The following is a 72089-nucleotide window of genomic DNA, read 5'->3' on the forward strand; positions in this document are numbered from 1 at the left end:
AAGGGAAGCAGCCCTGCTTCTGAAGATGAACAACAAACCAAAAAACACTCCTAAATGGGAAAGGGACCAATACTCAATTATCAAAGGAACTAAAGATGTAAAATTAACTTGAGAGCCATATCACTATAATCTTACCAATAGGCATAATGACTGCTGGGATGCTTTCAACCACTATAACTTATTCTGCTCAGTTATAATAGGCTACCAGCCAAAGTAGTACTGTACTTGTATGCAACTTAAATTGAGAGAGGAAGGCATAAGAAAAAGAATAATGCTATGATTAGGAAACAATTGTTTTAATGTCTTGAAGTTCTAAAAAAAAATGAAACTACAATGCATGGAATGTTGAGGAACAGCTGAATACATATTAAAAGCAATTTTTAAAACTTCAGAAATGCAGTTCAAGCAGACTGATCTGGGCAGCTGATCCTATCACTGTGAGTTTGTCAGATAAACACAGAAACACCCCAAAAGTAAAAAAAAAGCCTTGAAATGATTAATTCAAGAACCACACAAAACTAACAAGGTTCCAAATGATTAATTCAAAGGTAGTTATAAACCCAATGTGCCCTCATATATTCAAGAATTCAGATACGGAACTGAAAGCTTATTTACTAAATTCTAACTTGCATGGACTTCATTTTCACAAAAGACGTTCTTCCTCTTCATGTTGCTATTTTTGCTGCCTCATGTAGAAGTGGAGGAATCTACAGAGGCTCAACCCCAGCACCCACAAATACAAGAAACAAAGCCAGTGGGAAATGCCCATAGTCTACTTTGGAAATAAAATTATTTAGGACCCTGCCCAGACAGGGCACCTCTGCCCAAGCTGGAAAATGGCATTTTAACTGTGCTTCGTCTCTTCTGTAAAGTGGTCATTTCTTATCAGACTACACCACGCATATTAGTTATCCCACAGAATTCTAAGAGAAAGCTCCATTTGCATGCATACGTTTGTCTTTAAACTGACACATAAGTATACATTTATCATACATACAGAAATCCTTCAAGCTTTCTTTTAATTTTTTTTTTACAAAGTATACTTGTTAAGTCAGTATACCATCTAACATCACAAACTAGTGACTTTACAAAAGTAATAATTTGCAAAAGAATTCAGTACACCTTAATGTTGCAAACAATTTCATTTCATAGCAGTCCTGTCAGGATGTACATTCCACCAGAAATTATACAAGATCAAAGAAGTGAAGTGAAAATGCTGGGTTTTTTTGACTCCTGACAATTGCCTGAATTGTACAAACTGACACATTTCAATAGGTGCAAACACAAGATACTGGAAAATAAGACAATAGTGTTCCACTGATCACCACTGTAGCTCAAAACTTTTAGTCAGTTTTATAATGCTTCAACATGTCATAGAGTTAAGCTAGTATACAAAGGTCAGGGGAGGAACAGGAAGGACAAGATTCTATTGTCCGATTCTATTGAACCAGGGTAAAATTGTGATATGGCATAAGAGTTTGTCTGCACTACAGGGTCATCAGGCGCTTACTTTGGTTGTAGTAGGAGTAGGAGTAATACATAAGTTGATTCATGTTTTAACAAGTTATATATGTATATAGCTTACAATTCTGTTCCCATCATACCAAATTTCCACAGCAGCACAGACAGGCATGGGGCAAGGACATGGATCCTGCACAGTGGAAGCAGATCTGCACACCACCTGAAATAACAATGTCTTGCAGGAAACCACTGGCACAAGGGAAAGCAAATCCATCATGTTCTAACCTCACATTCAATCTGCACAATAAATCCAGGCTCAGTTACAGTTTAAAGATAATTTAACCTTCAATATGAGAGGGAATTTGCCCAAGTTTTAATGACAATAAATACAGGGCATTTTCTAAACATCTATAATAAATGATTATTTTAAATAAAGAAAAAATAATATGGTAACAGCTTTGCCAACATTTCACCTTCAACCATGTGATATCTGGACAAACATTTATATTACTTCATGTAATATAAAAGATGGGGTTTAGCCAAGGCAGGATCTAGCTAAGTATTTTCAACTGCAGAATAGCACTTTTACATGTGCTAAACCAAAACAATGTCTGCTTCCAAGAACATTGTGAAATGTTGATGTATCTTCAGTTTATAAACCATAGTTAACGTTTGTGCTTTACTCAGCAATTTATTAGTAAAAGTAGTTTTCCCACTTATTAATATTCATTTCTATCAGGGATTCCATTCCTTGACCTATCACTCCTTTCCAGAGAAAGTCGCTGAAGATCCTTCCTAATGTCTGGATGATCTTCTAGATCTTCATACAATGACCGAACAATGTCTAATTTCCTGTAGTCCACTGGTTTCACTAAAGTGCGGACAACCTGAAGACATCTTTCTTTCAGAGTAAACACTGTGGAGATGGAAAAGTGAGCTTTTTAGCATCATTCCAAGGACATGAACGAAGCTAGCCTGAATAATAAAATTATTTTTATCTTGCTATGTAACTATAATTCAAGCTTCTTTATGATCTACTAGACTAACAGGAAGCATTATTAGGCAGAGAATGAGAAATAATACATTATATATGTACATTGATGGTGCTATATAAATAAAATAATAACAATAATACAAGTAAACTAAAATTAGCAACAACTCATATAAACTACTTAAGAAACAACACTTGCTAACTTCTGAAATCCTCCATTACAGGCTTTTTTTATTTGAAGGTAAAATTAAGGCTTCAATCTTGTGCACACTTATCTGAAAATAAGTCCCATTGAACGTTATGAGACTTATTTCCCAGTAGGTGTGCATAGGAGACCACCGTTAATATTTTCGACTTGAATGGAATGGGGAACATCTAAAATGTTTAACTAATGAGTCCTTTGGTAATTGGGAGGACTATTTTACAGTATGTTACATTGCCACAGGTCCAAATAATCAGGAAAATTTAGACCATTGCTGTTTAGTCAAATGAGAATCCCACTATGGCCTGGTTCAGACAACACGCTAAACCATGCTGCTTAACCACAAAATGGTTAATGGAATACATTGACCTTAATGCATTCCATTAACCATTTTGTGGTTAATCAGCATAGTTTAGCGTGTTGTCTGAACCAGGCCTGTAAGTGCATGTCAGTTTTCACAGTACAAGGAGATGAACCTACCGTATTTCTTCGACTGTAAGACGCACCCTAATTTCAGTACCACCAACTGAAAAAAAACAACCCTAAGACACACCCACGATTCTAAGACGCACCCCATTTTTTAGAGATGTTTATATGGGGAAAAAAGTGTGTCTTAGAATCGAAGAAATATAGTCATCTTATTTATCTTGAGATATGCATTGGTAACTTTACCTGGTAATGTAATATTTGCAAGTATGGGCTGTCCATTCATATTGCGAGTAGCCACAAACAGTTCTGCCTTGTTGACAAGAAGACTATCATCTGTCCCAGCATCTCTGAACAACCAAAGATGTTCTAGAAAAAAAGGATAAAAAATAAAATTTCTACTGCTCACTATTCCAAATGGTACAGAAATATTGAAGTCACACATTTTTTTGAGAAACAAAGTAGCTGGAAGAGAATACAGTAGTTAACTGGGTCATAGCAAGAACAACAACAGTCATGCAGCTTCATGGACACAATAACCATAGGAACAGGTGGCAATTTTCCAGGAAAATAGCAAGAACAGATGTTATTCCCTCATGTCAGAACTGTAAGGATCTGTGGAAATGCAGTCAGCTTTTATATATTACTATTTATTTATTTTAAAGTTTATTAGTTGTCCTATAGATAATAGCTCTCAGGGCAAAATTCAATGAAGACACAACATCCAAAAATCATATAAAAACAATAAAATGATCAATTAAAAGCAGCACTCAATTAAAATCAACAGAGGCTAAAACAGGCATCTTAAGCAGGATTAAAAATACCAAATAAAACAACTAAAAAAAAACCCAACATAGCAGCAGGAATGGAAAAGATGAAAAAGCCTAAGAGAATAAGAAAAAAAATTGCCTGGCAATGAAAAGGTACCAAAGTAGGCGCTTAGGTGGGCCTCTAAGGATAGTGCTCCTTAACTGGGGAAATACAACTGAAAAGGCCTGTTTCCAAGTAGGCACCTCATCATGTGAGGGCACCTGGTGCAGGATCTCTGATAATAATCTCAAGGCTCATTTAGAAATATACTGGAAAGTCTTCTCCTTCAGATACAGTGGCCTGAAGCTGTGAAGGGCTTTCAACTGGGCCCAGAAATGATCTGGGGCCCAATAAAGATAATACAATATTGGCAAAATATGATCATAATGCCCAGTTCTAGTCAGTACCATAGCCACCATATTGTGCATTAACTGATGTTTCCAGATAGTCTTCAAGGGCAGTTCCAAGTAAAACACATTGCTGGAATTGAAGTAGGAGTTTACAAGGGTATGGGTCACTGAAGCCAGGTTATGTCTATCCAGGTAGGGTTGAAGCTGGCATACCAGCCTAAGCTGGGAAAAGGTGCTCCATGCCACAGAAGACATTTGTGCTTCAAATGGCAAACATGAATCTATAAGTATTCCCAAGCTATGCAACCTCTTCCACAATAGGTTGAACACCACTCATGCAGATAAACTACTTTCTAACAATAAAATACTCCCATCTTGCATGGACTGAGCTTCAGTTTAATGGCTCTCATTCAGTCCATTAAAGCAACCAGATACTAATTAAACACTTCCAATACCTTGGTCTAGTGAAAAAGGGAGGTAGAGTTGCATGCCATCAGTATACTGATGGAATTCAACTCTAAATCTCTGGATCACTTCAGCCAGTGGTTTTATGTAGATGTTTGAATTGCATAGGGGAAAAGATGGGAGTGCTGTAGGACCCACAAGCACAAATGCCATGGGGTCAAGCAGAAATCCCGCAACACCACATTCTGGAAATGGCCACACAGATACGAGCAGAACCACTATGGTATACCCATGGTCAACTCACGCAGCCTCTTCAAAAGGATACCATTGTTGGTGGTATTTGAAATCAATGGGGTTACAATCTTCCATCTCTCTCCCTATAAAGGTCATCCCACAGGGTAACCAAAGCAGCTCCAGTGCCCAAACAAAGCCTAAACCCCAACTAAATGCATGTAGAAAATCCATTTCATCCATGAATGTATGGATCTTATCAGTTACTTCCTGCTCAAGCACTTGCCCAGGTAGGGTAATGATCTCACCTTTACCTCCTTTAAGGAGGCAGAGACCACTCCATCTAAGGAGGAACTGAAAACCTCCCATACCCAGCCAGACTTCCTACTAGATGTAATAAGCTGCAAGGATAGAGCAAACAGGACCTCGGTCCCTAAAACCTGGGCAAGTTCAAATCAGAAGGTGCCCTGGACATCTCCACAAGCTGAACTGTGGAATCTAAGCTGTAATGGATATGAGCACATTCTAAAAATATCATGCAAGCATGTCAAAGTGTACTACTGAGGGTTCTATCAGTTTTTCCACCAGATTAGAACAAAAATGGACTGAACCACTCCAAAGTACTCCACTGGACAGCATTGAGAGGATGCAATTGAAGAAGAGAAAAATGCTTCTTTGTCTCCATCACCGCCACAGAGTAAGCTTGATGAGCTCTTACATGTGTTTGACCAGATTTGAGATGCATTTTCCTCCACCTCTGTCCCAGTCATCTCCCATTTTCTTTCATTGTCCTCAGCTTGGATTATACCAGGGAGCTGAACAGGCTCTGCATAGCAGGAGAGTATGCTCAGGAGCATGGTGTTGTGGGGCCAAGGAAAAAGTCTCTCAACATCCTGCACTTCTGTCTCATCTCCCATGATTTTTAATAGCTACATAAAAGTAATGAATGAGGTCATCCAGGGATTTGGAGTGAGGTGACAACAGTACAGTGATCACACCCAACTCTGTTTCTCCTTTACATCCAATTCAGCTGATACAGTGGAAGTGCTAAGGGCCTAAAATTTGAAGCTTAGTCTGTACAAGATGGAGATACTATTAATGTGTGGGCAGCCTGTCCACAGAAAAAGGTACTCAGCCTGTTTTGGACCTGTACTCCTCATAACAAGCCAGTTCTGCAGTATCAGGGTGGCCACAGATTCACTGAAATCTCAAGTCACCTCCATGGTAAAAAAAAAAAAGCCATCTTACAGCTCAGCCTAATGTACCAGTTGGACCCTTTCTGGTGAGGGGCAGCCTGGCTACATCTGTCCAAGTTCTGGTAACTTCCAGATTATACCCAGGGCTGTGTTTGAAGACTGCTCAGAAACTGCAGTTAGACCAAAATGCAGTCACTAGGCTGCCAGCTAGGACCAATCAATGGGAACATATTCTCTGGTGCTTAAATAACTTCACTGGCTCGTGGGCCTGTTTCCTAACACAAACTGCTGATGTTTACCTTTGAAACTATACACAGACACCCAAGAGTTGCCTACTCCAACATTAACCAGTCACCTTCACAGAACCTCCTTCTTCTGGGTGTCCCTGCTGTCTGAGGTGAAGTGAGTACTAAGGGGGCCTTCTTGGTGCTGGCACCAGCACCCCAGGAACGCTTGCTTGGTGAGCAGCTTTATTTCCAGCAGTAGGCAAGAGCTTTTCAAAAGATTTAATCTGCACATTCTGTGTCCTTTGTTATGCTGTTTCAGTGTTTGCACAGTTTTTATTTATTTTATTGTCCCTAACATTGTTAGCCATCCTTGAAATATTTATATAAAAAGGTCAGGATATAAATTCCTAAGATAAATATTTTTTCCATGGCCATCTCCTGGCACTACATACAGATTCTGAGACTCAACCACAGCTCAACTTATGCCTCAGATCCAGCTCTTTTGCTAGCCCAGCAGCCACCCCAATCATTCAAATGCCAGCAGCTGGAACCTCCTTCCCACAAACACGTCCCTTCGCACAACCCAACCTTTACCCAAACGTGCCACCCGCCAACATTAAGTTTACACCTCCTTCTACTCCATGCCCAGTTTTTCACCGTCTTTCGTGGCAGACAACATTCACAACTGCACAAACACGGAGAAATTCAACAGGCACAGATTCTTTCCAACAGGTCCTTGGCAGAAAACTTCACCTGTTGAATTTTTGCACCCTCAAAGCAACAGGACCCCCGAGGGCAAAGAAGTTGGCGACCCTAACAATACCCCTCCTCGAGTTGTGCCCATTGCTGTACAGTGCCTATCAAGCCAGTCGGGCAATAGTGATACCCCTGCCCAATCCTCCCCCCCCCCTCCGCTTTTCCGTGGCTTTTCGTACCTACCGAGGTAGCTGTGCATCCTGCGCCCCGTGCCCGGTTTCAGGCTCGGATAGGGGTGCGGTTTCCCGTCGAAGTCCACCCAGACGGGGCTAACCAAACGGCCGGTGCGGTTGCAAAATATGACTTCACACGGCTCCCGGGTCTTCGCCGAGCGCAGGCGCCGGGAAGCCGCCTCCTCTTCCTCCTCTTCTCCAGGTTTCTGCGGCATCCTGGGGGGTTCAGCAGTAAGCAAGCGGTGCTTCCAGAACCCAAACTGAAGCGAGCCCTACGCACGCAGGCCTAAGCGCGCACAAACAACCATTGCTTTGTGGGGAAATCGCCTGGAAGAAATACAAGGCTCCGCGCATGCGCAGCCTCGGCGGCCATTGTTCTGTAGAGGTCCTGTGTAGCCGTCGGCGGGCCACCCGGAGGCGCCTGCGCAGTTCGGCTCCTCGCTAGGGATGGGGGTAAGCGCCTTGTGGGTATTTAGATTTAGAATGAGCCAAGGTGCAAGATGGTTTCATAATAACTGTTTGGAAGTGGTACGTTAAGCTTATTTTTTGAAAAAGGTGTTCAAGCCGTAGACAATAGTGAGCAGCGATGACTGGAGTTTTGAGTGTTCTGGAGGAATAAATGTGCCCTTGTTGTTGTTTATTCGTTCAGTCGCTTCCGACTCTTTGTGACTTCATGGACCTAAGCACCTTTTATTCCCCGCTTTTTCGAGGGGGTCCAACAATTCGGCCTTCCCCAACCTGATGCCCTGGACTCCAACTCCCATAAACTCCAGACAGCATGCTGGGAAGTGTAGTCCAGGGCATCTAGTGATTGCAAGTTCTTTGGATGATGATAATGATAACCTTTCCTTTGATGGAAGGAGACTGTTAGGACAGCACTCTTACAGTGCAGTCCTAGACAGGTAAGTTCCAGGCACATTGCATGTAGGATTTCAGCCCCGCTGTAATCATTGGAAGTTTTGTGCAGTTTCTAACAGACAGTGTTAAATGAGTGGAACCTATAAAACACAGCTTGTCGCAAGTAATAGAACTCTCTTCGTCTGAACAATCTCTGTGCCTGCCATACAAGACCTCTTATGTTCAGGATCAACTTTTAACATTAAGGCTGATTTTTGATGCCTGGCTGAACAATGGTTAGTGGGCTCCAGTGAACAGTGTGTGAACACCAGATCCTGTAGCTTTACCAAAACTAAGCAGGTCAACTTTTTATTCTCCCAGCATTTTAACAGTCTATAAATAAATTTTAACTTGGTGTTTTAAATTTGTAATTTTGCATTGCTGCTGTTTTTATCTGGTTGAGCTTTTATATTGTATTTTATATTATGGTTTTATACTGTTGTTTTATACTTTGAATGTTTTTAATTTTTGTGAACCGCCCAGAGAGCTCCGGCTATTGGGTGGTATAAAAGTGTAGTAAATAAATAAATAAATAAACAGTTAGCTCTGTATCAGGCAGGATATACCTATAAAAGCAAAGCAGGGATGCTTCTAGATGAGGCATTTATCATGCCCTGCCTCATTCACCGAATTTTATTGGGGGTCCAGACAACACCTTCCACTCATAGACCTGTGTTTTCCCATCACTTTTTTCTTTTTTCTTGCCACGGAAAATCTGTTGAGAAAAAGTAAGAATATCTGCACAATGCCTTCAAATCAATAGTGCTAGGAGTCCTCCATCTGGAAACAACACAAGTCAAGCACCTACTGCATATAGAAGATATACTAAAAATTTTTTTTAAAAAAAAACCCCAGTCATAACATTTAGCATTTCTCTTGCTTAAAGGATGTTTGAAGTGCTTCGCATACACTGCTGCAATCTTATGTACTGTGAGGAAGGCCTGTTGAATGCAATGGGATTCACTTCTGAGTAAATATGGATAGGATTGCACTGCCAGTCATCTTTACTTTAACCCCTGTGAAGTAAGTCAGTATTAAAATCCCCAGATTCCAGAGGGGTGGCTGAGGCTGACTTGCTATGATCACTAACAAAGTCCTATTCGTGTCTTCTCAGAAGTTAAGCCCCATTGAATTCAATGGGATTTGCTCCCAGGTAAGTGTGTATAGGATTGCCTGATGTAGTTCATGGCTGAAGTAAGATGTGAATTTGGTACTTCCTGGATTACAGTTTAGCATTTTTGCCTCTACATTTTCCTGTCTGACTTAGGCAAACAAGGTTTATTATTATTATTAGTAGTAGTACTAGTAGTAGTAGTAATATTTATTTATATAGTGCCATCAATGTTCCTGGTGCTGTACAGAACAATTTAATGTTTAATTTAATGTATTACTGTTTTTAAATTATTTTGTTTTAAAGCATTAGCAACCAACCTGTGACAATGGCAGGAAGGACTTGTGGCACATCTGGATAGGAGCAGGAGGGTATGCACACCCAGTAATGACATAAAACCAGGGCTGCACCTGTGCTGCCTATTCCCTGGACTGTAAGACGGAAGCCAGGGACACCCCATGGCACAGGATTGTGGGTTTGTGTTCCCTTATGCTTGACCCTGAAGACTTCCAGCAAAATAAAGAACATTCCAGGCTCCACTACAGCTAAAAGAAACTCTGATGCGGTTTCCTGATGATACGTTGGCTTCCAGCTTTCACCACTACGACACCACCCCTGCTTCCATGGATAGTGTCCTGGAGGAGGAGTGTCACGTGAGAGCCATGAAATCACACAAGATTACAACTCCTTTTCTGTGAACTGGAAAATCATGTTTTGTCATTTTACAGCTCATGGAAGAAAGGGGCACTTTTCCGGAAGTTAATTGGGTAGATGTTTTGTACAGATAGACTGGTATCATGAGCAATTTTTTCTTAGGAAAATTGGACATGCTCTTAAAACGTCCTCATGTTCAGGATATCTCTCCATGTATACTTCGGTGGGGAAAACTACTCTTATATTTTCTCTTAAACCTATTTTAGTCATACACCCTGAGCCTAACCCCATCATTGACAATATAGGCCTAAAATAGTTTGGTGGCATCCATGGCGAATGTCCAACTGCTTTTGATGCTGGGGAGTGTTTCAAAAATAGTTTGCAATATGGAATGGGTGTGAATGTTTGTGTGTGTGCATGTGTGTGAGAGAGAACTAAAGAAAAAAAAGTCGAATTTTATTGAACTAGCACAAATGAGCTGAGATTAGCGAGGGATGCTAAAAGCAATAAAAAGGCTTTCTTCAGATATGTGAGTAGTAAAAGACAGAGGAAAGAAATGGTGGTTCAACTGCTTAATGAGGATGGCAAATTGATAACAGATGACAAAGAAAAGGCTGAAGTGCTCAATTCCTACTTTGCCTCAGTCTTCTCCCAAAAGCGGGTCTATGACCCCCCTGGAAAAAGTGAAGCAGAAGTTGAGGGGGCAGGATTACAGTTTGAGATTGATAAACAAATGGTCAAAGAACACCTAATTTCCTTGAATGAGTTCAAATCTCCAGGGCCTGATGAACTGCATCCTAGAGTAATGAAGGAGCTAGCGGAAGAACTCTCAGAACCCTTGTCTATTATCTTTGCAAAATCATGGAAGACGGGTGAGGTGCCGGACGACTGGAGGAGGGCTAACGTTGTCCCTATCTTCAAAAAGGGCAAAAAGGAGGAACCTGGGAACTACAGACCAGTCAGTCTGACATCCATCCCTGGGAAAATTCTGGAACAGATTATAAAGAAGTCAATCTGTAAACACCTTGAAATCAATGCGGTGATCACTAGAAGCCAACATGGATTTGTCAAGAACAAGTCCTGTCAGACAAATTTGATCTCATTTTTTGATAAGGTAACCTCCCTTGTGGACCATGGGAACGCTGTGGACGTCATATATCTTGACTTCAGCAAAGCTTTTGACAAAGTACCACATGACATTCTGATTAACAAACTACCTAAAAGTGGGCTAGATGGAACAACTATTAGGTGGATTCATAGTTGGCTACAGAATCAGACTCAAAGAGTAGTTATCAATGGAACCTTCTCAAACTGGGGAGAGGCAACGAGTGGGGTACCGCAGGGCTCAGTCCTGGGCCCAATGCTCTTCAACATTTTTATTAATGATGTAGACGAGGAGGTGCAGGGAATGCTGATCAAATTTGCAGATGACACCAAATTGGGTGGGATAGCTAATACCCTGGAAGACAGAAACAAACTTCAAAGTGATCTTGATAGGCTGGAGTGCTGGGCTGAAAACAACAGGATGAAATTTAATAGGGATAAATGCCAAGTTCTACATTTAGGAAATAGAAACCAAAGGCACAGTTACAAGATGGGGGATACTTGGCTCAGCAATACTACAAACGAGAAGGATCTTGGAATTGTTGTAGATTGCAAGCTGAATATGAACCAACAGTGCAATATGGCTGCAAGAAAGGCAAATGCTATTTTGGGCTGCATTAATAGAAGTATAGCTTCCAAATCACGTGAGGTACTGGTTCCTCTCTATTCGGCCCTGGTTAGGCCTCATCTAGAGTATTGCGTCCAGTTCTGGGCTCCACAATTCAAGAAGGATGCAGACAAGCTGGAGCGTGTTCAGAGGAGGGCAACCAGGATGATCAGGGGTCTGGAAACAAAGCCCTATGAAGAGAGACGGAAAGAACTGGGCATGTTTAGCCTGGAGAAGAGAAGATTGAGGGGAGACATGATAGCACTCTTCAAATACTTAAAAGGTTGTCACACAGAGGAGGGCCAGGATCTCTTCTCGATCCTCCCAGAGTGCAGGACACGGAATAATGGACTCAAGTTAAAGGAAGCCAGATTCCAGCTGGACATCAGGAAAAACTTCCTGACTGTTAGAGCAGTGCGACAATGGAATCAGTTACCTAGGGAGGTTGTGGGCTCTCCCACACTAGAGGCCTTCAAGAGGCAGCTGGACAAGCATCTGTTGGGGGTGCTTTAGGGTGGATTCCTGCATTGAGCAGGGGGTTGGACTCGATGGCCTTGTAGGCCCCTTCCAACTCTGCTATTCTATGATTCTATGAAGTCAGTATGAGGCTAAGCAGCTATCTGGAAGCTGGCCCAGGTTTTGAACACTCATGGAAGCCCTTGCTAGGAAGAAAAATTGAGAACTACTGCTCTTGAAATATTGACATTGACTAATAGTGTCAGTATCTGTAGCAGAAAATTGTGTTCATTGTTAATTTTAAGGTAGGAGACAAACCGGACCATATTAGGAATCTGGTTTTACCTTTATAATGAATAGGACATAAAGTAATTACTTGACTTGTTACAACTAATCTCACCCAGTTTTTAATGTAATTTTTTAAAAATCCCCCAGATTCCAGATAATTAGTTGGCCTTGGTCTATATGTGTAACTTCTATTATCATAAGTTTATATACAATTTTTCTATTTCTGTGTTTTAATTCATTTAAACTGCCTGGAATGGGCTTTTCATATATTAATGAAAGCCAGCGTGTGCTATTAATCAACCTCTTTAATGTAACTGAATAAACCTCCCCACAAGGGATTAAATGCATTTATACTGCTTGAATACATAGACAGTAAAAAGGAAAGATGACTGACAGTTGGTGAACTTATCTCTCACAGTTAAGCATTCCAGTTATTCTTTAAACACATTCCCTGTTCTGAAAGAATACTAAGAACGCTAAGAAATAAATTTCTCCAGAAGGACTGAAAATAAGATATTAGAATCTAGTATCTAATAGAACCCAAACTAGGTTTTTTGTACACCTTCCCCTTTAACAGGGATCGTCCCGGGAAGATCCCTGTGCATGCAAAGCAGGAAGGGATGATCCCTCCATTTTCCTGGGAAAATCCTTAGGTATAGAAAGGGCCCTACTTTCTGCTCACCCCTGCCAGAAGAAATGTTTGCTGTAGCATGTTGCCAAAAAGAGTTGGGCTGGGCAGGGTGAAAATGCCTGATGCCTGAATACAATCTGCCCACAAATATATTGGCCAAATCAGATCCAGGGACAGAAAGGATTAATCCAAGAAGCAATTATCTATGGTAAGCACGTCCCAACAAGATATGGAAATCCTTTATCATTCTTAGGTCCTTGCCTTAGTACCCTTTTGCCAAGCTGAATTATATACAACAAAGGTACTTTCAAGAATTTATACATCACCATTTGAGGGAAGTTTCACTTAGGCTGCAATCCATCTATACACACCTCCCTGAGAGTAGAGCTTAATGAGTAGTCAGTACATAGGATTGTCAGTTACTCTCCTATACCATATCAACATTTGGAAGGCAGGGCAAATTCAATCCTGATAGGCCAAGGCCTATGATCTCTGGTTTAGTAGTGAACTAATTTTCTAAGGCTGATTTGCCAAATATCATGAATTTCAAGCTGAGGTGTCACATGTAAATAAGAATGGCAAAGTTGAGGGGATAAGCCCCCATTGAACCCTGGAAGAACTCTATATAATTGTTTGGCTTCATTCAAAACATTGGAGATTATTACATCTGCGCAACAATAAACTTGTAATTCCTGTTCTACAACTCAGAATTTCCCACTGGCTCCAAAAATAGAGACACTGAACACAGCCATTATGCTTTTAAATCCACAAAATACACATACAGGTGTTGCCCTTGAATGAAAATGAGGAAGTGATTAAAATATTGTGATGCTAGCTTCTGGGAACAAATGTGGAATAACTCTTGTAATCTCTTTTGTATTTATTTAGTTAGAACAGCATTTCCAAACTTGGTGCCCGCCAGATGTGTTGGGACTACAACTCTCATTATTCTCAGCCAACATGGCCATTTCCATTTGTCCACACTGGCTGGCTTGGAATGATCAGAGTTTATTTCTGTATTTTATTTAACATTATGTTGGGGCTGTTTTAAGGATAGAACCCTTACATCTAGTTCAACAAGGCTAGAAGACACCAGGTTGAGGAAGGCTGTTTAGTCATTCAGATTCTCAAATGGTAGCTTAGCAATTTCTTTCCTATGTTTACCAGTTAACTTTTTTCTGTGCCTTTTTTGTTCTTTTTTTTTTTTTAAAAAAAAGAAGGGGAGCAGTCATTTCTGAGACAGCAGCATGACAGAATGGATTTACATTGTGAACGCAGTGTATTTTCAAGGCTAGCTAGGATAAGAGAGAGAGGTCGTCGGTGGTATTTATATTTAAGTCAATCATGATTTCAACTTTTGCCAAAAGAGCTGCTCTGTACAGAAGACCTGGATAAGCCAAAAAGCAAACAATGAGAAGCAGGAACTGGCTGTGAGCATGACTTCTAGAGCCCTGTTATACCGGAAGCTTGTTAGCTATGAATTCCCCCCATGGGTTTATTAAATAATAAATAAACACTAGTAATAAATAATAATATATAATATTGCTTCCGGGAATAAATGTGGAACAGTTCTTGTCATTTCTTTGGGGTTTCTTTGGTTAGAACTGTCTTTCCAACCTGGTGCCCTCCAGATGTGTTGGACTACAACATTCATTATTCCTAGCCAACATGGCCATTTCCATTGTGCCTATGGCAAGATACAGTATGTTCAGGGGCAGTGAGGGTGGCAAAGAAACATCTCACTGCCTCTATTGAATCTTCTATTTGCTGTCCAGCGGAGCTTTTTAGCCTAATCTGGGGTCTTTTGCTGGCCCCAAGGACACTGTAGTTCCATCTGAGGCCCTCTGTAATGTATTTGCTAGGCACTTCCAGGATAAAATCTCTTGCATCCGCTGGGACTTAGACTCCGGTGATATAACAGGTAAATCAGGTAAGGTATCCAGAGCACAGCTTGGTCCAGTTTCCATGGATGAGTTTCAATGCAACCACTTCCATACTGGATCCTTGCCCCTCTTGGCTTAAAAAACCAGCAGGCTGGGCCAGGGAGGTGATTATTGCCTTCATGCGAGAGGGTGTGGTCTAGTGTTATCTGAAAGGAGTGGCGGTGAGACCACTTCTGAAGAAATCCTCTCTGGACCTGGAAGATTTTAGGCCTGTGGCAAAGGTTCCTTTCCTGGGCAAAGCCTTTAAGCGGATGGTGGCCAACCGGGTCAAAGCATTCTTGGATGAGACTGAATATTTGGATCCATTTCAGTCAGGGTTTTTGGCATGGAAATACGCTTGGTCCCCCTGTATGATGACCTATATCAGGAGAGAGTCAGGGAGTGTGACGCTGCTGATTCTCTTGCATCTTTTAGTGGCTTTTGATACCATCGACCATGATATCCTTCTGGAATGACTTGCGGGGGAGGTACTGCATTGCAGTGGCTCTGATCTTAGTTGGATAACTGTCTCCAGAAGGTGGTGCTTGGGGAATATTAGTCAGCCCTGTGGATTCTCCAGTATCTGCTTCCTCAGGGGTTAGTTTTGTCCCCCATGATATTCATGAAACTTTTGAGTGGAGTCATCCAGAGTTTTGGAGTGCATTGTCATCAGTATGATGATGACACACAGCTCTACTTCCTTTCACCTTCATCAGGGGAGGCTGAGCACTCGCCATGGAAACCCACTGGGTGACTTTGGGCCAGTCACAGACTCTCAGCCCAACCGACCTCACAGGGTTGTTGTTGTAAGGATAACATGGAGAGGAGGAGGAGGAGGAAGAGGAGGGTTATGTACACCGCCTTGGGTTCCTTGGAGGAAAAAAGGCGGGATATAAATGCAATAATAAATAATAAATAAATAATGAACTGAAGTTCAATTCAGACAAGACTGAGATGCTGTTGGTAAAAGGTTCTTCTGACCGGATGGAAGGTGCTCAATTTGTTCTGGATGGGGTTGCACTCCCCTTGAAGGAGTAGGTTTGTAGCTTGGGGTTTCTCCTGGAGCCATCTCTGTCACTTGTGGTTCAGGGGGCGTCAGTGGCATGGAGTGCCTTCTATCCGCTTCAGCTGGTGGCCCTGCTACACTCCTATCTGGACAGGGACAACCTGGTTTCAGTAATTCAAGTTAGATTACTACATGGGGCTGCCCTTAAAGGCTGTTCAGAAGCTGCTGCTTGCACAAAATGCAACAGCCATATTAATAACTGGGACCAGAAGATCTGAGCATATAACACCAATTCTGGTCTGCAGGTATTGGCTGTCTGTATGTTTCCGAGCTCGATTCAAGATGCTGGTTTTAACCTATAAAACCTTATATGGCTCAGGAATGCAAGACCAGACGGAGAGCCTCCGCTGACCTGAACCAACTCAGATGCTATGATCAACATCTGAGCCCTTCATCCGAATGCCATCTCCAAGGGAGGCTCAGAAAGTGACAACAAAGGAGTGGGCCTTTTCAGTGGTGGACCTCCAATTATGGAATGATCACCCACTGAGTACCCACCTAGCGTCAACACTGTCATCTTTTGGGCATCAGGCCAAGACTATCCACTACTTCCAGGCAATTAATAACATATGATGGGGCATTTATGCCAGCTATTTGAACTGGTCTAGTATTTTATTGAAATTGTTTTTAGTTTAATTTTTTAAATTCTGCATATTTCAATTTTTATGCCATATTTTATCTTGTGAATTGTTGTGCCCAGAAAGCTTTGGCAATTGGGAGGTATATAAATGAAATGAAAAATAAATAAATAGTATTGCTAATGGAACAGTTCTTGTAATATCTTTTGTGTTTATTTGGTTAGAAGAGTGTTTCCCAACCTGGTGCCCTCCAGATGTTCCCAGACAACATGGCCATTTCCATTTGACCATGCTGGCTGACTCTGAATAATCCGAATTTATTTCTGTATTTTATTTTATTTTTTAAAAATGGGCTGCTCTTAAGGGTAGAACCCTTAAACCCAGTTCAACACAGCTGGAAGACACCAGGTTGGGAAAGGTTGTTTAGTCATTCAGATTCTCAAATGGTATTTTAGCAATTTCCTTTCTATGTCTACCAGTTAACTTTTTTCTGTGTCCTTTTTGTTTTTGTTCTATATTTTATTTATTATTTTAGAAGGGGAGCAGTCGTTCTGAGACACATTAGCATGACAGCATGGATTTACATTGTGAATACAATGTATTTTCAAAGCCAGCTGGGAGAAGTCAGAGAGAGGTCATCAGTGGTATTTATATTAAGTGAATAGATATTTTATCTTTTGCAAAGAGAGCTGCTCTGTAGTGAAATTTGCATAAGCCAAAAAACAAACAAAGGAGAAGAGGGAACTGGCTCTGAGTGTGACTCCTAGAGCCCTGTTATTCAGGAAGCTTGTCAGCTGAGTAATGTATTCCACCCACAAACATATTTGGAAAAGCTAGGACTTTAATATATACCTGTTCAAACCCCCTTTTGTATCATCTGTTGAAAAGCATCCCAAAATTATGCTGTTTTGGAAAGATAGGGCCTGTATCTGGAAAGGGGCTTGCTTTTTTGGGTCTTGGAGAAGAGCAGAAAAGCAGATTACATAAGATATGGAGCCCTTGCACATTCCAAGTGGAGCTGCAGAGTTCTTGCATACAACTTTCTGACCAGCCATTGTGCTCTCAATGCCTTAATTCCTCAATGTTAACACTTGCAAATTTCAGATCTTGCTCCAGGACAACAACTGCAGAATCCGCCGGCCCCAGCCATGAAATAGTATATGCTAATTTCTAATCTTGTTTCAGCCAAATGGAAGGGGAAATAAGGAATTCAACGCACTTTTAAGCTGTTTGACCCTGAAGACCCAATACTGTGTAAGCAGGCAAGCATGCCGACATGACTCCTTTTGTCTCCTTTGTTTAAGACAATCACCAAAATCCCCCTGGCTATCTTGCTCACCCTGACCTGTGTTAGCCCCAGATATGCACCCATCAACTCCCATCCTTTCTTCAAAACAGGAAGGAAGGGGGCTCCCATTGTCTTAAGAACATAAGAATTACCATGCTGGATCAGACGAAGGGTCTATCTAGTCCAGCACTCCGTTCACACAGTGGCCAACCAGCCATCAGCCAGGGATGAACAAGCAGGACATGGTGCAACAGCACCCTCCCACCCGTGTTCCCCAGCAACTGGTGCACACAGGCTTACTGCCTCGAATACTGGAGATAGCACACAACCATCAGGGCTAGTAGCCATTGATAGCCTTTGCCTCCAGGAATGTATCCAACCCCTTTTAAACATCCAAATTGGTGGCCATCACTACATCTTGTGGTAGTGAGTTCTATAATTTAACTATGCGCTGTGTGAAGAAGTACTTTCTTTTATTTGTCCTGGATCTCCCACCAATCAGCTTCATGGGATGACTCTGGGTTCAAGTATTTTGAGAGAGGGAGAAAAATGTCTCCCAATCCACATTCTCCATACCATGCATAGTTTTGTACACCTCTATCATGTCTCCCCTTAGCCTCCTTTTTTCCAAGCTAAACAATCCCAGTTGTTGTAACCTTCCCTCATAGGGGAGATGCTCCAGCCCCTTGATCATTTTAGTTACCCTTTTCTGCACTTTTTCCAGCTCTATAATATCCTTTCTTCCCTTAATGTCTGACCCCTAAAAACCCATTTCCTAACATCCATGAGCAATCTTAGAGGAAAGACTTATTTTTTTTATTTTGATTACTAAATCCCGAGAAAGGAATGATAAAAACAGCAACCCAAATTCATGGAATAGAGAGAGAGGGAGCAAAGGAAAGAGGGGTCCTTTTATTTATCTGCTCAGAAGAGCACCCCCTTTCCCTCCTCTCTGTCTCCCCTCCTTTTCTAGATAAGGAACTCAACGGAGCTTCCCAGCAGTTCATAAATCAGCATATACTGAGGAATAAATCTTTGCATTATCTTCTGTTTTCCTTTCCATAATCCAATTATTCTCTTTCCTCCCTTTCCCCTAATATTCCATCTCATTCCAAACTCTAAAAGCCCTTGGCTTTGGGAGCTCCCTGTAGCTCTTCTTTGTCCTCTGGTTCATTCCCTTCTGCTTTTAAACACGCTACAGTCTCTCCGATTCTCAAGAAACCTACTCTTGATATGCTATCTCTGTCTAACTATCGACCTGTCTCTTTGTTGCCTTTTGTTTCAAAGATCCTGGAACGTGTGGTCTACTCTCGTTGTCTTGATTTTCTTTCTAGTAACTCTGCTCTGGATACTTTTCAATCTGGATTCCGTCCTTTGCATTCCACTGAAACAGCCCTTACTAAGATTACCAATGATCTTCTTATTGCCAAGTCTAAAGGCCTTTATTCCGTTCTTATTCTCCTGGATCTAACTGCAGCCTTTGACACGGTTGATCACGATCTTCTTTTAGATTCCCTTCATGACCTCGGATTTTGTGGCTCTGTCTATAACTGGTTTGCCTCCTATCTAGTGGGTCGCTTTTTCAGCGTGTTGGCTAATGGCAGCTCGTCTTCTTCTTTTCCCCTTTCAGTAGGGGTTCCGCAAGGCTCGGTGCTTGGCCCGTTGTTGTTTTCTTTATACATGTTGCCCTTGGGTAATCTTATTCAATCTCATGGCCTACAATATCATCTGTATGCCGATGATACACAATTATATCTTTCATCTCCGGATCTTTCTCCAGATGTTCACGATCGTATCTCGCCATGTCTTTCAGATATCTCAGCTTGGTTGCTTCATCGTCGTTTGAAACTTAATAGGGCAAAGACTGAATTGTTCGTTTTTCCTCCTAAACCTTCTCCTCATCTCTCATTCTCTCTTACTGTCAATAATGTTACACTTACTCCAGTCAAGGAAGCTCGTAGTCTTGGCTTTATATTTGATTCCTCGCTCTCCTTTATTCCTCATATTGAGGCAGTAGCTAAATCCTGTCGTTTTTTCCTGTATAATATTGCCAGAATTCGATCTTTTTTGTCTGTCTCTTCTGCCAAGACTCTTGTTCATGCATTGGTTATTTCTCGGTTGGACTACTGAAACCTTCTTCTCACTGGCCTTCCTTCTTCTCACATCAGTCCGTTGGTTTCTGTTCACCACTCTGCTGCTAAGATCATCTTCTTGGCTTGCCGCTCTGACCATGTTACTCCACTTCTGAAATCTCTTCATTGGCTTCCAATTCACTTCAGAATCCAATATAAACTTCTCCTGTTGACCTACAAAGCTTTTCACTGTCTAGCTCCTTCCTATCTTTCCTCTCTCATCTCACACTATTGCCCCGCTCGTGCTCTTCGCTCCTCTGATGTCATGTTTCTCACCTGCCCAAGGGTCTCCACTTCCCTTGCTCGGCTTCGTCCATTTTCTTCGGCTGCCCCTTACGCCTGGAACGCTCTTCCAGAACATTTGAGAACTACAAGTTCAATCGCAGCTTTTAAAACTCAGCTAAAAACTTTTCTTTTTCCTAAAGCTTTTAAAACTTGAATTGTTCTGACTTTTATACTGCCTGTTTGATGCATTCTCTTAGCCTCCTTATTGCTTTATTATGATTTTATTAGAATGTACGCCTATGCGGCAGGGTCTTGCTATTTATTGTTTTACTCTGTACAGCACCATGTACATTAATGGTGCTATATAAATAAATAAATAAATAAATAAATAATATGCCTCTCCATCCACTATCTTCCCATTTGCTCTTACCCCCTCCTCCAAAACCTCTCATAATCTCCCAAAAGTCTGTTTCTCCCCCAATCAAATTATCCTAAAATGAAACTTTCTTTTCTCCCCGCTTTCCTCCATGATCAGATACACCCCCCCACACCCCTTGCTAGGAGTTAAAACTGCTCAAGGTACTGTACTATCAAACTTACTTTAAACGTACACACACAGACACACACACAGGTCCCTTACTAGAAATTAAAACTGTTCTTTTCTGAACACACATGCACGATTTTCTATGCATCCCAGTGCACCTAGTTTCACTATTGACTTTAAATGCTTGGTTATCTTTAACGTTCTTAGTGTCCATATATGATTCTAATTCCTAATTAAGGATCATCTTCCGAAAATTAATGTAACATCACACTTCCATGGGATTGCACTCACAGGTTTACTTTGAAAAGCCATTATGTAAGCATCAAAAGCTACTTTGGACTGGCCCTCATGTGAGCATCTTTTTAGCTCTGACCACCCATTTATTCAGTAGTAAAGCAGGCTATGGCTGTGGGACATGGGAAGGTGGAGTAGTAGCAGCATATAAGAATTTTATCCCATTTAACCAGATACTCCAACAAGCAGACTGTTGCTCATTTATTTTAGTGCATGCTGATGCACTTTGAGTGGCTGGGGCAGTGTAGGGGTTCTGTTGATGTATTGCCCACCCCGCTGGCCAATAGTCTCCCTTTCTGAGCTAGCCAGGGCCATTTCAGGGTTGGTGGTGAATCGTCCCAGCCTTTTTGTTGTGTGAAATTTCAACATTCACGCTTAGGTTGCTCAGACAGGAGTGGCTCAGGATTTTATGACCACCACGGACTTGTTTCATTTAGTATCTGCTGCATGCATGCAGTAGGGCACTGTCTTGATCTGGTGTTTTGTTAAGTTGGGGCAGATGGTAGTGCAGTTATGTGTGACTCCATTGTCATGGACAGATCACTTTCTGGTTATTTTTGGACTGGCTGCAGGTCAGGGCTAGCCTTAGGTTAAATTGCGCCTCATGTGAGGTCCCCCACCCCTGTGGTCAACTTTGCAGGGCCACCCAGTGGGTTTATGTAGCCTGGTGCACGTGTGACGTTGGGGGCCCTGCAACTGTCCCCTATAAGGACCCATACATATGTGTACAGAACTATTACAGAGGCACAGACTTTGCTTAAAACAAGATGGCAAATTGTAAATCACATGCAGAGCCTAGAGGAGAACACAAACTACATCTAATGTGTATTTTATTTTCCCAACATATAAACCAGGGACAAGCAAAATTAAAAGGGGAACTTTTAATCCACTGGTGGAGAATTCGTGAGGGCTGGGGTGGGTGTCAGTACACTTTTATGTTAAAAAATGTCCTGGTATAGCCAGGTCAGCTCCCTGCTTCAACAGGGAGTTGACTGAGGGCAATGAAACAATAGGGATGAGTAGAGTGCTGATGGAGAAAACATCAGGGTGAATAGGACCAAACATGAGCTGGAGTCCAGGTGGAGGCCTGCTGTGTAGCACTGAGGGCAGTGAAGAGAGCTAGTTCTCTGCCACCATCACATCCATATGGAATAGTCCAACAATGCTTTTTCATGCTTCACAGGACCTCCTTTGCCAGGATCCTAGAAGGGGGAAGGGAAACCTGTTGATAGTTCACTGTGAGCAATTTGCTTCATTATTTAAAGATAAAAGTTGTTCAGGAGGCAGAGCAGGTCAAGTTCTATTTTTAACGATGGTTTTATTGTTGGTATTGTTCGTGTTTTTGTTTTGATTTATTGTACACTGCCTCTGTGGTATTTATAAAAAGGCACTATAAAGTACTTAAAATGATACAGAAACACAAAATTAATTTCTCCTCCACCTTTTTATACCCAGTTCACAAATCTGTGTTAAAACAGGGGGAGGGGGGGGAGACGCCTATTAATGTAGAAATAGATACCCTTCTGAGAGAATCTATATTTGCAAAAATCTTCTTTTTGTCTTTTTTCCCAATGAAGTATAAGAACATGTCTATTGCAACTGCACAATTAGAGACCGGTAGCTGGCAACTGGAATTTGGCCAGGTTAAGTCTTATGGGAGTTCCCCATGCTTTCTCTTCAGCCACTTTAGCAAAAAGCAGTGCAGACAGCATAGGCAGTAGGGTCCCACACTCCTTGGCTTTTCCTTTGTTCCAGACTCCAAAACTAGCTTGTAGGTTGAGCAATCTGTGGCCCCCCAAATGTTGTTGTTATTTTAGCCTGCAACTTCCATGAGCCCTAGCCAGCATAGTAAGGGAATATGGAAGTTGATGATCAAAACATCTGGAGGGCCACAAGTTCTCCACCCCTTTCAAAGAGCTAAGCAGTTGAAATATCACAAATAAAAAGATTAAAGTATATTTGATATCAAAGTCTATCCGTCAAAGATTAAAGAGGTATCCCCTTATCCAAAAGTCTAAGAAATATGGATGTCAAGCCAGCAGTTATGCTTTTGTTTTTAAATCTGCATGCTGTCGTGCAAAACGCAGGTTTCAAAATGAAATAAAAGGGGGAAATACTTTAATGAGATTTACTGTAGCCAAATTTTCAGTAGTAACCACATCCGTGGTTTATTCCCATTAACTGGCATTTCGCCTGCTTTTTTCATTTTGAGTAATGTTCTGCAAGAAACCACAAGTAGCAGATTTTGACTCAACAATCTCTGACTTCAGGTAGTGAAGGAAAGAGGACCAATATATAACTTCTCTCTCTCAACTCTTCCGATAAACGTTAATGAAACGGAATTAAATTCTATTAGGACCTGGAACACAAATTATATTCAGTTAGAACAGGAGTGCACAATTTCAGTGGGAAAATAAGTATTCCAGAGCAAAATCACATTTCAGTTAGATCCACTTACAATAGTTTTGGTATAAATGAGATGTCGCATGTTATATTGATATGAATTTTATATTTTTGAAATTTAATAACTTATTTGCAAAACATACTTAAAACATGAGTTGCTACATTGCCATGAGTTGAGGGACATTTAAGCCAGGGATGCACATATAGAAAAGAACCATATATACAGCTCGCATTGTAGTTGTGTTTTGCTGTAGCCGTTCTCACTTTCAAGAGACAGGTTGTTCTTCTGTTTTAAAAGCTACTGGTCTCTGCCACTGAGTACAGCTGTTGCAAAAGCAGCAAGCCAGCAAAATTCTGGCTTTATATTTGGTTCTCTCAAAAATGCTTTCTTAGGATTCCAGCTTCATTGTTTTAGAATTTCAAGAGGCATACTACCAAACAAAACCTTCAGTTAATAACAGCTAAAGTATTAACCAAACTAGATAAGTTAAAAATATAAGAGTGAAATATGAGCAGCAGGCATCTTGCCCCCTTCTCCATCGCCCCCCCCCCGGCCCCATTGCCTCCCATCCTGTCCCACCTCCTACCCCATCTCACTGGGCTGTAGCGGGAGGGGGGGAATCACCCAAAAGGAGTCTTGTACCATTTGTGCAAGGTTCCCAATTTTGATCAACCCTGCTGTAGCCCTGTAATAATGTTTAGTAGGTCCCTCCAACCACCTGGAGAGGCTTTTCAGGAGATACAGTGGGCTGTAGAAGGGATGAGGGGGAAAATCTGTAGCACGAGCTTGCCTTCTGCTCACAATGGCCTTAGCTAGACCTAAGGTTTATCCCGGGATCGTCCCGGGGTCATCCCTGCCTGCTCCTGGGATCCTCTGTGTGTCATTTACATTAACAGAGATGACTCCAGGACGATCCCGGGATAAACCTTAGGTCTAGCTAAGGCCAATGTTGGATTGCATCCAAATTCTTTTAATCAGAACCATTTCTTATGAAAGTATGTGAAAGTTGTCATAAATGGTATATATAGTTATAATGGGATTTTTAAAAAATGGAATAATGGCAGTGATTAAATACTTAGTTCAGACACTACAACAGATGTGAGATCCACTGAAAAAAAATTCTAAAATACGAAGTAGACATATGCAATATGTTTGCATGAATTTCCTTTGCTTCGTGTGGCAGATATGTTTGCATTTTGGCCAAATGCTGAAAGCTCTAAGAGAGGGAAGAATTCCTTAGTGTTCAAGTACCCGCAGAGAGCCCCAAAGGCTGCAGGATTTTAGACAAGTAAAATATTTTGTGCAGTATGAAATAAAGGGTTCCCTGCATTTGTGTGTCTAACATTCACATTTTTAAAATCTCTTTAACTCAAAATCAATCCAAAGGTAACATTAGTCAATCAATTCATCATGACAATAGAGATAAAACTATCCTTACTGTTCAAAGGTTGAACCTTTTCTTTTTAGTTGGAAAGTACAGTTTTCAGTTTTTCCCTTCCCTGGGAAGTTCTAACTATAGTATCATTATATTTAAAATAATGAATGTGGTTGGATACTTGGCTTCTGTTAATTTTCTTTGGACTTTTGTGTTAATGAAATGTTAACTAATATACTTAAAGTGTCCTTAAATGACTAGTCTTATTTTTTGTGGCCACAAATAAGCACCAGAACAGAAGAACAATAATCCTGGTAAAAACTTTATTACATACACAGGTAAAAATAAAAGATAAAATTCAATACCGCAGCAGCAACAACAAAGTACTGTGAAACACCAAAGCAATCCCAATAGGCAAGAAATGGAAACCCGGGATGGCAAAAGTGCTTTAAAGACGAAGCTCTACCATTTTGTAGTAATTGGAACAGTGCTGGTGCTTTATTTCTCATAAAAAAAGCTCATTCAGTTGCCTTTCAAAGCTGGTTGTTACATAGCTGCAACCCAAATCCGAATAAAAAATTCCAAACATTTCCTTAACCATATGAGTTTCAATCCCTAAATGCTTTCTAATTTAAAGGGCTGTGCATCTGACACATATATTTCAGAATAGTTTGGGTTTAAGCCATTCTTTTCAAGCTGATGGGAACAGGCTCCCAAATTTGATAAGCCTGTTTCTGATAACATTTCCTGGGCACAGCTGTGATCTTGCATAAATCTTGTTTATTAGATTATACTCAAGAGTCATCTCAGGTTACTGTTATCCAACTATTGCGCATTTGTTCTTAGAAGTTGACACAGCTTTTTGCTTGTCATTAACAGAGTAGACACAATTGCACTATAAATATTCTCATCTACATCTATCCTATACGTTCAAACCAACAGTAGTACATGTGAAGAATACTATAGCATTTTTCAAGTCTTATTCTGAATTAGAACCATGACTATAGAAATAAAGGCTGATAGTACACCTTCTCAGCCCTGTGTACAGGAGGAATCCACATGGCATATCAAAGTAAACAAGGACATGGGACTTAAATTGAGGTAGCAGATGAGATAACAGGTAGCACTATTGAGATAGGCTCTGAAGTAGAGCCTATTTATCAAATAACAGAAGCAATCCTTCCTACTATCCTTGTTGCCCATTTTTGGCAATGCTAAAACAAAACAAATTGGAGCAACTTCTCCAATGGCGAAATGTCTTCATTAAAGCAATCCTTACCTACCTAAACGATATTCTAAACTGAATAACATCTGAGGAAACACTCCGTCCCCAGAATTCTTAACACAACAGCATTTTAAATGAGCTCTTCTGCAATCTGATGTGAAAAAAAAGATCAACCTGCAAGTCTTTTCACAAAACAGGATAAACTTGTCCTGTGAATATGAAAATACATTTGCACCCAAACTGTAACAGTAATTCGGATTTACAGGCACATAGAAGTTACTAGTTTCATGAATAAATTGGTTATACTTTTCTATTTAAGCCCTGAAAGATCCCTCAAAAGCTTCTAGTTGGGTATGACACAACCGATCCTTTGATCAGTAAGCTTGCTAATATTTTCAGCCCCACTCAAGATCATAAGGATGAACTGGCTCAAAATCTCAGGCAGACATTTTACAAAGAGCCCTCTGAAATGTAGATGAGTGCAGATGTGGTTAAGTACATTGGCCAAGATGTTTCCACTATGTTCTTGTTTCTTCTATTCTTTCTCCAGACCGTTTCAGGAGATACACAGCAGCATGGAGTCCCCCAACATTCACCCAAATTGTTTGAGACTTTCGCCACAGGTGTCCGATTTTTGACAAGGCCTGAAATGCAAAATAGTTTCAAGTTTCTCCAAGCAGACCTGGCAGTTATTAGCACGACAGATAAACTTTCCATTTTCAACTGCCATGGCAAATATGTCTAAGCTTCAACCTTACTGCTAACCCTAGCAGGAACTTCCATTATTTTTAAATCAGCCAAAAATAAAGATAACAGGAAAAGCTTCTGTTATTTTAGGGGAAAGCCCTTCCATCTCCAGCTTTGAAACATGATTTAAGGATCCTGAAAAACTATGTAAGTTTACACAATTGAGCAATAATAATCAAGAACTCCATAATGGAGTTTGTCTCTGGGGCATTGCTCCCCACCCCCAACATGACCCTGTACATTTCTTTCAATTCTGACAGCATTTAGTCTGGATAAAAGCGTATCCTTGTCAATAAAAGTTTGAGCCAAATTAACTTTTCTGCCTTTATGTGTCAGCTGCAGAGAGCAAAAAGCCTTGAGGATAGCTTGTCACTACCTACCTTGGCAAAACATTTCCTATCTTGAGTCAGCAGCACAGCTCTGCCAGTCCTTGGTCTGCAAATCCGACCCATCTCCATAAGGCAGGATGGATAGAGATCCCAATTCTTTTTCTTAGACCCTATCCTACAGGGAAATTGGAAAGGAGTTGAATCTAAGTAACTGTACCTTTAAGAGTGCCTAATATTTATTGCCCATGCTAGTGAGTTTATTTTTCAGAAATGGTGCTTCACAGTTAAGACAGTAGAAAGGTTGAATCACACTTGTATCCCTCATGCACACAAGTCTTAACATGCACATCTTATGCTAAGATATGGGAATTACAATAATAATAAATTTATTTGTTACCCGCCTCTCCCTCTGGATCGAGGCGGGGTACAACACAAATAAAAACACCATAAAATACGTAAAACTAAAACCAGTGCATCATTAAAAGCAGCACACCATTAAAAAAGGCATCTTAAAAAAGGCAGTAAGTGACATATCATATAGCCCTTTTGCTTCCAAGATGGCATACCCTGCATATCCACATGCTTAATCTACATGCTGTTACAAGTTTTGGGGGGTGGAGTGGGGAATCAAAACTTTTGATGTTGCCTTATTTATTAATTTCTGGAATAAACATATTCTACTTAGGATATGTAGGGAGTTGCATAGATCTAGTTGCAGAAGATCTCTAGCTTTGAATCTAGTAGAATGCTAATAATCTCAAATGTTAACAAAATTTCAGACAAGATTTCTGGTCCTCATGGTTACAGAGCAAACCCTGAAAAAAATGTGCTGACAAGTTCAAGAAAAGGGAAAAGGCTTGTGTGGAGATTCCAATAGTCAGAAGGAGAGGGGTCTCCACACAGCGTGCCTCCATAGGCTCAAATCCTGTAACCTCATAGAAGCAGTCAATGCACTACTGCATTCCACCCTTCAATGAAATTCAACCTCCTCCATAGTCCCCACTTTACAAAGAGTGCAACCAGAGATGTGTAAATCTTGTGATTTTTTTTTACATTGTGCAGATTCAGTAAACTTCCTTATTTGTATAATTAAACAGAATCACCAAATTGCACGATCACATGCAGCAACACTTTTGGTACACAATTTCAAACAATGGGACTGCCACCTTTCTATCTTTTCTATCCAAAATGTCTGTGTTTGCATAGAACAGAAAGCTGGGATTTCTAGCAAATCCTGGCTATGAATGAGCTGTGTGCTAGTGCTAGTAGCCTGTTTGCTTGCACTAGCAAGTAAATCAGAAATGGTTGTGCACATCATCCAAGCCCAGGATCCTGGCTTGTTGCTCCCAAACAATCTAGGCTTAAGCCACACTGACGCAGTTTGCACCAGGATGAGCCAAGAGCATGAGCTGTGTTCTTGTTGTTTCTGCTTTTAATTAAGAACCCAGGAACAAGCCATTCCTGGGTTATTTCATGATGTGCAAACCCAGAAACTCTGGGTTGATTATGGGTTTAGCAACCTGAAGTTAACCAACAACAAGCCATTGAAAGAGGAAATGCCAAGTGCATAGGAGACAGCGCATTTGTCGCTGCACTCTTCCTTGGCAATTCCTGGGTTAATCAAGGAATTGTTTAACCCAGGAATTGTCACGGATGAATGCCGCAACAAATGTGCTGCCTCCTGTGCCTTCCTGGGTTAAACAATTCCTTGTCTAACCCAGGAATTGCTGCTATGATGTACAAACCAGGTCACTGGCTTGTTCCTGGCTTATTTGGGAGCAACAAGCCAAGTTCCTGGGTTTGGATGGCCCATGCAAGTCATTTCTGGTTTATCTGCTTGTACTAGTAGGAAAAGCTAAGCAGAAGTGAATATGCTGGATGCACCAGGATATACCTCATTCACAGCAAGCCAGGACTTGCCAGCAATCCTGGCTTACCATTCTATGCAAATGTGGCCAATGAGCTATCAGTGTCATGCTACAAAGGTAAAGACCTAGATAAATGTTGACAATCAGCAGGTATGTAGACCTACGTAAATGTAAGAGGCTTCAAACTTTGATAGCAACTCCAAAATACAGATATACAGGTCAATCAAACAGACCCTTGCAAGTTTGGGAACTCCACTGCACATCTAAGGCTCTGACAAACCTTAGAAATATAGTAAATGTAAAATGCATATACACTGAATGGAACTTTACCTCTTTCCAAACGGCATATCCGTTACAATGACATCCACAGATCCAGTCCTCAGTGGTATACAGCAGCTATCCCACTGAATACTATCTATTGGTTTGCTTGGAGATGTGCTACTATGGATTTAAAAAAAAAAAATCAGACCAGGAGTTATGATTATGAACTGGTAAATTTTTAGAGGATCAAAAAAAAAAAAAAAAAAAAGTTAAACAAAACAAGTAATTATCGCACAAGCTACTACTGTGTCCTTAAATCCTACCTGTCTTTACTTTGACTTTGCTTCATTACAGAGGATATATTATTTGCTGTCCTCTTCACAGCCTGTGGATTGTTATCCCCAGCAATATGATAGCAGTTGGGCCACTCAGTTGCCCCCTATCAGTGAGAAATATATATAATGAACTCAGCAATGCAATAACACACCTGAAATCTAATTCTGGAAGTTAATTCCTACCATATAATGTAGGGAAGAATTGAGAGTTGATTCTTAATCCACTACTTGCCGCTCTTTGCAGATACCACTGCAGAGATGCTGGGTCCTAAAAGGAAGTGTAGGCTTTCTGTGCTACAGTGCCATGGGAGTATCAGGGGTCTTACTAACTGCTAACGGTTGAGCAACTATTGATTGCCTGAAGTGTTCTCTGTTGACTGGCCAACCCAGATGTGGGTTGGGGGAGTGGGGCAAGCCCTTTGCATAAACACTAGCCTACCTTGCAATCCGGCAGAGACTTTGGGATGCTGGGCTAAGTTTGCAGACTCTATCTGCTATTAAACAGGTCTCTACTCTTACCTCACCAATCCTTTTAGAAAGGAAAACAGGACTTTTATCCTATGCACCTTTGTTGTTTATTCGTTCAGTCGTTTCCGACTCTTCGTGGAACCTACATGGAATCTAATGCAACCCCTCCCTCCAAGTGGGAGGACTGCCAGGTAAGAGCCCAAGATGACCAAGATTAGGACTTTCTTCTCTGTGTTCCTGGCCTCAGGGGTACAGCAACCCTGTATTCCTCTCTGCTCTGAGGCAGAGAGGAAAGCAATCGGTTCCTTGGTTTTGCTTGGGTTTAGGACAATCTTCTACCTCTTACTTGCTGCCCCTTTGAGCCAGACAGTCACAACAGATATGAAGAAAATTTGGTATTTGAAAACTGCTGAAAATGGCTACCATGTGCCACCAAACTAAAATACCCAAGAGCTAAAACAGAGCAGTAGAATCGCTGAGATAACCATAGGCAAGCCCATTGTCTTTTCGCCTCAGCATCTCAATGCAGTAATAAGAGTATGTTATGCGGATTTCAAAGAGGACATTACAGATATCTAAGCACTTACCAAGACCCAATGGGCAGCATCCAATGGGGTGCTTCTGTCCCTGCCAATTCTCTTCTGCCCCATTCCTTTCTGCAAGCCACACAAATTCCATTGTGCAGCAAGAACCACCACTTATGCAAGAGAGATTTAGCGTGTCCTAGGAGAAGCCCTCAAACAAGTGGAAACGCAAGCTCCACTGACCTGCCTCCTAGCGTTTCTGCTCATTTCAGATTACTCTGGAAGCGCTAAACTGCAATTGTGTAAGAGGGGGTGTAAGAGAATGGGAAGGGACGTAGGCACCCTGTTGGAATCTGCCCTATATAAATAGTAATAGTAGAAGAGAAAGTAGTAGCAGTTTATACATCCTATTATCTTGAGAATGAGTAATTCAGCTGTCCACCCTATATATCCAGCAAAAAGGAAGAAATCTAAGCCCATAGACTTAAACACACCCACTAGGACAGACTTCCTGGTCATGCTGGCTAAGAATGAAGGGAGTTGCTGTCCAGCACATCTGAAGGGCAGCAAGTTGGGGAAGGCTGCACTACATAGTAAATCTCTGATTTTAGTGGGAGTAGCTTCTGAGTAAACATGTTTAGGATTGCTTTGTAACCCTTTTTTTCTGCTAGACAACACATCCATACAATGTATCACAATAATTTATCAACATGCCAGAGTATTTCTGGGTCTTGTTGGAGTTGTGTGATACCATAGCCTATTATCAGCTTTGAGGGTAGGAAGGCTAGGTTGTCAGACATGGCACATGGAGCAGATATATAATTTTTTTCTCTGAAACTGGTCCAATGGAGTTCAATGTGCTTACTGCCAGGTAAGTAGTAGGAATACAGCCTAAACTTGGCAAGCTATCCTATACTTTTGTTTTAATTTTAAAATGGGAAGAATAAATCAAACATTGTAATACCTCTATCGGTATAGCACCTGTCCCACACATTGGATCAATTATGATGTCAGCTGGTTGCGGATCACAGAGCCTAAATATTAGGATCAAGATAAACTGATGAGAAAAAGGAAACATCCATAAATTGTATCAAGTTTTGTGTGATAAAGGCAAGAGCAGATTAGGAAAACATTATCAAGCATAAAAAAACTAAAACAGTACAATTGCTCAGAAAATACAACTTCTTAAAAGACATCAATTTTTTGAATTTCAATGCCAAAATCAAGGGTAAAGATTACCCCACCCCCATATAGTGAACTGAGATACTGCTGAGGACATGTTTATGCTTTAAAATACTAACCCAATTTGCACATCATGGCCAATCCCTGGTTTGTTTAACTCTCCAACCCACTTGTCATTCCACTTTCAATTAACATGCTTTGTGATGTGTGAACCCAGAAACTCTTTTTTATGGGCTAAACAACTCAGAGTTAACTAAACAACAAACTAGGAGTTAACTTGGGTTGTTTCACCCATAAACATACCAGAGTTTCCGGCTTTGCATGTCATGAAACAACTCAGGAACAGGGTGTCCCAGGTTAACTGAAAGTGGAAGCTGGTGAGCTTTATTTCCTAATAAATCTTTGCACTTACCTGAGCATACCATACGCTAGAGTGGATCGAAGAGTTGTAGGCCCAAAATGTGTAATATTTCTTCTATGAAGACTCTCTTCGGTTAAGGCAATCCCGACTACTACTTCATTATTGTGGATGTTGAGGAGAACCTACAGTAAAGTTCATTAATATTTAGAACACAGAGACATTACTATAGGTAAATAATGACACACACAAAAAAGCAGAAGATACCACCTCACGATACGATCAGGAAATGCTAATGAAGGTTTTCCCATGCCTTCTCTATTTAGTAGATGAAAACCCATCTCTCATAAGCTGTAGTACATCCTGTTTAGTAACTCAGGATCTCATTCATCTCTCATTTATAGGTAGCTGCTACCTGTCCTAATAGCCAGGATGTATGATAGCTGATATAGAGCTAAACAACTAACATGGCCCCACAACTGGTTCTTGCCATGTTGTGTCCTCTTAGGGGTCAGGCATTCTAAGTTAGAAATCTGAGGTAATACAAGAAACCACTGACCAATCTCTGTGAAGTGAGGTTGCAGTGGTGTAGGAAAACAGATAATTCTGAAAAAATATATGCTAATTGTTCTGTTTTACTTAGAAACCATAGAGCAATCCAGCTAATTTTTAGAACAGTCTTCCACTACTCCTTCAGCATACTATAGTTCACAAGCATCAAATCAAACCTCCATTAGTTTCCTTGTCATGATGAATGGGGTACATTGCACATGGCTAAATTGGACACCACTGTCCAGTATTGGACTGAATCTCTCTCTTCCTCTGTCATGGCCATGAGGAGGAAATTTGAAATTTCCAACCACTGGCTTATCAAAAATGAAACTGGAACCTTCCAATTCTTCATAGCCATTCCAGAAGAGGGGAGGGGGAGCGCAGAAATCCGAGGCTCAATGCTGCTCATACCCATATCATGATAAACCTTGATTCACAGCAGCAACGCATTAACCAAGGCATTGCAGGGATGAGCAGAGGGCATAAGTTGCACACTAGTCATTTCTTCTTCTAATTAATAACCCAGGAACACCCCATTTCTGGATTGTTTCATGTCATATGAACTTGTTGGGTTAATTCTGGTTTGTTTAAGCCCCAAACAACCCAGAGTTCCCAGGTTTGCACATCACGAAACAACCCCATTCCTGGGTTGTTAATGAAAAGCAGAAACAAATAAGCTTAATTTGTAAGCTCCACTTGTCCCACAATTTCTGGGTTAAACAAGCCAGAAACTGCCACTGTGATGTGTGAACTGGATCTATGGGATGTTCAAACTGATAAAATATGTAAAGATTTAAATCTTGTCTGTTTATAAGATAACATTTAACAATAATAATATTGTTCTACCTCTACATCAAAATTGGTCATATCTGCTTTCCACTGAAAGAAATCTTGCACGGCTCCTCCAAAATCTCTTGCTGCCTCATTTGATTTAAAGCTATGCTTATCGCCAGCTCTGTTGCAGGTCACACGGAATTTCAGCGTCTCAGCTTCAATTCCACACTTCTTGCAATCACCAGATTCATTTTCATGTTCACCATTGGATGCTAACTCTTCTTTAGAATCAGATTGTTCGTCATCATCCGGTGGTACCGTTTCATCAACGTTTTCTGGGTCTGTAACTACAGCAGACCCCAAAATATTTTGCACAGGATCATGCAATTCTTTATCAACTGTTCCCTCTTCACTTCTGTCATTTCCTAGCTTCTCTTTCTTTGCATTACTTTGTTGATTGCCTTTTCTCCGTCTTGTTTTTCTTTTCTTAAGGCTTGTATTTAACTTCCATACTTCCAAAGGGTCAGTCCAAGGCAGATTCTTAGCCAGCTCCTCTAAATCCTTTAGAGCTTCTTCCTATAACACATCAGCAAAAAGTACTCGCACAATTCTTTGTACAGTGCCACGTACATTTATGGTGCTTTATAAACAGATAACAATAACAGTAACGACACATTTTATACAGCCAAACAACTCCTATATTTGCTAAATTTCAGAAGAGTAGTTTGTTTATCTGGTGCAGCAGTTGTTATGCTGATATGGCACATTAGAGATTGTGGCTTCAATACAGTCAATGTGCAGGCCCATGAAATGGCTTGTGGGGATTGAGGGGATAAATGGCTTGAGGGGATAGGGCTTTCAAGCCTATCCCCTCAACAGCAAACATTGGCCATTATATTATAACTGGAGGGAGATGAGGGGGGAAGCAGGGCAATGCTACTCCACCAGTCCTGCAGAAAGGCCTCCCTCAGGAAGGCCCCTCCTCCCTCAGCTGTTGCCACCAGCAGCCATTCCAGCAGGAGGTTGGGAAGGACAGCAGGGACTTTCTACCAAGCCTGCTTCAGTTTTCCCTCTTTTCTACCCATCCCTTTTTCTTTCGGTGTCCTGTCTTTTTACACTGTAAGCCTGCAGGCAGGGGCCATCTCAATTAACTGCTTGTAAGCCACCCTAGGAGCATTTATGGCTCAGGAATTGGTTGGAAATACTTTAAATGCCCATGCACCCCCACCCCCCAACACACACAGAGTAAAGCAGGTTTAATAAAGAGAAAACGAAAGATAACGAATGCAAAATGTGTATAAATAGTGCTGCTGCCAGGGCCGGTGCCAGAATATTTTGCGCCCTAGGCAAGGTGAGCTATTTGCACCCCACCCCAATTTTTTTTGCCAACTTTGAATCAGCTGTTCAAAAATAGTTTCTGAACTATTATATTTTCCTTTTATTTTTCTTAAAACAGCTAATTTGTATAAAACTGTCACCACTTAAAAGGCAGTACTGCGCCCCTCTGAGGTCTGCGTCCTAGGCGGCTGCCTAGTTGGCCTAATGGTAGTGCCGGCCCTGGCTGCTGCTACACGACAACACCAGCTAATAATTTGCTCAAGTTTCAAATATGAATTTTAATCAACTGGCAGTATCCATCTGTGTCATTTTGTTAGTGCAAATGACACTGTAGTACCAAAACTAGGTTCTGAACTGCGCATCAGGGGAGAATTTAACTAAAGTTATGTTTGCACAAGTGGATATGCATTAGACTTGTGCAACTGCTTGCACATTACACTTGCACAACCTGTGGTGCATTATGCTTGTGCCACTGGTTTTGCAACCAGTGGCACAAGCATAACACACAACCAGTTGCACAATGAAAGATTTGGCAGAGCTCTACTAGCATTATTTGAGTTTACAGAATGACACCATTGGATACTGCCCAACTGCTGAGACATTGAATAAGAATAATCACCTCCAGGCTAGTTTACAGTAAAGTACTCTACATGGTGCTGCACTTGAAAACCATTTAGAAAGTTAAACTGATAAGGAACACTAATGACAACTTGCTGGCTGGAACTGTGTTACTAAGAATGTATTACTGAGACATTTAATCTACAATAGTTGGGCATTGGTTTCTGGGTTCATTTCAAGGTGCTAATTTTTACCATCAAAACCATAAGTGTCATGGGATTGGGGTATTTAAGAGACAGCCTTCTCCTAAATAGCACACCTTGTGCATTCTTTTCAACATCAGAAGCCTTGCACTGGATACTTCCGCCAGATGAGGCTTGGCCAAGGTCCACAAGGGAGCAGGGCCTTTTCAGTAATGGTGTCAAATCTTGGACAGATGCTAAGTAGTTTCAGGTGACAGGCTAAAACTTGGCTATTTGGTATTTGGGTTAAATGATATTGGTTCTGCTATTGTTTTTTCTTGGTCTGTTTTTGGCTGTTTTAATGGCTGGCTTTATGCTGTGGTTTTAATTCTGGTTCTAAAAATGTTGTTTTGGGTTGCATTTAGTAAGTGAGTTTGTTATTATACTGTTTTAATGTTGTGTGTTGTTAAACATTGTGGGTTGCCACGTGAGAAGAATGCACCAGACTGAAGCAAAAAGGAAGGGGAACTCGTGGGACCCACTCCATCACTGCAGCGGAGATACTAGCTGCCATTTGGAATCTCTCCTCCCTAAACTGATTCCATTCAAGCTGGTTAGAAATACAAATCTATAACAAAGAATTGGTGTCTGCATTTGCTTGTTTTCTTCTTTTCTCCCCATCCCGTCTTGTCCATTAGATTGTAACTATGCATGCAGTGACTGTCTTGTTTAATCTTTGTACAGAACTTAGCCAATTTTAGATGCTTTACAAATAATTAAAATATCTGTTTTAAAAATAAAATAAATACTGATTATTCAAGGACACTAGAAAGCTTATGGCAAAACTTTATAAATTATCACCACTTTCTAATATGTTTAAAAACTATATTTTTCTATTAAAAACATACCAAGAATTTCCATAAAACAATTTCCTGTACTATTTTTTTAATTCAAAAAATCAACTTGTTTAGAATTGTGAGTGAAAAGATAACTTACCTTAGTTTCTTTAAACTGATAATCTTTGAACTCTTGAACGATAACAAATAAGTTGTCAACTGATCTTAACTGGTGAACCTAAATGAAGTTAGAGATAATCTTATTTATTGTTGCACAAGCATTTCCAATATTTATAGCATAGCTTATAAAGAAAATGAAGTTGTCACCTTTAATTAGAAACATGTTTTGTTTGAGGTCTGGTCTGTGTTCGGCAACTCTTTAATTTCCATTTTGTGGCTACTGTTTGTATACATGTATACATATGCATTCCTTCTTAGAACTAAGGGTTGTCTGTTACCAAAGACTGTTATTCTGAACCCACTTTATTTAGTATCAAACACAGAAAGACCCAAATAGACATATATTGGATTACAGTGAAAAACATATCACATTTTTTTACTGTTCTTTCTTCTCATCCGTCCCTCCCCCTCAATTTTAATATTTGTTTTTCCTTGCTCCATAAACAAAAGCTTCAGGAAGAAAAGCAAACAATTAAAAAGCTAGGTTGTAACTCTGTCCTTTGTGACCATCAAGGAAATGTACATGGGGTAACTGCAATTACAATAGCCCCAAACAAATTAATAGGAAATATTACTCAAATAATAAAATCTGCAAACCTGTGGAAGGCTGATTACAGGAATTTCAAAATAGATTTTCCCTCGGTCCTTGCTAATCCTCGATTTTGACCCTAGCTTCTCTTGTACTTCATCTGCGGCAGTCAGCTCAAATCCAGTTGGTACAGTAGCTCCAATAGTGACCACAATATCTTTAGAGCTTGTATTGGGATTGGCTTCTTTGTTCTCATATAATGATTTACATGCTTCACCAAGGCTCACTTCACATAACGCATCAGCATCTTCTTCAACTCCAGACATCCTGGTAACCTATTATGTTCTTAACAGACCTTCTATAAAAGAAAACACTCTTTAAGCATGTAATGAAACCTTTAAAGCAATTTACTGGTTGAGGTCATTGAAACAAAACAGGGGCCAAGATCTAAAGCCAATACAAGTTCTCTCCATGTTAAAATCTGTTAAATAATACAAGCACATCTCTATGTAGAGCAACTTGATCAAATGTACACAAAAGTAGTATCTCTAAGTTCAATGGACTTACTTCCAAGTGGTCACAGTTATTAGCAGATACTTGCTATTAACTCAAGCTTTCGCAAATCAACAATGAAGTACCATTCTGAAAGGATCCCCTACATACAGACAGGATCTACCATGCCCTGTAGCATAATTGCCAACTTAATTTGAATAAATCAAATTAAACTGCTAAAAGAAGGCAGCATCTGCCTAATTTAAGGTAGGTGCAGAACATGACCTATTTAGACTACTTACTGGGTTTAGGACAAGGTGCTAATAAAATCAATCAAAAGAAAGTTTGGAGTTGTTAAACTGACATTTACTGTTATTATATATGAACTTAAAAGCATAGGGGGCCAGGAAAACTAAGAAACTAAGCAGTTAAAGTGTTATCCTACCATTTTTTAAAATGTAGATTGAACAGAAAAAGAAAATCAGAGAAGTTACATTCTGAAACAGCCTATCAAAAACAGATTAGATATGGAAGAAAATAGCCTTATTAGTTTTAAAGTAGGTGATAAAAATTAGTTTCTCCCCCTCAATTATTTTGTATGTCTTCCTTTTTACTTGCATGAGCTGCCAGGCTTTTTTAAAAAAGTTCTACTATCACCTCATCTGTACAAGCTGAGTAATTATAAACTGGATGTTTTACATTATTAGTCAGTTAAATCCCTTGATTGATTGACTCAATCCTGCCTTAGTTTAGGAAACAAGACTAGACAGGAAGTGACTTTTAGCATTTTTAGGTGGCAACTCTATGCACATTAACTTGGGAATAAGCCCCTCTGAACACAGTGAAATTTACTTCAAAGTAAATACATTTAGGATTATGCTGCACTTCTATTTTAATTATTCCTAAATAACTGATTATTCAAATACTTTCTAGTTGCACAGAAATCTCTGAAGTACAATGTGAAACTTGAAAAAAGCCCAATAAAAGTTTCCTTCTAAACCATCCCTAGCCACTTTCCTTTGGCAACAAATGATACATGGATAGAACCAACCATGCATAACTTGTGCTGAATTGCAGTGAAAGGCTGTATTCCTATGTACGCTTATCTGAGAACAGGTACCACTCAACACACTGGAATTTACTTTTCAGTAAATATGCATAAGAGTAGACACCAGAATAAATGGAATGACTATGCACAGGTAAGCCCTACTGATTTTAAAACTGGATCCTACGAATCTCCCCCCCCCACACACACACTCTTAATGATTTTGGATCCAGAAGGGGTTTGTGAGAAGAATTAATTTTAAAACACAGAGAGAGAATAAGAGATAGCCCTGACACAACGGAACCGCCCAATTAATCTGCACTGCAGATAGTGGTGAAATGGAGAAACGGCAGAGGAGGAGACATGCAGCAAAAGGAAGCTGGATACACCTTTTCTGGAGCAAAACAAGTTTATAAAGATGATTTTTATAAGAAAAGGTGGGGTGACCATACGAAAAGAAGGACAGGGCTCCTGTATCTTTAATAGTTGCATAGAAAAGGGAATTTCAGCAGGTATTATTTGTATTTATGGAGAACCTGGTGAAATGCCCTCTTCATCACAGCAGTTAAAGCTGCAGGAGCTATACTAGAGTGACCAGATTTAAAAGAGGGCAGGGCACCTGCAGCTTTAACTGTTGTGATGAAGAGGAAATTTCACCAGGTTCCCCATATATACAAATAACACCTGCTGAAATTTCCTTACCAATACAACTGTTAAAGATACAGGAGCCCTGTCCTCCTTTTCATATGGTTACCCTAGAAAAGGGTTTCTCTACGATTCCATATAGCCACAACTTAAAACCACTCCCAGAGCTAGAAAATTCAATTATCGAGATAGCAGAAAAGCCGGAATGAAATTCTGCCCAAAGTTAAGTAGGAACCGTCTTTTTCTACCTTCCAGCCTAAGGTACAAAACATACACTAACACTGACTGGAGGAAGGTGATCTTGGGAGAGAAGAGGCACCTTTTTCTTCAGAGCTTGTTTTACGCTGCACTTCTCTGGGGGTCGTGGAAGGGGAGCGGGGAGAGTATTGGGGCCGCTCCAGGAGAAACGGCGTCAAATGCGGGCCTCTCAGGCTCCGCCCTCGGGCTCCACGGATACCGGGGTCGCCTTCTCCGTCGCCGCCTCCTCCGCTACTCGTAGCAACAGTTCGGCCTGTGCACGAGGAGCATCGAGAAACTCTTCCGGAGAACGGTCCAGCCAGCGAGCAATCGCTTCCTGGACGGGCATTCGCTGTCCACCTGCGCAGAGATAGCGCCACCTGGAGGAGAGCTCGCGCTCAACGGCTTCTTCAGCCAGTGTTGCTATAGAAACTGCTGCAACCTTGCTTGAGGTCTTAGCTAGGGTGGAGGGGGCTTTCTAGCGAATTCGTCTTGGCTTTCCTCTCCCGTTCTCACTGAGGACGAACCTGCCCAGGCTGTAGCATATATTTTGCAATCTGCAGGCTATAAAGAAAGGCTGCTCCCTTTTCTTATTTATTTATTACATTTCTATACTGCCCAATAGCCGAAGATCTCTGGGCGGTTCACAAAAATTAAAAACATTCAAAGTATAAAACAACAATATAAAACCTTAATATAAAATACAATATAAAAGCTCAACCAGATAAAAACAGCAGCAATGCAAAATTACAAATTTATACAACAGCATGTATAAATCTTATACAACAGCATGGAACCCTAGGCACTTATACTTAGGGTTCAGCCCCATTGTACCATGGGTAGAGCTACACTACTGCTTTATAGCGGTATTGAAGTGCACTGATAATTGCTGGGGGACATGACTCATTCCATATAGCGCTTTCATTGTGTTATTTCCTGCTTTTTATTCTACATTTGTAATGATTTAACACAAGGTGTAGAACTAGCCTTAGTGAGATTTACTGCAAAGTAAACTTTTATAGGTTTAGCTTCCCCACCCTTTGTGTCAAGTTCTCCCTTTGCATATCAACATAGGAAGCTGGCCTGGCCACATGATCACAGATAGAGAAATTTCCTCCACCATAAGTGTGGGCATGCAACCAAACTCAGAGGCTTGCAATCGTCCATTGCAGAGCAGGAAAAGGGTCAGTCTTCCTGCTTTGCATTTCCACTAGGCAGGCTTTTTGCCTGTCTAATTGGTGTTTCAGAGGGGGAAGGGAAGGAAGCTGAAGAGGCCCCAGGATAGCTCTTATCCAGGCCTCCCCAGTCTCATCCCCTCCCCATCCACCAAAATGCACTTGTGTTTTACTGTTTGTTGCCAATTTATGTAAAGTATTTGTGATGTTTAAATGATAGTTGCTCTTTAAGATGTATGTGCTGTGTGGACTGCAAATACAAGGTTGGTAAGTAGTTTAGTGGTAGAGAGTGGTGAGAATGTAAAGTGAATGCTGATTGGGTAGTGGTTCAAAGGTCTGGATTGGTTGTTAGTAGTGAGGCGGACAAGGAGGGTTGGAGCTCTGATTGCTAACTCTGAGGTTAGAGCATGGGAATCTGAAACATCACATGGCCCCTCAGGTGCTGTCTAGGGGCCTATAGGTTTGCTCCCTAAATGGGTTGTATCTAATGTTTGAGCTGGCTAGAGTAGTTGCATTGAAATTAAAAGGACTTATGCTAGAGCAACATTGGATACAATCCACTGGATAAATGTTATCAATCAAGATGATCAAGAACGTAAGATACCACATAGCTTTTATATAGTTAGCTCTATTTTTTATTGATGCCAAAGCAAATGTTGCCATCCTTGGTGTAGCAAATAAAATATAGGATGAAAAAGAATACATATCTCCTTAAAATTGGGCCTGTTAGCAAGGGGATTGCAAAATATGGGCACAAAAATTATATTAAAGACAACTTAATACATAATGAATAACATTATATTCCCTGACCCAGATATGCAAATTCTTGACTATTACTGAGTATTATGGGCATGCACTGTAGAAACAAAGCTCAATACGTTAACCAGGAGGGACTTCCAACGGAAAATAAAAATGTGAATTGTTTCCTAGATAAAGGATTATCCCAAGTATTTCTCTGAATCTGAAATGGCCCTTAATAAGGAGTTAGGGTGACCATATGAAAAGGAGGACAGGGCTCCTGTATCTTTAACAATTATATTGAAAAGGGAATTTCAGCAGGTGTCATTTGTATATATGGGGAACCTGGTGAAATTTCCTCTTCATCACACCAGTTAAAGCTGCAGGTGCCCTGCCCTCTTTTAAATCTGGGCACTCTACTATAGCTCCTGCACCTTTAACTGTTGTGATATAGAGGGAATTTCACCAGGTTCTCCATACATACAAATGACACCTGCTGAAATTCCCTTTTCTATGCAACTGTTAAAGATACAGGAGCCCTGTCCTCCTTTTCATATGGTCAGCCTATAAGGAGTTATTGCTTGATTCCCTCAAAGCTAGTTTTTATTCTGCGGACGGTATTGAATGACTCACTAGAGGGCAGTCTTGCATGGACATATATCAGTTATAAACCGGATGACAGCATCAAGTAATCTTTATCACTCTTAACACTCACAGAGTAGATTGAGATTTTAACTTTGGAGGACTTTTAATTTCCAAACCTCAAGTTTAACTGAGGACTTTCTGGAAAAATATTATCTAGCAGATCTGCCCAGGCAATTTGGCGATCTAACAGACTGATCTGCAACAAAACGTTAAGGTGTGAAGTTCTGTTCAGGGTGCCAGCCAGCCAGGATATCTCATTCCCTCCTGTCTGCCCCCACCAGAGTTTTACATTTCTCTTGAATATTGAATGAGCTGCTGTTCACATTGGGCTGCTTGAGGTGAGGGTTGGGCCCTTAACTTTTTTAAAAAAGTATCTTGAGTGTCCCTGTGAGGAGGCATCAGGGGGTTACTGTACAATCCCCTAGGTATTCCTGTTACCTAGCAGCAGTAGCCAGCCACAGTTACGGCTGGGTCTACAGAAGAAAAGGGAATCAAGACAGGGGCTCTTGAAATGGATCCAGGACTCTGAGGGAAGAGGAGCAGCAGCAGCAGCATACAATAAAAGCCTGAAGGCTGGAAGCTCAGGAAGAGTGGCTGAGAAGAGCAACTGAAAGAAACAAAAGACTGAAAGGTAAGGAAGGGGAGAAGAGCAGTTGGGCTTCCTTGAAGGCCTAAAGACCTAAAGCAGGAGAGAGGCTGCTAGCCAACACAGAATAGACCTGCCTTTGCAGTCAGCAGCCCACAGGAACAGGTGGATGAGAAAAGGTCTGCTTAATTCCTGAACAAGCAATAATTATGTAAACAATCCCTCAGATCCTACAACTACTCTAGGTTTATGCACTCTAAACCCACAGCTAGCTGCACTGTAGATCTCCATTTTGCTCCAGCAGATACTTAACAGTATTGTTCCAAGAGCTTACATCCTAGTCCTGCACTTCACTTACCTCACCTTTTATGCAAGATGACATTTAGGCCCGATTCACATGGAGGGAGGGGAACTATAGAGTGGGGATAGATAAGAAAACAAGGGGTTCTGTCACATAACAGGCAATCATGTGGTTCACTTCCTGCTCTGTGGATAAAGTGGTGTCCTCCAGCCACTACCAGGTATCCCAATGGCCAGCACAGTGGGGAAAGGTGCATGTTGGCAGAGGGGTCACACTTCGTGACAGGCCCATATAAATCTTTCACTTCTTCCATATCTTCTCTCATTTGTCTCACCCCACCATTTCACCCTCTATTTTCTGCTTTTCCCCTCCCTCCTCCTCGTCTGCCTGATTCTTCCTTCCACCTCTTTGAGTCAGCACAATCTTGTCCCCAGTCCAGTTTGAATCTGGCTTGTGCTCTGAGCAGCTGGCTTGACTGAGTGGCCCTACACTTCCAGATTCATTTTCTGCTCCTCCCAACCTCCTCTTTTCTCTGCAGGACCACACACATACAGTTTTGCAACAAAAATAAGAATAAAAAAAATCGGGATTTACTCCCTAAGAGCGTATTTTCTCAATATTTGTCTAATTTTGGCAAATACCCAGAGCATGTTGGTACCTCTCACTTTTTCATAGGTGGTGCCTATTTGACTATAACAACTGGCATACCCATCCAAACTTTCCTATTAATAGGAATGACTAAGTTGCATTATTATTTTTCAAGAGGTGATTGCAAGAGATCTCTTGACAGTTTGAAGTATCTAACATTGGTGATAACTTTGTCAACTTGTGTTGGCTCTATGACAGCTTCCTTGAGATGTACACGTAGGCTTCCCCACAGGGAGGGAAGTGTGAATGTGACAGGTGTTAATCACCATATGAACTAGTTGCATTGACCTTTTCATTTTAAACATAAGAAACTGTGAGCAGAAATTGTCTGTTTTCAACACATTATGTATGGAATGCTTTCAATGGGATATGTTTATGTTATAATATACATTCTGACACTGTTGTACTATTTTAATCACAAGTTGTCCAAAGCTCCACAAATCTCTCCAGACATTTTTATTCACAGCATTAAAAGGAAGAAACCTATGTTGGTAGAAAAGACATAATAAAAGAGCACCTTTTATCAGCTTAGGCTGATATACCAACTGCGCCCTTATCTGGACAGTGATAGCCTAGCTACAGTTATCCATGCTCTGATAACCTCTCGTTTGGATTACTGCAATGTGTTATACGTGGGGCTGCCTTTGAAAAACGGTCCGGAAGCTTCAGCTGGTACAAAACAGGGCAGCCTGTTTACTAACAGGGACTGGCTGGCGAGATCACATTACGCCAGTCCTTTTACAACTTCATTGGCTGCCAGTCCAGGTCCGGGCCCATTTCAAAGTGCTGGTATTGACATTTAAAGCCCTAAACGGTTTGGGGCCAGGTTATTTGAAGGAACACCTCCTCCCATATGTACCTACCCGGACCTTAAGATCATCTACAGGGGCCCTTCTCCGTGAGCCCCTGCCAAAGGAAGTGAGGCAGGTGGCTACTAGGAGGAGGGCTTTCTCCACTGTGGCACCCCGGTTGTGGAATGAGCTCCCCAGAGAGGTCCGCCTGGCGCCTACACTGTACTCCTTTTGTCGCCAGCTGAAGACCTTTTTATTCACTCAGTATTTTAACACTTAATTTTAACTTAAATTTAAATTATACTGTTTTAACTCTGTATTTTAACCTTATATCAATTTTGCTGCGTGGTTTTATCCTGGTTGTGCTTTTTATACTGTATTTTGTATTTGTGTTTTTAACCTGTTGGTTGTTTTATGATGGTTTTAATTTTTGTGAACCGCCCAGAGAGCTTCGGCTATTGGGCGGTATAAAAATGTAATAAATAAATAAATAAATAAATAATACATGTATTTTGCAATCGTTTTTTTGACATCCAAATTTAGTACGAAGGAAGGTGGTATAAGGGGCTAAGTACAAAAACCTGTAGAAATTGGGTTGTTGTAAACGTAGTAATTAATATAGGATTAATCCATAGCAGCAGTAGAGTCAACCTTTCCCCCACCAGTCTTAATTGGTCTATGACTGAAATCACATCTGCCTTACAAGCTAACTTTTTAATACGTAGTGTGATATATGTTCCTATTGTTTAGAATAGTTGTTTATCTAGATATCTGCTTTTGTTTTTTCCAGTATTAAAAGAACATCCGAGCCCTGTTCAGGCATTCAGGCTGATTGGGGGTATACTAACGTGTGAGTAAGCGCATGGGTCCTGCCCCTTCCATCCACCCAGTGCATGCTGGTTCCGTCACCCTCAGTTCCAACATGGCTAGGAATGAAGAGGCGTTCTATTTGTGTTTGCTTGATCATGAGTAGAACTCTTGACATGATTGGAGATTCTATTTTATCAGGGCTTTGATTTGCTCTGGCACAGCTCTTATGGTCTTAAGTTCATAAAATGAAATTAAGATTTCATCCACTTTACGTCTCCCTTCACAGACTTCTGTAGTCCCATTGCCTCACGAGAATTTGTATTTTTATAATTGATATCAAGCAGTATATATGTAGTTTAAATAAAATAAATACATAAATAAACATAGAAGCTTTCAGGCTAGTATTGTCTCGTTTCTAACATTAGAAAAATGTAGAGGAATGGCAGCCCCCATTGGCTCTGGAACAATATGAAAATACATCCTGTGCCAAGAGGAACTATACCAAGCCAAATATTAGCAAAAATTATTGTCTCAAGCAGTTGGTTTCAGATGGTTTTGTAGCAATTTGATCCAAATGATTATGTACTCAGAGCCATTGTTAATCAAACAGCTTGTGTGGACAGCTTTTTCTGTGTGTCATCAGTGGCATTGATGGCATATATAGCCTTGGAGCAATTGTAAATTACAGTGCCAATTCTGCTAGAAGTGGTTCCATAACCAAATGATTGAATACTTTGGCAGTTTATTTTGAAGTATGGTGCAAACCTGTTGTAAATTTTACCCCATCTTCCATTTAGTCAGATACTGGGCCTGTTCAAACAACACGCTAAGCCATGGATAGGCTGCTAAACCTTTTGCAGCAAATGGTTAGTGAGCGTGTTTAAACCTTGGTTATGTAGCCACCGAGGTTAGTTATGACACGCTAAGCCATAATGTTTAGCTCAAAACATTTAACCATCGTGGTCTAGCGTGCTGTCTGAAGTCTGAACAGGGCCATTATAGTACAAAGTTCTATAGTATAAAACTCCTAGTCAGATCTTCTGCCTAAAACCAGCAGTCCAATAACAGGGCCAGTTGTGATTAATGGATCTCTCTGTGCAATCTTTACCTTACACTGAAATGAGAACATAAGCTTAGCTCATCTCATTTTGGAAATTAGGCCCTTGAGAATTTTGAATTAATTTCAATTCAGCATAAACAACTACTGCTGTGAAATATACTGAAAAGAATGAAGAGTTGATGACTGACAAAAAAAATGAAGGTCATCATTAAGAAATAAAATATGGCAATTAGTTAATAACTTATAGCAGCCTTAAGGAATCCCTGTTGGAGTCAGAGAACAAATGAGAGTGGAAGCTGTGAGCCACATGAGCAGTGTCATTAAACAGAAAGACAAATACCAAGCACCTTAAGGTGAAGAATTGTTTCCATGACAACAGATTGCTGCTTGAGCTCTTTCTTTTTTTAAAAAAAAGATTATTATGATCTTTCTGTCTGGTGGATCCTATTTTGGGTAGTCAGAAATGCTGCCTCCATGTTTAGCAAAATTATGTTATTGAGCAAGAGATGTATGCCATCATCTTGAAGCTGTTTAAAAAAAAAAAAAAAAAAAGCCATGGTGCCAAACTCTTCTTATTTAGAACAATACTATAATAATTAGGTGGATTGCTATAGTTAAAAGGATGTGAAGAAATGATGCAATGAGGCACTGATTTTTCTTCTGGATATCTTGATGTGCCAAGAAATAATTTTTTTACCCAAATCAACAGCAGTATGGAGGTTTACAAAACTCTTGTACATTTTTTCAGATTTTAAAATAATTTAAATGATTGAACTTAACAGCAATGATCAGATCATTGACTTTTGTCAATGGATTCCTGAGACAATGTTTAAGATACTCTTGGCCTACTTTTTGTCTGCACCCTGAGACCAGTAAGTGATTATTAATTTCTCTTTGTGTAAATAGCGGCTTTGGTGACTAAAAAATACTTCAATGTATTATGGGGATTTTCAGGTTTTTATACAGTACATATGGGGGAGAGGCCTTGTAAACAGTGTGGTCAGAAAGAAATTACCTGCAAATGTCCCAACCTGCATTCCTTTTAAATTTTTTAATTAAATATATCATTTTTAAGAACATAAGAGCCGTGCTGGATCAGACCAAGGGTCCATCTAGTCCAGTGGCCAACTAGTTGTCAACCAGGGAACTACAAGCAAGACATGGTGCAACAGCATCCTCTACAACCCCAAGATCTCTTTCTTGGTCGGTAACCAGCCACTCAGATCCCATAAGGTTATACTTGAAGTTGGGATTTTTTGTCCCAAGGTGCATCACCTAACACTTGCTTACATTGAACCGCATCTGACATTTGGATGCCCACTCTCTCAGGTTGGAGAGATCCCTTTGGAGCTCCTCACAATCTCTTTTTGTTTTAACCACCTTAAATAATTTGTTGTCATCAGCAAACTTGGCCACTTCACTGCTCACTCCTAATTCCAGATCATTTATGAAGAAGTTGAAAAGAATTGGTCCCAATACCGATCCCTGTGGGACCCCACTATTTACTTCCCTCCATCGGGAGAATTGACCATTTATTCCTACTCTCTACTTTCTGTTCTTTAGCCAGTTGCTGATCCATAAGAGGACCTTTTAAAACATATAAATATGATTTTGAGACACACACAAAAAGAACAAGAAACACCCTACAATAAAGAGGAAAAATATATTTGTTTGAATATTGTCCTGATATTTCCTACTCCAGAACATTGCAAATAAAGTCAATTTTCAATAAATGTATTTATTTGTAATCTATTCCTTCATCTTCTATACGTTAATTGCAATATTCCATATTCTACCATATTATTCAGGTACCATGCCTGCATTTGTGTTAAGCATGTGTTTGGAGGCCTAATGTAGTTTCTGCATTTAGACTGGGATGAAAGTAGTTCCTTACAAAACCAGGAGAAATTGTTGTAGGAATGGAAGGTAACTACTTTACTTTAAAACCATCCCAGACTGATATTCACAAATCACATTACTGGATCTTGTTTGTACAAAATTAGGGTGACCATATGAAAAGGACAGTGCTCCTGTACCTTTAACAGTTGTATTGAAAAGGAAATTTCTGCAGGTGTCATTTGTATTTATGGGGAACCTGGTGAAATTCCCTCTTCATCACAACAGTTAAAGCTGCAGGTGCACTGCCCTCTTTTAAATCACTCTAGTATAGCTCCTGCACCTTTAACTGTTGTGATGAAGAGGGAATTTCACCAGGTTTTCCATATATACAAATGACACCTGCTGAAATTCCCTTTTCTAGGCAACTGTTAAAGATACAGGAACCCTGTCCTCCTTTTCATATGGTCACCCTAACAAAATGCATTCAAACGTTGGTGTTGTGGTACATCTTTCAGATGTGTTTGTGTGTGGGAGGCATATTTTCTGCCCATAAATCTATGGGAACAAAGCTCTCCCATCTTACCAATTTGTCAGTTCCATGTATCAAAACACTAGAATTGAGAGGTACTTTCAGGGTGGAATTTTATTTAGACAACTACCAACACTATGTAGACTCCTTTTCAGAAAGATTTGAACACAGTGGTGAGGATGTGTGTGGATTGGTTCATGTTGAAGTGCCAGGCAATATTTCATTGGCTCAGTTCCTGTTAGTTCTAAAAATGTTGATGTTTGATCCATCAAATGTCTCTGCAAAGGCCACCAGTGAGGGAGGAAGCAGCAGCCAGGCACCTCTTCACCATGCCTGGGTCCAGCTCCAGCTGAGAGCCCCCTCCCTCCTGCTGTCAACTGTAACTGCTGAACTTTGCAACTAAGATTGTAGTGCCTGAATTTGCTTTCTTTTCCCCCCTCCTCCTCCTCCCTCCCAATCCCCTTTCCTTTTGTGTCATGTCTTTTAGATTGTAAGCCTGTGGGCAGGGACTGTCAAGAAATACTTTTGTAAGCCGCCGTGAGAGCCTTTTTTGGCTGAATGGCGGCATAAAAATCCTTAAATAAATAAAAATAAAAATAAAATAAGTGATATGAGACTTTTGCTTTTCAGTGTTTTAAGACAGCCTCTATGAATGTTTGCCATTTTACATTTGAACCTGAGAAAACTGAATAGAGACTTTCTGCTAGATGCCCGGACTACAGCACACTCCATTTCCTAGTAATTGGGTAGTTCACATGTTGGTCTTCTACCTGTGTAAGCAAATTTGCTGGATTGGTTTAAATGGTTGAAACTGTGATTACCTAGCCTTGCATCACATTCACACACACTTGACTTTGAGTAGAACTATGCATATGCATGAGAGAAAAGGCCAGGCAGCTGTTTTTCCTAGGGAAAACCCATTTTTGGAGGGGGTAATTTATGAGTGGAAAAATACATGGTGATGTGGAGAGAGGAGTGTGCTTAACACTTTCACTGCCTGCTACTTTTGCTCTCCATATTGCCTCTGTCTAAGTATGCCTAGGCAAAAGCAAACAAGTGCAATCTGAGCAGAGAAAGAGCAGACAGGAAATGGTAAAGCACCCTCTCACCCCCATTGGCTCTCCACTTAAAATAACCTTCTCCGAAAGTTATTTTTCCTTACAAAGCAACTATTTTTTGTTGTTGTTACATGCATAAGGTGTGTAAAGGTGCAATCCTATGCAGAAAAAAGTCCTACAACTCCCAGCATGCCCCAGCCTAAACATGCATAGGATTGTCCCCTAACTGTGTCATTCTGCTCTTTTGTGTCTCTAACTTCCTAGAGGTAACATATCATCTGCACAGGGGCTTAAACTATTAATAAAGCACTGGGATTACTAAGGCACTTCTGCATAGCCTTCTCCTGCCCCCCAGAACTGAACATGAATCAGATGTGCTCAGATGTGGATTGAACTACTGTAGTCCATGCTGCACCTGGTCCCTACCGATGCAAGTTTCTGTGCTCTTCTACAATGCAGCCAAGGGTAACTATGGGATTTGTGCAATGGACACAGTTGTCATGCGCGCAGGACCTAGTTCACCTGCATAAAATAGTTCCTGTTTTCAGAGGCACAATTGTGTAGTTCTAATAATATCAGAATTGGAAAAAATGTTTTGTATTGTTTATGGCTTGTCTATTCACAACCGCATTATAGTTAGTGGATTCCCCAGGAAGTAATATTTTGGGTGGATCATCCTAAACTACAGTGATCTCCCTTCCTTTTTTTTATTGCAAAGATATCTCATGTAGACAGAACCCATAACTATTGGGAGATTGAATGAGGTAATTAGTAGGGCTGTGCAAGGTTCGAACCTTGGATATTCAAATCTGAGGTTCTGAGGCCATTTTGTGGCAGTTCTGCCATTTTAGGACTGGATCCGCCATTTTATGAAGGGATCTGCCATGTCCCTGTAAAGCCCTAGGCTGTACACAGCATGCAGTGCCTGTGAGGGCTGGACTTACTGGGGCTCAGGAGCAAAGGGCAGACATGTCCTTGCTGCACACGATCACCCACTCCTCTGTGTGATCACTGACTTCCCTGCCACCATTACTGGTGTCTTCTTGTGAGATCGTCAGCTTGAGATGCCAGCAATCTTATGAGAGGATGCAATCTCGTCAGAGGATGCCAGCAATCCTCTCACAAAGCCGGCGATCGCACTGAGGAGCGGGCGATTGTGTGTGGCAAGGACATGTCTGCCCTTTGCTGGCTACATAAATATAACCTATGGAATTTCCCCACAATGGGAGTGGCCAAAAAAAGCAGGGAAGGAAAGGGGGAGCACGTGTATGGTGCCCATCAGTAAGAGTGTGTGGGGTGTGTGTGCATTAATATAGAGAAGTCCTATATCTATAAACACCAGTTACATGTCACAGTCTTCAGCTGTTTTCATATGTCCTTGGAAACTACCTGCGTTCAGCTAACCTGGACCACAGGTAGATAATAAGGCTGGGCTGGGAGCTGTTACTATAGTGAATATTTAGTATGATTGACAGCTCTTATCATCATATATTCCAATAGTAAACTCAAGGCCTGAGTTATGACAGCTATGTAGCCAAAATAGGTCTACTGAGAAACAAAAGAGAGGTATCAGTAGACATGGAAGAAACCCAATGTTTGCAGAAAGAATAAAGTCGAAAGGAAAAGAAAAGAAAAAAAGTAAGGGGCACCCTGCCACACACACACAGTCCAACTAGAACTGAGCATACTATGTGGCCGTAACGTTGATTGACTGTTGTGGAGGGGTGAGGGGAAGAATGTAATGGAGTATCCTGAAAGAATTCAAGGCTGTCTGGAACTCTGAACAGGAGCACTGCACTCCACACGGCAGCATTTTGTTGCTGGTCCCACCTGTTAAATTTAAAGTGACAAAGTAGTTTTTCTCCTGTGCTGGCACCCTTTTTACTTAGGGTGACCATATGAAAAAGAGGACATGGCCCCTGTATCTTTAACAGTTGTATTGAACGGGGAAGTTCAGCAGGTGTCATTTGTATGCATGCAGCACTTGGTGAAATTCCCTCTTCATTCCAACAGTTAAAGCAGCAGGAGCCCTGCCTTCTTTTGTATCTGGTCACTCTAGTATAGCTAGTGCAGCTTTAACTGTTGTGATGAAGAGGAAATTTCACAAGGTGCTGCATGCATACAAGTGACACCTGCTGAAATTCCCCTTTCTATGCAACTGTTAAAGATACAGGAGCCCTGTCCTTTCCGTATGGTAACCCTACTTTACTATATTATTAGCAGAGGGAATGGCAAAGAAGTAACCCGAGAGGGCGAACTGGCTTGTTCATGTGTCTTTGTGGTCTGAATAAAGGAGGACTTCCAGGGCTCCAGTCGGCTTAGGGCTGCCAGGCTGCTATATCAGCCACTATTATTTATTAGCATTGTAGTATTGATTTCACAATATCTAAAAGCAGAAAATTGATCTCCTTGCTTTCTCCCCCCACCCCCTTGTCATCTCCCTATCCATATTTTCTTTTTCTTGGAGTTCATTGATTTCCTAGCTCAGTGGTTGAGCCCTGGAATGAATTGGAGATTTACAGTGCTGAGCTCTGCTGTGCAACTGAACACAGGGAAGGAAGTCCAATCAGGGCCTAATCAGAGATCTGCTCTCAAACACCCCCCACCCCTCTCAACTGCATCACAGATTAATCACAGTTTGAGAATATTTTCTGACCTCTGCAGCTGAAACAGATGCAACACACTGAGATGTTTTTTGCTTAGAAAATGAGGACCTACTGTGTTTAAGGAACAAAGCACCAATTTTATTCGCTTTACAGCTCAGAATATTGTGATGCTTACCTTTTGATCAAGGTAAAGCTCTGTCTGCGAACATAATGCCACTAAAGTACTGCTCCTCCATCCTGATTGTTCCCCCCAACCCCCATTTAAAACACACACAAAAACAACTTAAATCTGTGTGCACGTGTGTATGATGTTTCTCTTTACATAAGCATAAAGTTCAACTTATGATGGTTCACTTTCTGGTGAGTAGCTAGAATGGTTAAAATTGTCATCAGTGTGTTTCATGTAGGTTTTCTTCCAGAAGGCCTAAGCCCCTGATCAGTCTTGAGTACAAAACATTCAAGTGGATAGCCAGAGTTTCCAGATAAAGAATGTGAAAAGCAGGGATGTTAAGTTACATCTCATGAAACAATTGTTTATGTATTTTATGTCACAGTAGCATTTGTTTGAACTATTTTTCTGAGAAGATATACTCTAGAATATTTATATATTGCTTTTCAACAAAAAAAAAGTTCTTAAAGCAGTTTGTATAAGGTACTTCCAGACAATGTCCTGCCTCATGCACAGAATTTTATGATGGGTTCAGATGATGAGCGTCAGCAGATGGGGTGGGGGATTGTGTTTCTCTACCATTGCTTTGCCTCTTGCTTCTGTCCCACAATAGGCACAAACAGCTTCCTCCTTCTTCACACAGGGAAGAAAGGGGAAGGAAGCAATGACCATGTGGCCCATTCAGTGGGCAGGTTTATCGTGCTGCTTCTCCTGCACACAGCAGGAAATGGCAGCAAGTTTCATTACAGCCAAAAAAATGGATTTTCTAGGTCTTTTTTTGCGATGGAAAAATGAGCAGAAGGAGCAGGAGACATGTGGGAGGTGGATAGCGTCGTGAAAAGGACTACGAAAATCCATGAGTGGCCAGTAACAAGTGTGCTATAAAATGCTTGTCTAATGACACTCAATGTTGTCTTCCACTTGTTATCCTCCCTTGTTTTCCTACTGCTGCTTCCATTTCTTTTCTTATCTCAGAAAATCCTTTAGTTGGTGATTACGTTCATTAACTCCCCTCTTTCAGCTAGGTGGATATTGTTGCTATGTGTATAACTCTAACCTTGCTACAACTTTTTTCCTCTTATTCATTCTCATAAGGACGAAAAATACTGTTAAAGTAGATCACCATTATTTGGATTTGACAAATAGGGAACCAAGAGACTAGAACCAAAGCCATAGAATGATGAATCGCTGGCTGAATTTACATTTGAGCCTGGGTTCCAAATCTAATGCTGCAACCACTGCTTGACCTATATTGAGTAAAATAGGTAGATGCATGAATGACACCTCCCAAGACAAGTTTTTTTAAAATTTATTTCATTCATTTATCAAAACATTTTTACACCATCTTTCAAACTCAACTGATTCACTGGGATGGCTTACAATAATTTAAAGTTATAACTAGGGTGACCATATGAAAAGGAGGACAGGGTGCAGGAGCTATACTAGAGGACCAGATTTAAAAGAGGGCACCTGCAGCTTTAACTGTTGTGATGAAGGGGGCGGAGCTTGGCAGCCATGGCGGTGGCAGGTTTCTTCTGAGGCTCTGAGCGGCGTTGCCGGAAAAAGCAATTATCTATTTTCTAATGGGCATAAATCTTTGAGCAAACGACAGGAAATGATTATAAAAGCTATCGGAGCTGGAAAGTGTTGAGAAGAGCCGATGGGATGAGGTGAGCTTGACGGAATGTCTTTATAAACTGCAGAGGCGAAACCGAAAGTAACATGATTGATGTCGCAGTTTGAAAAGAAAGAACTTATGCTTGTTAGACGTTGATCTGATTTACAGCGATCCTCACTTCTCATCCTTTATCTTAAGTTGGAAAGATTGAAATACTGGCTTTGAAGTTGTTTGCTGTAATCTTTGTAAAGTGGAAAGTGGAAGCTGTTTGCGGTGTGCCGAGAAGGGGGGGGTGAAGGGGAAGAAACAGCATTCTGTGAGGGAGATGTGGGATTTTGAGAAACTGTGAATGATTGGATCTGATCCCCTCTAGTGAATGCTGTTGTGAACTGAATATATTTCCTCCCCCTCGGGAAGAAGGTGGTGTGTTTGGCACATAGAAGAGAAGCCAGTAAAAGTTGCTAAGGAAGTGGGGGCTCTAGGATTTATGCCCTACTCAGAAGGGTCCTATGTCCAACATTAAAAAAAAGATTAAGAAGTGGGAAAAGTTGAATATACAAAAAAAGAAACCTTCAAATCATAATTTAACCCACCTCTCCCACCTGGAAGATACAGCCCCTGGAACAGACCAGGAAGACGAAGTTATAGACCCAGTTTCTTTGGATACAGTACCAAATAAAGAAAAGAATATGGCTGAAGGGGGAAAAGCAATGGACAGCAACTTTCCCTCCCTAGCAGAAATTAAGGCAGTTATTGTAGAGAATAATATCATCATTTTTAAAAAAATGGATCTGCAAATGAATGAATTTAGACAACAAATGCGTGTTCTTTCGGATAAGACCGCAGAAAACTCGGATAAGATCAAAGAGATAGAGGCAAAAGCGGAATTGGACCAGAAGAAGCAAGAGGCCTTTGAAAAATCAACAAATATTCAATTTAAGGAATGGGAATTACGTCTGATCGCCTTGGAAGACCAGTCTCGTAGATCTTCGATTCGAATAAAGCAGCTGAAGCAGATACAAGGAGAAGATCTTAGAGAAATCATTCTGAACTGGTTCAAAGAGCTGATGCCTGACATACCAATAGATGGATCGGATCTGGACCGAGTCCACCGCGTGGGGGGGGCAAAACTACAAAGGGACTAGAGATATTTTGGTGAAATTTGGTAACTATTATAAAAAAGAGCAAATCATGAAAGAATTGAGATCTTTGACCCAGTTACAATATAAAGGCAAAGCAGTGCAAATTTATAATGATCTTTCTCAACATACATTAAATTGGAGACGGAGTATTAAACCAATAACTGGAATGTTAATGCAGAACAAAATTCCATACGCATGGGGTTACCCGGTTTTCTTAAGATTTACATATGGGAGGAGGGAACACAGAGTAACCTCATTGGATCAAGGTAAAGAATTGCTGAAGAGGCTGGGTCTGGATGGGGAAGTAAATGGGGCTGGAGTGGGTGGGGGAGGGAATGAGGCTGGGACATCTGGAGAGTAAGAGAATTGTTAATTATGTTTGGAGATAATTGCAAATAGAAATGCTAATATAGAAACCTGCCGGCCAGGCGCAGCACTGCCTCCCCCCCCCCTTTAAAGTAGATGGCTGGAGTACTAGACTCACGGGGATATGGGGGGGGGATTAGAGTGGGGGGGTGGGGAGGGGGGGAAGGTAGGAGAGGAGGGATTGGGGTAGGAGGGTGGGGGTTTTATGTATGGAGTTTGTTTTTTTATGTAAGCAAGTTTGAACTGCTGAGCACAAGGGATCGGAAGAGATTTCAAAAGGGTGATTATGGATAAAAAGATAAAGGTATCAACACTCAATGTTAAAGGTTTGGGGGCAGTCGTGAAAAGGAAGAGAATAGAACAAATGCTTAATAAAGAGGGATCAGATATTATAATGGTCCAAGAGACACACCAAGGCTCCGAGAATTCGAATATGATAAAATTAAAGTGGTTAGCCTATTATGAAAAGTCATTAGGGACATCGAAAAAAAATGGAGTGGCCACTTTGATTTAAAAAAAAAGTGGGTTTATATTAGAAGAAGTAAAAAAGGATGATAAGGGCAGATATCTTATGTTAAAAGGTAAAATTGAGGGAAAGGTCTATACTTTGATTAATGTTTATGCCCCAAATGAGAGGCATAGAGAGTTTTTTATAAAGTTGTTTAAAGAAATAGAAGAATTTAAGGAGGGGTATGTTATATTAGCTGGGGATTTTAATATGGTTATGGATAATAAACGGGACAGGTCAAATCCCACTAATGCTGAAAAGAGGAACAATATGACTATATTGAATAAATTAGTAAAAGAAAATGATTATTTAGATTCGTGGCGTTTACTTAACGGGAATAGGCCTGGATTTTCATACTTTTCCCCAGTTCATCATACATACTCCAGGATAGATTATATATTTGTTTCAAAAGATTTTGCAACGAGGATTTGTAAAATGGAAATGGGGGTAATAAAAGTAACTGATCATGCCTTGTTAAGTCTAGAATTTACAGTTAAGAAAGATTATAAAGAGGCATATAGATGGAAGCTGAATACAAAGGTATTGAAATATAATAAAATAGTAGATAAAATTCGGAAGGAACTGTCGGAGCCATGGGAAATTAATGAAAAAGGAGGAACAGCTGGGTCAGTCATTTGGGACACCATGAAGGCTGTAGCAAGAGGAATCTGTATTAGAGAAACATGTAGTTTAAAAAGACAACAACGTGCAGAACAGGAAAAGTTAGAGATAGAAATTAAAAACTTGGAGGAAAGATATTGGCGAGTTAAAGATAAATATAAATTAGTGGAAATACAAGCTAAGAAGAAACAATTAGAAAATTTAAATATAGAAGAGATTCAAAAGAATTTAATGTATATGAAAAGGGAATATTTTGAAAACAGTGATAAGAACTCGAGGTTGCTTGCCAAGCTCACACAAAAAGAAAAAGGGAGGAATGGGATAGAAACGTTGAAAGATAGCCGAGGGAATTATTGTCATGCAATGAAAGCTAAAATAAAATTTTTTCAGGAATTCTATCAGGAATTGTATAAGGGTAAAGAAATTCAACAAGAAAAGGTGGAGGAGTATATTGGAAGGTTTATAAAGAAGGGAATAAAATTAGAATATAAGGAGTTAATGGAGTCAGTAATAACTCAAAGAGAAGTTGAAGAGGTTATTGATAAGTTAAAAGTTGGTAAATCACCGGGAGCAGATGGTTTGGGTCCAGAATATTATAAGGTCTTCAAAGACTGTTTAGTTCCAAAATTAATGGAACTTTATAATAGGATATTATCAGGAGAGAAGATACCTGAATCATGGGAACATTCAGTGATAATTCTGATCCCAAAACCAGATAAAGATTTGACTAATCCCGATTCTTATAGACCTATTTCTTTAATAAATCAGGATGCTAAAATTTTTACATCTATTATGGCCAAACGGCTAAATAAATTTTTGGCAGAATATATAGGAGCAGATCAATGTGGGTTTGTGGTAGGAAGGCATATGCATAATTTAGTGGGTAGAGTTTTAAATGTAATAAATGTAATAAAAAAAGCAAATATTAAGGCAGGTATTATGGCATTAGATATTTTTAAAGCTTTTGATTGTGTGAGCTGGCAGGCACTAAAGAGTATTATAGATAAATTGGGATTTGGAAATAAATTTAAAAATGTAATAGAACAGCTATATTCCCAAAATACGGCGGTAGTGGTGGTAAATGACGGACTTACTGAAAAGATACGACTAGCCAGAGGAACAAGACAAGGATGTCCGCTCTCGCCGGTCCTGTTTGTAATGGTTATGGAAGTTTTGGCGAAGGCACTAAGGGAGGATGAAGAGTTAGAAGGAATTGGAGAGGTAAGGGAAATAAAGTTAAACATGTTTGCGGATGACACTTTATTGACCATTAAGAATCCATTAAGAAAATTAGAAAGAATTAAATATCAGTTGAGGGAATTTGAGGAAATTACAGGGTTAAAAATAAATTGGTCTAAATCAGAGATGATGTTGTTTAACTATACCAAGAAGGAAGAAAAGGATTGGGAATTTAAGGGAATGGAATTGAAAGTTAAGAATGAGATTAAATATTTGGGAATTAAAATTACAAAAAATTTAGAGAATCTTGAAAAGGAAAATTTAACGAGGTTAAAGAAAGAGGTATTAGAGAAATTGGAGAAATATAAAAGATTAAATTTATCTTGGTTCGGAAGAATAGCCTTAATAAAAATGAAGATATTAGCTAAAATTAATTTTGTATTTAGAATGTTACCTATAAAAATATCAGAAACCGAGATAAAAAGTTGGCAAAATATTATTAATAAATATTGTAATGGAGAAAAGAGAGCAAGAGTGAATAAAAATAATTGGTACCTAAGCCAAAAAAAGGGGGGAATGGGTCTCCCAAACATAAAATTATACTACGTAGCAAATAGATTAAGACATGTTGTAGAAGCAATTAAGGGAGTAGGAGATTTATATTGGATGGAAGAAAAAACCATAAATAAGGTAGAGATGAATTTGGAGAATGTTTTTTTTAAAGACGGAGGAAGAAAGTGGGTTGGAAGTATAGATAATCCACTCCTGAGGACTCAATGGGAAATTTGGAGTAAATTTAAAGGGAAGCTGCTTCCGAGCAACTCTCCCTTAGCACCGATAATAATGTTAAAGAATTTCCCAGAGGATCTAAAGGGTAGATTATGTAAAATATTAAAAGAGAAAAATAAAATAAGATTAAAGGATTGGGTAAGAGATATTAAAACAAGAGAGGATATGGAAAATTTGTTAAAGGAGAAGAAGCTATCTTGGCTAGAATATGGTCAATTAGAGCAATGGAATAAAAAGTGGATTAAAGATAATAGAATGTGCAGAAAGATGACGAGGTTTGAAGAATTAGTAGTAAGTAAGGAGGAAGGGAAAGGAGGGAGTATAGTTTCAAAAGGATTAATGAGTGAAATATATAAAATATTGTTAGAGAAGGAGTTTAGAGAGAATACAGAGAAAATGGTTTGGGAATCAGATTTGAAGATACAAATAGGGCGACAGAGCTGGGAGGGACTATGGAAACAAAGAGTGTTGAGAAGTTTATCAGTAAGAATAAAGGAGAATTATTTTAAAATCCTATGGAGGTGGTACCTAACCCCGGTTAGATTGAATAAGATAAGTGATCAACATTCAGCAAATTGTTGGAGAGGTTGTGGGGAAAAAGGAACGTATTTACATATGTGGTGGCAATGCAAATATGTACAAAGATTATGGAAGATGGTGTTCTCAGAAATTGAAGAAATAGTGGGAATGAAAATAGAACAAACACCAAAAATAGCATTGCTGTCACTATTTGAAGATATAAAGTGTGGAAAAGGAACTATAGAGCTGATATCGAATTTGTTGGTTGCAGCACGACTGATGGTAGCTAGGAACTGGAAGGTCCAAGGGGAATATTCTATTGAGGAATGGTACAAAGAAGTATGGGACATAGCCATTAATGATAAACTGACATGTAATATTAAGTGGAGAAAAGGCGTAACTAAAATAAATGAGTTCGAAGGAATTTGGAAACAGTTCCTAGTGTTTGTGTTTACTAAGGGAAGTGGGAAACCACCAGCAGAAGAAACGATTAGATTTTGGACTCAAGAATGATCCCGAGGTGGGGGGTGCACTTTTATGTTAAGAACGAAGATGTTGTAGTATGATAAGGTATATGTAATAGTTTTTGATATTTGTACTCAACAATCATTCAATATGTATGCAGCAGATATTTGATGTTTTTTTTTTCTTATTGTGTTTTGTTTCAGTTATATTTTGGTAATGTTTATCTATGTTTATATAGTGTTGAAAATGAATAAAAATTTAATAATAATAATAAAAAAAAACTGTTGTGATGAAGAGGGAATTTCACCAGGTTCCCCATATATACAAATGACACCTGCTGAAATTTCCTTTTCAATACAACTGTTAAAGATACAGGAGCCCTGTCCTCCTTTTCGTATGGTCACCCTATAACCAAACAATATCATGAACAAAACCATAAGATGACAGCAAGAATATAGTTTAGTGACAGTGAGCAAAACCAGTAAAGCTATGTAAGACAACAAAGCAATAATTCACAGTTAGCTCTCAAAGGCCCTTTGAAACAACACTGTTTTAACTTGGTGCCTGCAAATCAAAATTTTCCGTGGGAAAGGAATTCCTCAGTTTCAGTGCTACAGTAAAAAAGCCCTGTGCTGTGTACCCCATACAACAGCTCATTTTTTGAGGAGCAACTATCCCCAAGCATCACCATCAGGGCCGGTGCCAGGCTTTTTTGCGCCCTAGGCAAGGTGAGCTGCTTTCACACACACCCCACCATATCCCCCCCCACCCCAGGTAGGTGGAGACAGGTTACCTGTCCATCGCCTGAAGTCCTCCTGGCTTGGCGGGACGCTGCGGTGGGGTGGGCGGGCAGCTCCAATTCCGTCCGTTTGCCACCCCCCCCAGCGTCCCAGCTTGTCTTTGGCTGGGAGCCCTCAGCCGAAGCCAAGCCGGGAAGCTGGGGGAGGGCAGTCAGACAGCTCCACGTTCTGACTTTCGGCACGCGCAGGAAGTCAGAACGTGGAGCCGTTCCTGCCCCGCGTCCCGGCTTGTGTGGCTGGGAGCCCTCAGCCGAAGCCAAGCCGGGAAGCTGGGAGAGGGCAGTCAGAAGGCTCCACATTCTGACTTTTGGCACGCGCTGGAAGTCAGAACTTGGAACCGTTCCTTCCCTCCCCCCAGCGTCCTGGCTTGGGTTTGGCTGGGAGCCCCCAGCCGAAACCAATCCGGGAAGCTGGGGGAGGGCAGTCAGACGGCTCCACGTTCTGATGTCCGGCGAGCGCCAGAAGTCAGAACGTGGAGCCGTTCCTTCCCCTCCCCCAGCGTCCCAGCTTGGGTTTGGCTGGGAGCCCCCAGGTGAAGCCAAGCCGGGAAGCTGGGGGAGGGCAGTCAGACGGCTCCATGTTCTGACGTCCGGCATGCGCCGGACGTCAGAACGTGGAGCCGCCCGTCCCTGCCCCCCAGTGTCCCGGGTTGGCTTCGGCTGCTGGGCGGGCGCCCAGCTGAAGCCAAGCCAGGGACGCTGGGGAGCAGGGTGGAAGGCTTCGGAACGGTGCACCTGGAAGGTGCCCTCACTCGGCCAGAGCGGCAGGGCGACTTCCGGGTGCGCCGTTCGGCGCCCCCTTACCTTGGCACTCTAAGCGGCTGCCTAACTGGCCTTTATGGAAGCACCGGCCCTGATCACCATCTGGAATCTGCCTGAGAGGTAGGACCGGAACCATTGGAGCACAGTGCCCCCGATTCCCAAACCCCTCAGGCGTTCCAGAAGGATACCATGGTCGATGGTATTGAAAGCTGCTGAAAGGTCCAAAAGTACCAGCAGGGACACACTCCCACTGTCAATACTCATGCGGAGATCATCCACTAAGGCGACCATAGCTGTCTCAACTCTGTATCCTGCCCTAAAGCCAGTTTGAAATGGGTTTAGAAAATCTGTATCATCCAAGACTGCTTGGAGTTGGAAGGCAACTGCCCTCTCAATCACCTTGCCCCAAAATGGAAGATTTGATACCGGTCTGTAATTATTAAGGTCCAGGGGATCCAGGGAGGGCTTTTTTAGAAGCGGCCGTACCACCGCTTCTTTTAAACATGGCGGAAAACTCCCCTCCCTGAGAGATGCATTAATAATATGTTGTAGTTGTAGTCTAACTGCATCTCCTCCCTGGGCGACCAGCCAAGAAGGACAGGGATCGAGAGGACAAGTTGTCCTCCTTACTCGTCCAAGCAGCTTGTCCACATCATCAGTACTCACCAACTGAAACTGATCCAGTGTAATCCTACTCACAGAGTTGCTGGACGCTTCAGCTTCTGTTATAACGACGGCATCTAAATTGGCTCTTATCCGAGAGATTTTAAATATACTTGTCCCCGCCACCCCCATAGCGTTGCATCCTGTTAGCTACCCCTTGAAGTGTTGAGACATTTGTCCTGGGTGGGAACTGTTAGGTGAGAAAGAGGGAAAGCAAGGGGAAAAAGAACGCAAACGTACTGAGAGAAATGGCTGGGAATGGGTCAGAAGGCTATCAGTAAGTGCTCTTTGAGAAATGCAGGCGTTTCTTTCTTGTGGAAGAAGAGGCAGACACAAAATATGGCTTAATTCCTCAGAACTGAAAATCTACTTATCAGCTCCAAGCAGAAATAAACACCCTCGCAAGGTTTGGCAGGAAGTTCATTTTTAAAACCATTTACAGTAGGAGATTTCCCCTTTTGAATGGAAACTGTTGGAGGATTCAAGGAGAGGAATGCAGCCATCTCAGATGTAGAATTGTTCACGCTCAGTGGATAGGAAAAGCAAAGGAGTGCGGATGGGTCGGGAGGACTGTAACACCAGGGCTGGAAAGTCTGTACGAATGAGGCTGTTTGGCATCAGGTTTGCTCAAGCCAGGCTGCCTCCCTCCCACCTGTTTCCCTTTACCAGATCAAATAGCTCTTTGAATGTAACGTTCACTGAAAACACATTTCAAGATGGTACATGGGAGCCTCGCCTCGCATTGAAGTGAGTGGCAAAATTCCCATTAATTTCAAAGCAAAGTAGGACAGGGGAAGGAGGCCTTTTTAAAAAAGCCTTTGTTTCCCCCTCCTCCTCCATGCTCTGAAAATCACTGCTCATATCCATCTCTGGCGATACTTGAATAACTGCTCTGCTGTGATCTGCATCACAAAAGTGCCTTTAAAAGCAAGTCAAGCGAGCAGCGCTGCATTCGTCAGGTCTCCGTTGGCCCCCTCTTCCGCTTTGATTCCTCCTCCTTTGGGACCAACTGCAAACTCGCCAGGCCTCCCGGTTTTATTTTGACGGAATGTGGAAGTGTTGAAAACAGAAGCCAGTGGCGTCTTTGTGGTATAAAATCCTGAATGCTTTCATTCGCTAAGTGCTCATGAGACACTGGGAAATATGCTCGGTAACTAACTCCATAGGTACTATCTAGGGAATTATGCCTTTACATTGGGCTAAACCAAATGATAGGACTATGCAGGCTACGGAAGGGGTGAGTGTAAGAATCAGCAAGGCGAGCAAATGCTTCTGCCTGGTTCAGGCATGTGCATTTCCATGCCAAGTCACTGTATTTGGCAAGGACACGAGGAGCTGTTGGCCACACAGATGCTGTGAGTAGACTGCCTAGGCTGAAGTCCTGCTTTGGGACCGAAAGGGGAAACATCACATCACATCAGTCCTCATGGTTTTCTGTATTCTGCTGAGTTCTAAGAAACCAAAAAGGAAACAGTACTGTTCAGCATATTCCTGCATAACGCCTTGTGAATAAAGAGAGGCAATCCACTAGACCAGCTGTTAGTTTTTATGCAAGGTGTCCACATTGCATCCAGTGATCTACGGTCCTTTGTCTCTGCTTAGCACTCCACTTCTAGCTCCTGTGGGGGGATGAAATTTTGGGATGGAAATGGGGTGGGGTAGGTGGGTGGAGCTTAAATCCCCCCTCTCAGAGTGCCATGGTCCCAATAAGAATTGGGGCCACACACACATTGAAGTAAATATGAACATTTCGTCTGGCCCTTAATTATTTATTATTTCATTTCTACAGTGCCTAATAGCTGAGGCTTTCTGGGCAGTTCATAACCATTCAAAAATAAATGCAAATGCTACAACTTTATAAACTCCATAATGCAACATTATAAACATTATAATGCAACATGGTCTAAAATTATTTTAAATAAAACATTTAAATAATTAAATAGCTAAAAACAATTTCAGTTCATAACAGACCTGTTCAAGACAGCCAATATAACTGCCTCATCATATGCCATTAAATATCTGAGTTTAGAGGGCAGTCTTAGCCTGGTGTTGAAAAGATGGCAGTGTTGGCACAAGGCAGGCCTCATGGGGAGCTCATTCCATAGTCTGGGGGCCATCACTGAGAAGGCCCCTTCCCTTGTTGATACCTTTCGGGCCTCCCTCAGGGGAGTCACTCAGAGGAAGGCCTCAGATGTTGATCACAGTGTCCGGGTAGATTCATGTCGGGAGAGGCGTTCTGTCAGGGATTACTGCCCCAATCTGTGTAAGCAAACAGTCAGCCAATGCAAGTGGGCTGGAATTGGTCTTATGTGCTCAGAACTTCTGGTCCCAGTTATTAAACTGGCTGCCACATTTTGCACAAGCTACAATTTCTGAACAGTCTTCAAGGACAGACCCACCTAGGAAGAGACTTTCCCATGACAAGTTTGGACAAGTGTCATGCTGTCTCTATTTCCTGCAATTGAAATGCTATTCTTCCTTCATTATTGAATCCCTTTATATTGAAAAAAAATACTTCTGGATCTGAACCATTGCATCTGTACACCTATTAATCATATGCCACCTTAGTTCTTTTCAGGCATTCAGTATCCTGAGCAGAACCTTCACACATAACAGCTGTGTGTGCAAGGGGCCTTTACAGATGCTCAAATGAACAGACACAGAGATAGCTGCCTCGATCTATGCATGTATAGTAACACAGATACGAAGCATCTGAAATATCAGTTTCTTTTACTTTTTAACAGCAGAAGCTAAATCTTCACACCCTGCAACCACTTTTACCCTTTCTATTTGCAAAGAGGCTCCTTCAGTGTTAAAATGGAAAAGCTGGATTAACCATGTACATTGATGGTGCTATATAAATAAATAAATAATAATAATAATAATAATAATAATAATAATAATAATAATAACATTCCTGTGTTGAGGATATTTTTTGTTTTGGGCAAGTGTTCACTGACTGCTAATAAGTGGCTCTGTTATTAGTCATGTGACTGTTAGCTTTGTCAGGTAATCAAAACCTTACAACATTGTTGAAAACTTCCTACATACAGCACAGAAAAATGAGCGTGGGTTAAGTGCATTTGTAGATGCTGAGCAAAGATAGAATGAGATTGGCAGACCACAAGTGCAGCACTCAAGGCCTATTAAAACACTCAATGCAAAGTTCTTGATTCTTAACTTAAGAGCTTGCTGGAATTATATTTGCTAAATGCTGTGTACACATGGTAAAGGGGTGTATTATGACAATACAACCTAAGATTTCTAGTCATGGCTGTGCCCAGAGTGCCTAGAGAAAGCACCATCCCAGGCAAAAATAGAGTGATGATAAATGCTTCTATACATAGTAAGATCTGTTTGTTGTCAATAAAGATTTTCCCATTTAACCAAAGGGAATCAAATGGAATTGTCTTCAAGTAAGCCTGTTGCATACATACATTTGGCTGAGGGCAGCACTGCAGTAATGCGGCAGAGAAATGGCACAAATCCCCCTCCCTCCACTGTGCAATTTGCCCACAGTGTGAACACTTGATCACACAGATGTCCAGTCTGTGTGATTCCTTCCCCTCAAAAAGCAGGGGAAGATCCGCTGAGCCAGGCTCCACTTGAGAGCCCAGTTCACACTGCAGGCCGTAGTTAAGGTAGCCACTTAGGCATCGCCAGAAAAGAGGAAATGCATAACCAAACAAGAGAATAAAAGATGACACAGATTTGCATGCAATTTGCATGTGCTAACTTTTATGGATGGATGCAAATTTAAATAGAAACACAATCCATCTCCCCACAGGGGGAGTGACTGTGACTGTGGGGGGATCTACACTACTGCTTTAAAGCGCTTTATAACAGTTTTGACAACTGTTGGGGCCCAGGACACACTGCATATACAGGTTTCAAAACGTTTTCAAAGTGCTTTAAAGCGCTTTGAAAGCAGTAGTGTAAATCCCCCCATGACCTGTGTGCCTTCTCAGTCGGCTGACCAGGAGGCTGTCTTCATGGCGCTGGGTTGCCGCTGCCTTGCTCAGAAAACCTGTGGTTTTATTTATTTATTTATTTATTACATTTATATACCGCCCCACAGCCGAAGCTCTCTGGGCGGTTTACAACAATTAAAAATAGTAAACATTAAAAGTATACAAAAATTTAAAAAACATAAAAACGTTCCATCTACGGGGGTGGTGTCGGGTAATTCCGACACCGAGGAGAGAGTGCAGGGTTTCTGGGTGGCCATCTGGGTACCAGAGCTTCCCCAAGATTGGCCCCAGAGCGATGTCAGACAGCGGAAGAGCATTACTAACATCACTTCGATTGAAGAAGTTAGGGTAAATCCCTGACTTTTTCAATCCGCAGTTTCATGAGTTGTCTTGTGCCAATGGATTACTTAATAAAGCTGAGGGTACTGAAAGCTTTTTGCTTGTCTTTACTGCTTCAAGAAAGCTACTGTAGTAGATTGTAATCACAATAATCTAGCAACTTCACCCAAGATTATGCGATACCCTGTTAATAATACCAAAGCTGCAGCCTCCAATATGATTGGATAGATGCATTAATCATCAGCTCTAATGGACATTTCTCCAACATTAAATCTGTTTCATTCTTTATCGTTTAGCAATAAAGGTCATGTCTTAAATCAAAGTTAATATGCAGAACAAAATGGGTTTAAGAGAACTAGTACAATACAAAGTTCAAAAGGGGCAACCACTATGCAAACTAAGATAAAATTTAATGAAATAACTAATCCATACTGCTAAACATAAAAAGTGATAGTAATTTTTTTAATATTTAATCATTTAACTCTGAAGCCCCATACACACACACATCTCCCCAAGGAGGGGAAGCATTTGTGGAGCAATTTGGAGTAGAAAAAAGCCAGCACAAGAAGGGTTAACCATCCCTGCATCCCCTCCTCCCAAGGCTGTGTTTCATTTTTTTAAAAGGCTGAAGTCTCAATTCCATGCATTTTTGTGTAATGTGTAGTTTATCTTTTAAGTTGTTGCCTGTTAAAATATTCGTCAATGTATGAACAGTGCTACTAAATGGCTGCTACATAGAAGAACACTCATTTAAAATGTAGTGCACCTGCAGAGAGAAGTTGGCCGTGGAAGTGACAGAGGAAGACAGTGGTGGTGTGAAAGCAGTTACGTGGTAAAGCCACTGGGTGGCAGCAGGTAGAGTAATGTCTTACTGCGTCATCGTCAACACTGGCATACTGTGCACACACAATCACAGTACAGGGGAAAAAAATGTACTGAAAGATGGTAGCAGCTGGGTTGCAATAAGGGCCAAGAAGTCTTGAGAGAAGGTAGCAAGATGTAATATAGAGGAACCAGGCTGTTGGTCCCTTGAACAATAACCTGGTTCCAGCACTGAAGCCCAGGCTAAGATTGGGATTAGGGTTAGTAAATGAGGGTATGGGAAGTGTTGGCTCAAGTTTCTGAGAGCCCTCGGGCAAGGCACCCTCGATGGGTCCCCTCCCTCAGTGCATTCTCATTGCCCTTGTCGCCAGCTGTTCTTGCCCCTCGCTCCCTCTCTCATCATTGCTACCCCTTGCTTGCTCGGCAGGCAGAGAGCCAGTGAGCAAGTAGGCCATGGCATCTGCTGCTCCACCTTCTCACCACCATCGTTGTCTGGGCCAGAGTGAGAAGCAAGTGAAAAAGCAGGTTGCAGAGCAACTCTACAGGGCTCTTGTCAGTGGGTCCCTGCTCTGGTGTGGGCCCTTGGTAGGGTGACTGTATGAAAAGGAGGACAAGGCTCCTGTATCCTTAACAGTTGTGTTGAAAAGGGCATTTCAGCAGGTGTCATTGTATGCATGTGGCCCCTGGTGAAATTCCCACTTCGTCATGACAGTTTAAGATGCAGAATCATAGAATCATAGAATAGCAGAGTTGGAAGGGGCCTACAAGGCCATCGAGTCCAACCCCCTGCTCAATGCAGGAATCCACCCTAAAGCATCCCTGACAGATGGTTGTCCAGCTGCCTCTTGAATGCTCTGCCCTCTTTTGTATCTGGTCAAGATGGCAGGGCTCCTGCAGCTTTAACTGTCGTGATGAAGAGGGCATTTCACCAGGGGTTGCAGGCACACCAATGACCCCTGCTGAAATTCCCTTTTCTGTGCAACTGTTAAAGATACAGGAGCCTGCTCCTCCTTTCCATGTGGTCACCCTAGGCCAACCATGCTCCCCCACCCCGACCCTACCCCGGTGTGAATCCAAAGTCTGCCATACTGTGTAACCTCTGTCGTGACTCTGCCTCTCTAGGCTTAGTAATAATAATAAAAAAACCCTGCTCAGCTGTTTCCCCCCACATGACAAGGTTACCCTTCTTGCTTATGTTTTCAGCAGAACATGACCTGGTAAATTGAAGGGAATGCTTGCTTGAACAGGTTGCATCCAAGAAAGTAATAGCAATTCAGCTTCTTTACAAAAAGGGTGGGGTGGGGTGGGGGCTATCCCCAGAGCTTGCCAAATCACATGACCAAAAATCTTTGGAGCAGATGGAAGATGCCTGTGATGCCCAGCTGGGAAGACTTTTGAATTGCTGAGAAAAATCTGTGACATATATTTTCCCCTCCATTCTCCTGATATGTTTTATTTGAAAACCCTGGCATACATTGCTTGTAAGGCTGTATGTATGTGTGTGCCTTACCTATGAATCGTTCTCTTTGATTGCAAAATCTCCGCTCCCCACCCCTTGTCCATTTCCCCCTTGTCTGTATTTCAAAATGATATACTTTTAAGGGCGTTATCACTTTTGAGCACATGTGGCTCAGATTAAAACTGGTAATATGGCCAAGGTGGCTTTTATACTATGGTTTTAATTTGTCCGGCTGCAGCAGTTCTCTTATCAAGTATTTGTAATATTCCACTGAGTGAATGCATAGGTAGATGTGCACGTGTGTAACATCTTTGCATAATTTATTGTAGTTTATGTGCTCAGGCAGATGTGCAAAGTAACCTCCTAGAAGTCAGATGCTCCCAAATGCAATGATATATGTCTCAGAACTTTTGGGAGGAAGAGGCTGAATTCTAATTGGTTGTGTGACGAGAATGAACTGCTTCAAATTTATTTAATTTAAGTACTAAATTTTAATAACACTTTTTGCACAGGACCATCAAGGTGGTAAAATACACACACACACCCAACAATTAAAACCATCTAAATAAGCTCATACATACACATACATGCACACATACACACACCCTTAAAGTGATATCAACAGAAAAACAGCATAGGAACAAAACAACTAACAGCATGTTTGAACACAAGAGCCTTTGCCTGTCTGAGAAATGCTGAATGACATCCCATGGAAGAAAATTCCAAATTTGGGGTGGCAACTGAGAAGGCCCTGCTTCTTGTGGAGGCCAGTGAGGCCTCTGAATAAGATGCTAGCTAAAGCCAGACCTCTTCAGCAGATCTTAGGCTATGGGGAGGTTAATTTTAAAAAATACTCTGGGGACAAATGGGAAGTGCACAACATAGTGCTTGTTCACACAGTTGGTGCTCCATATTGCTATTCACTCACATCCTTTTTCATCTAGGAATCCTCAATAATATGCACTCACTAAGGAAAAGGTGTGATTGTGGCCATTATTATCCAGAGACAATGTTACTGGATGGCAATAGTTAGCCACCTAGCAGGCCAGACCCAGGAGAGCACAGCTATGTGGGAAGGTAGGTCTGTACATGGTGGTTATGTGGCTCCAAGGCATGGCGCACAAGAGGAAGAGGGGGAGCATGAAGGGAGAAGGCAGAAGGAAAGAAGAGACAGTGGCTCCTTTCAGAAGACACCTTAAACCATGGTGAATAAGGCTTTTTGCCTTATTCACTGTGGTTAAAGCCGTGGTTTAAGGTATCTTCTGAACAGGGCCAGCAAAGGAAACAAGTGAGTGAGGAAGTGAGCAGGAAGAGCAGAGAGGAGGAAAGGAGCCTGGGCAGAAGCGGAACTGGAGGAATGGAGGCTAGGTGGAAGGAGGAGACCTTTAGCGAGGGCCATGTAGTGTGGTCTCAAGAACTGAGGGCACTCAAGGCCATGAGTAAAGGTGAACCAGAGAAGGTGATTCATGGAGCTGAGAAAAAGAGAGTCAGGGGAGACAGGATAGGAAGCATGCCAATTTGATGACAACCGCTGCTTGTTTGTGAAAAACTTTTTCTTCCCCATAAAATTATTTACCTGGCAGCACCCCACATTTTAGCCTCTTTTTCCTATTGAGGACCTGATGGATACCTTTGATGATGAATCATCTCCCATCTCCCCAGGAGCAACAGCTAGCTATGCACAGATTACTTGATAGAGACTTCCAATGTTTTTGGTCATAATCTAATGGTTAAAGATGTAAGAGTGTGGATTCTACCCACTTGTGACCATGAGTTTGAACCAATGATCACACAGACATAATTAATGTGAATCATTCTGTTCCTGACATTATGATTGACTTCTGCTATATTGTAGGAACATAGGAAGCGGCCTTATTGTCAGGATCAAGCCTGTTCTCCCTAGTTTGGGGGAAGGGGTTGTGTGGGGGGGTGTCAATCAGACTCATAATCAGAAGAGGGAGAAGGAGAAGGAGGACCAGAAATTTATCAGCCACCACAGGAAGATGAGGAGGAGATTCTCCAAGACTCTTCAGGAGTCAAGGATGAATCTTCCCAGCAGCTTATCTGTGAAAATACAGATGGCCCAGAGATCATCACCCCCTCCTGGGAACTCAGCCTCTGACTGAGGGGAAGGGGACATTGGAGTAGACAGATCCCAGAGTCCACCACAGGATCAAGAGGGTGGAGTTGAGAGGGGGTGGATGGTGGTCTCTTGCTCATGAGAGGCTCCTCAAGAAAGACCCTCCCTGCGAAAAATGTCTGTTGGAATCCTGGGAAGAGTCGTACTTGAGCTGAAGACAACTGCCTAGCTTTGTTAGTTAGATTAAGTGTAGAGTATAGCTCCTAGCATTCACACACCTTTCAGGTGAGAAGAGATGTTTGTTTGTTGAATAAAACTTTGTGGATTACACAGCAGACATCTTTATTGTCTTGTACCGGCAGGGGGGCTTGGAATCCTGACACTCATACTGAGTCAGACGATTGGCCCATCCAGCCTGATATTGTCAACACTGACTGGCTGCAGCTCTCCAGTGTTTCAGGCAGGATTCTTTCCTTGCCCTACCTGAAGATGCAGAGGATCAAACCCAAGACCATCTTCATGCAAAGCATGTGCTCTACCGCTGAGCTATGACCTCCTATCCTTTATAAGAATTGCTTTTAGATGAATGATTGTGTATTTCCAGAATTGCTGCTGTTTTAAAGCCCGGCTTCCCTGCAACATCAGCAAGCAAACCTGTGTTAAAGAAAAAGCAAACTCCTTTATTACAGCAGGACACAAAACACAGGCAGCTCACCAGAGTCCACGGATCTGAATCAGATTGTTTTTGCTCATTCTGCATAAAAAATTCCTCATTTTTTTGTTTGCTTGTCTATTTTGATTCTGTATATGTATAATTTCACTCAACACATAAATAGAATTCCTTGGCTGACCCAGAAAATTTTTCCTTTCCCTTTCCAAAGGTTGATCAAGTGTGTGAATGTGGGAAATTACACACACACACACACACACACACACACACACACACACACACACACACTTTTAGTAACAAATTTGTATTAATTGAAAACCAATGTGTATCCTCCCACCTCTCCCACCCCATTCTGGCAGTGTCAAAAAACTAGATATTGCCAAAACAATACCAAACAAATTTAAGGGAACCATCTGTTGTGATTGCTCATGCATCTTCTTGCGCTTTGGGGTGGAGAAGGGAGACCAAACTGGGACAGCTTGTTATGACAGTTAAAAAGAGACACAAATAAGACCAAGAATACCCACCATCATTATACAATATAGTTTGGTTCTTTGCAAAGACTTTTAAAGAACACAGATGATTTGGCATCATTTTTCAGCTGTCCAAATGGAAAATGGGCTCTCAAGCAACAATGCCCCCGATCCAGCTGAAATTAGTCATGAGACCAATGGAACAGTTGTGACAAGCATGATTCGAGCGGTTTCCTTCTGGCACTCTTATGACCAAGACACTAACACTGACCCACACGGAACTTGACTCATGATGATGTTTTAAAACGGCTTTTATTCAGTACACAAATGTATTTGTTGCAGTCAAATGGCTGATTAATGTTCTTGTCAGATAAATCTTTACATTTATATATTCCCACAAATCAAGGAAAGAGGGGTCCA

At 41.2% G+C, this 72089-nt stretch overlaps 2 protein-coding genes across 5 annotated transcripts; both read right to left on the minus strand.

Annotated features, from left to right (window-relative positions):
- Positions 1 to 280: 280 nt before the first annotated feature.
- Positions 281 to 7614, minus strand: VHL (von Hippel-Lindau tumor suppressor). The gene is made up of 3 exons (XM_063121432.1): positions 7239 to 7614; positions 3327 to 3449; positions 281 to 2377 (listed from the first exon to the last, which is right to left on the minus strand). Exons 1-3 carry the CDS (start codon positions 7441 to 7443, stop codon positions 2181 to 2183), a joined length of 525 nt encoding a protein of 174 aa, XP_062977502.1. The 5' UTR covers positions 7444 to 7614; the 3' UTR covers positions 281 to 2180.
- Positions 7615 to 25113: 17499 nt separating this feature from the next.
- Positions 25114 to 39671, minus strand: THUMPD3 (THUMP domain containing 3). Of its 4 annotated transcripts, none has more exons than XM_063121473.1 (10): positions 39552 to 39671; positions 37119 to 37408; positions 36502 to 36579; positions 33500 to 34003; positions 32156 to 32286; positions 31526 to 31595; positions 29558 to 29673; positions 29304 to 29414; positions 27157 to 27280; positions 25114 to 26673 (listed from the first exon to the last, which is right to left on the minus strand). In XM_063121473.1, exons 2-10 carry the CDS (start codon positions 37374 to 37376, stop codon positions 26548 to 26550), a joined length of 1518 nt encoding a protein of 505 aa, XP_062977543.1. In that variant the 5' UTR covers positions 37377 to 37408; positions 39552 to 39671; the 3' UTR covers positions 25114 to 26547. The 4 variants fall into 4 exon arrangements, with proteins under 4 accessions (XP_062977543.1, XP_062977544.1, XP_062977545.1 ...); XM_063121474.1 differs by lacking the exon at positions 39552 to 39671 and adding an exon at positions 39507 to 39524; XM_063121475.1 differs by lacking the exon at positions 39552 to 39671 and having other exon boundaries at positions 29304 to 29411; positions 37119 to 37512.
- Positions 39672 to 72089: the final 32418 nt, after the last annotated feature.

The sequence above is a fragment of the Elgaria multicarinata genome, chromosome 3, assembly GCF_023053635.1.
Source record: "Elgaria multicarinata webbii isolate HBS135686 ecotype San Diego chromosome 3, rElgMul1.1.pri, whole genome shotgun sequence".
Taxonomy (NCBI): domain Eukaryota; kingdom Metazoa; phylum Chordata; class Lepidosauria; order Squamata; family Anguidae; genus Elgaria; species Elgaria multicarinata.

Coding starts and splice junctions, on each gene's coding strand:
- VHL (XM_063121432.1), bottom strand. CDS start 7,443: ATGCCGCAGAAACCTGGAGAAGAGGAGGAAGAGGAGGCGGCTTCCCGG. Junction 3,450..7,238: donor CAGGATGCACAGCTACCTCG/GTAGGTACGAAA, acceptor CTTTTTTTCTAG/AACATCTTTGGTTGTTCAGA. Junction 2,378..3,326: donor TGCAAATATTACATTACCAG/GTAAAGTTACCA, acceptor CCATCTCCACAG/TGTTTACTCTGAAAGAAAGA.
- THUMPD3 (XM_063121473.1), bottom strand. CDS start 37,376: ATGTCTGGAGTTGAAGAAGATGCTGATGCGTTATGTGAAGTGAGCCTT. Junction 32,287..33,499: donor TGACCAATTTTGATGTAGAG/GTAGAACAATAT, acceptor ACTTTACTGTAG/GTTCTCCTCAACATCCACAA. Junction 31,596..32,155: donor CTAGCGTATGGTATGCTCAG/GTAAGTGCAAAG, acceptor CCTAATATTTAG/GCTCTGTGATCCGCAACCAG.